At 42.3% G+C, this 72,089-nt stretch overlaps 1 protein-coding gene across 2 annotated transcripts; it reads left to right on the top strand.

The window, feature by feature from the left end:
• The first annotated feature begins 22,524 nt into the window (after positions 1 to 22,524).
• DENND2C (DENN domain containing 2C) lies at positions 22,525 to 70,180 on the top strand. 2 transcript variants are annotated; one of them, XM_063955430.1, is made up of 19 exons: positions 22,525 to 22,822; positions 41,786 to 42,889; positions 45,322 to 45,470; positions 45,729 to 45,841; positions 46,231 to 46,401; positions 48,729 to 48,825; positions 49,088 to 49,132; positions 50,554 to 50,741; positions 52,235 to 52,344; positions 52,519 to 52,588; positions 53,225 to 53,302; positions 54,270 to 54,410; positions 55,550 to 55,698; positions 57,868 to 58,045; positions 60,422 to 60,463; positions 61,500 to 61,605; positions 62,317 to 62,553; positions 65,191 to 65,277; positions 67,218 to 70,180. In XM_063955430.1, the coding sequence occupies exons 2-19, from the start codon at positions 42,060 to 42,062 to the stop codon at positions 67,247 to 67,249; spliced, it is 2,823 nt and encodes a 940-aa protein (XP_063811500.1). In that variant the 5' UTR covers positions 22,525 to 22,822; positions 41,786 to 42,059; the 3' UTR covers positions 67,250 to 70,180. The 2 variants fall into 2 exon arrangements, with proteins under 2 accessions (XP_063811500.1, XP_063811499.1); XM_063955429.1 differs by having other exon boundaries at positions 62,314 to 62,553.
• The last annotated feature ends 1,909 nt before the right edge of the window (positions 70,181 to 72,089 follow it).

Raw genomic sequence — 72,089 nt, 5'->3', positions numbered from 1 at the left:
ATATATATATTTGCACTCCTCGCTCTGCTATGTCAAGGTGCACAGGTTCTCTTTCTTGCTTTATTCCAAGATCAGAATCAGGCCCTTGGTAAACAAATAGACGCATACTGGATCCAAATGATATGCTTACCTATAGAAGCCTATATTTACCATGAAATTGAGGGTTTTGGAAAATGTAGATTCTGACTTGAAAGTACCCCTAATTTTTTTCTTTTTTTTTTATTCTTTATTTTTCATTTTATAAATTGAAACAATTTCCATATACATCAGCATATATGTCAAAAAATAGAACTTTAGACAATATTCGCATAGCTTAGTGACTGTAGTTACAAAAATGGCAACAAAGAAAAAGGGGTTACCAGATACATATGCATGTCATCCTACGCTGTATATCGTTCAACATAAAGCAAAATATTTGGAATAAAGGGCACCTCTTAACAATACCACTCATTACTATAGTAATCATACAATATTTGAGGTAGCAAACATTTAGAAACAATCAAAAATTAAAAGGGGGAGGACAACGGGAAAAAGGGGGAACGGGAAAAAGAAGGGGGGGGCGGGAAGTGGAGAAGGTCACATATATAAATCATTCAGAAGCCAGAGAGGAGGTATCAGCAAGTTCCATCCTCAATGGGTACTCAGGGGTGCGTAGTCGGCATATGTCTTGGTTGTCTTAAATTCTATCCAGTGAAGCCAAATAGCTATATAGTCTGAATATTTGTCCAAGGCGGCAGAGTAAACATCTTCCATATGCATATAGAAATCAATGCGTTGGAACCATTCCCATATTGTCGGCGGGTTAACGGACCGCCAGTGTACTGGGAGTACAGCTCTTGCTGCGTTATTTAAGTGTTTAAGGAGGGACTTCTTGTAGTAAGACAGGGATATACTGGAGTGTGATAGAAGCCAAAAATCCGGACCTGTTGGCACTGGCCCCCCCAGAATTTCTGTTGATAGTTTAATAATTGTGCTCCAGAAGGGGGCAATAGACGTACAGTCCCACCAAATATGGATCAACGTACCAGTATCCCTACCACACCGCCAGCACAGGGGAGAAACTGAGGGGTAGAATTTATGTAGAAGAGACGGGCACCTGTACCATCTCGTTAGCAATTTGTATTGTGTTTCCACAACTTCCAAGCTAGTGGAGCATTGTGCCATAACCTTGCAATGTGTATCCCAGTGGATCTTAATTCCCCGATGTAGTAAGTCCCTATCCCAGGCATCACAGAAAGAAGGGACAGTAGGGAAGTAGCCCCGCAGAAGAATTTTATAAATACCCGACACTACATGTAAGGGGGCCATCTCCTGATTGCACATGGATTCAAAGGGGGTAAGAGCCTTATAAAGGTCTATCGCTCCTCTCTGCGAGGTAATGAAATGGCGCACCTGGAGGAAGAACCAGTAGTCTTTAGCAGGTATATCGCCCGCTGCCTGTATCTCAGAGAATAGTTTGTGTTTGCCATGTGCAAGCAAGTGAGTCACCCTAGTCACACCCGCCTTTTCCCAACTAGAAGCAATCGTACTCGACCTTCCTGGGGGGAACAGTGGGTTATCGAAAATAGGCATAAGGGATGTTCGTCTAGACGAGACTCCCATCTTATAACGAAGCGTCCGCCATAAAGCTAGTGTAGGCCCCACAGTGGGATGGAGTGAGCGGCTGAATTTAGGGGACCAGGGCACTGCCTGTAAATTAAGATTAGTGGAAGAAGCCTCCAGGTCAAAGTACCCCTAATTTAACCACAAACTCTGACATTTTCATAAATTGTGATGTTACTATACACTGTAACCCTTAACTTTTACATTCATCTCTCTTATAAAATAAAGAGCTCAGGGTATGAGAGACATTGGGGCTCAGGGTATGAGAGACATTCTAACATATTCATACCTCCTAATTGTCCCTCATTCAGTGGGACAGTCCTGTTTTTCTGAGATGGTCCCACTGTTACACCTGCAGCTGCAGTGTCCCGCAGTGGGGGTTGGGGAGAGCACCCACTGCTGTAGAGCAGTGGGTAAGCAGCGGGTGATAATGCCATGCAGGGAGAGCCTGGGGACAGCCGAACATCAAATAGAGTGCTGGGCATGCCCCCAAAGTGATATGACCAAGGGGGATATAAGGCTCCGCCCTCTTTTTGGGCACATGCAGGGTCCCGCTTCTAAAGTCTTCAATGTTGGCATTCATATTGCATGGAGGATTCAGTATGTCTGTTCTCACAGATGATCCCAGTTTCCTAGGTACATATTTATCACATATTTATCACATCCAGCATTTTTAAAATGATTGTAATGTGATTTTTTTTTATTAGCAAACTTCTCTTGCAGGGATATTACCCATTACCAGGTCTGGCAGTGTCACCTTATTGCCATCAGTGGCTGCCTGCAGCATCCCTGAGACCTGTGGTCACTTAGCTGGCATCCTACTCCTTGGTGGTTCCCAACATTCTGAACCGTGGGCATCGCCATCTTGGATTTGATTACATGACTGCTCTGCCAATCAGCTTTCAGCAACTGCAGTCATGTTTATTTTAGACAGCCTATCAGCAGTTAATGCAACCTATTTAAACCAGGAACTGCTGATTGCACATTGCCAGTACAACTTCTTTCCCTGATAGAAATCAAAACTTTGGCTCCTAGTCTATTTTGTATTCTTGCATTCTGTTCCAGTTACCAGCTTCAGCATTTGTTATACAGCATTTTGCACTTGCTCCAGTTACCTGTTCATTAATGCTTCTAGTACTCAGTCCTGATATATTTCTGAAACCTACTTTTATTGTGCTACAGTACCCAGTTCCAGGATCTCCAGCAGCCTCAAATGTGATTCCTCAATTTCAAGATTCTGCAGCATCAGTCTCTGCTATATCCTGTGGACTGCATGAGAAATAGCGTAATCTGGCCACTCAGCTTTGTTTACACATCAGCACATACAGCTAGTGCAAGGAGTCCCGACCCAAGTCAACAAAACCCCAGTCATGTGACATGCAATAGTTAATTTTATGAACAATCGTGGTGCCCTAGTTAATGTTATACCCAGTGCTTTTTTTGTAGAAAAATAGGTTCAGGAACTCCAAGGTGGGCAGTGGTGGGCGGAGCTGTGGGGTAATTTGGGCAGAGTTACAGTGGGCAAGTCACATTTGTAAGAATAAAGAATTTTCCTTAAAAATAATTTGCGCGCGCCGAAGTTGCGTGCGTCAAAAAATGGGATGTGACCTCGCTGCAGAGGGCATGGCCTTGCAGGAAAATACTACCTTATGCCCAAGTTTTGCAACCTGTACCCCCAGACATTGGCCACCACAGGGAGAAAAAAAATCCTTATTTAAGCCCTTACATTATTTGCCATTTTTCTACTGCCATACTGTGCCCATTACACAATATGCCACACACCATAATGCCCATTTCACATTATACATCACACCGTAATGCCCAATACACAATATGCCACACACCGTAATGCCCATTGTACATTATGCCACACACCATAATGCCCATTATACATTATGCCACACACTGTAATGCCCATTTCACATTATGCCACACAGTAATGCCCATTACACATTATGCCACACACAGTTATGCCCCTGACACCATTTTATGCCCACACACACAATAATGCCCCTTACAAATGATGCCCCACACAGGGGCTTCATGCTCATTGCCAAAGGTTTTATGCTAGTTGCCAGGGGTTTCATGCTCTGGGTTACATGCTTGTTGCCAGGGGACTCATGTCATGCTCATTGCCAAGGATTTCATGCTCATTGTCAGGGGTTCAATGCTCACTGCCAGGGGTCTCCTGCTTGTTGCCTGGGGTCTCCTGCTCGTTGCAGGGGTTTCATGCTCATTGCCAATGGGTTTCCTGCTTGTTGCCAATGGGTTTCTTGCTCATTGCCAGGAGCTCCTGCTCATTGCCAAGGATTCTCCTGCTCATTGCCAAGGGGTCTCCTGCTTGTTGCCAAAGGGGCTCCTGCTTGTTGCCAAAGGGGCTCCTGCTCATTACCAAGGGGTCTCCCGCATGTTGCCAAGGGGTCTCCTGCTCATTGTCAGGGGTTTTGCGAGAGAAGATACATTTCTGCATCTTCTCCCGGCACTTCAGCATCACTACCAGATGCAAGAGGTCAAGTATGTCATCTGTCTCCTACATCGGGGTGGCCATTTTGGGAGGGCCTTTTACAGCCTCTGTGCAAAAGGCCCTCCCCTGCAGTCCCCAGTGTTCCCAAGCAACAGTGGGGGAAGCGGGGACTTCCTCCCCTCTGTCACTCAACCCGTGCCTGGCTGCTTGGTTTAAAAAAATAAAAAAAATAATTGCTGACATGACAGGAGGTTCCAGAATGCAATTCCTCATGATGGCATTTTTCAAAAGAGCTTCAGGAACAGAGTTCCGGCACAAATATAGCCCTGGTTATACCCTACAGTAGTGTCCTAGTTCACAGTATTCCACAGTGCCCCATGTTCATGTTACAGATATAGCGACATTCACTGTGGCTGTGACTAGTAACTAGTAAATATTGAGACTGTATTGAGAAAATATTGAGAATGGCACCGAGTCACTTGCTAGTTCCAAGCAGGGACGTAACCAGGGCAGTAGAGAGTCTGGCCCAGGTACTTTTGGGATGTGTGTAGCCTAATTCTGTGCATTATTGTACACAGTGGCGTAACTACTGCCCCCGCAGTCCTCGCGGTGGTTTGGGGGCGAGGGGCTGCGGGGGCGCCACTGATTTAGAACAGATTGACATGCGGACGAGCGTCCGCATGTCAATCTGCGATCTCCTCTCCCTCCCTGCGGTGCCTGCTCCCCCGGCCCCCCCCTATGTGTTGGAGGGACACGAGCGCATCGCGCGTCTCTCCTGTGTCCCTCCTGGCTCTCCCCCGGCCGGTCTAAGGAACCAAGTGCCGTTCGTGAGCTCTGATTGGCTCACGAACGGCACTTCCTTTATTAGACCAGCCGGGGGAGAGCCAGGAGGGACACAGGAGAGACGCGCAATGCGCTCGTGTCCCTCCAACACATAGGGGGGGGGCCGGGGGAGCAGGCACTGGGGCATATACCCGGCACTGGGGACATATACCTGACACTTGGGGGGCAGATCTGGCACTGGGGACATATACCTGGCACTGGGGGGGCATATACCCGGCACTGAGGGCATGTACCTGGCACTGGTGGCATATACCTGGCACTGGGGGGGGCATATACCCGGCACTGGGGGCATGTACCTGGCACTGGGGGCATATACCCGGCACTGGAGGCATGTACCTGGCACTGGGGGCATATACCCGGCACTGGGGGGGGGCATATACCCGGCACTGGGGGCATATACCTGGCATTGGGGGGGCAAATACCCGGCACTGGGGGCATATACCTGGCACTGGGGGGGAAGCAGGCACTGGGGGGGATATCTGGCACTGGGGGCATATACCTGGCACTGGGGGCATATAACTGGCACTGGGGGGGCATGTACCTGGCACTGGGGGCATATACCTGGCACTGGGGGGGAATATCTGGCACTGTGGGAGAATATCTGGCACTGGGGGGGCATATACCTGGCACTGGGGGCATATACCTGGCACTGGGGGGGCATATACCTGGCACTGGGGGAATATACCTGGCACTGGGGGGGCATATACCCGGCACTGGGGGCATATACCCGGGACTGGGGGGGCATATACCTGGCACTGGGGGGGAAAGCAGGCACTTTGGGGGAATATCTGGCACTGGGTGCATATACCTGGCACTGTGGGGGAATATCTGGCACTGGGTGCATATACCTGGCACTGTGGGGGAATATCTGGCACTGGGAGCATATGTGGCACTGGGAGCACGGCCCTAGCAACAAGCACTACCCCCTAGCAACGAGCATGACACCCAGTGCATGAAACCCCTGGCAACGAGCATGACATCCTGGCACCGTGCATGGAACCAAGAGCATGAAACCCCTGGCAACGAGCAGGTAATTTAAAAGTAATTGGAAGCCTTACTGTAGAACTTAATGTGTAATGGGCATTACGGTGTGTGGCATAATGTATCACGGACATTGCAGTGTGTGTCATAATGTATCTGGCATTACGGTGTGTTGTATACTATGTCACGGGCATTGTGGTATGTGGTATAATGTCTCAGGATCATTGTGGTGTGTGTCATACTGTGTCACAGACATTGTATGTGCTATAATGTATCAGGGGCATTGCAGTGTGTAGCATAATGTATAACGAGCATTGCGATTCCTGTCATAATGTGTCACAGGCATTACGGTGTGTGGCATAATGTGTCGGGGGCATTACAGTGTGTGGCATAATGTGTCGGGGGCATTACGGTGTGTGGCATAATGTGTCTGGGGCATTACGGTGTGTGCATATTGTGTCATGTGCATTATTGTCAGTGATCGCAAAAACGCGCTATGGCGCGTATTTTACCCAGAAACAGCCGCCCGGGACTCACATTTAGAAGATGAGCGGGTCCCACAGGGCGCGCTCATCTGAATATGTGTTTGCATGTGTTAAGCCTGTCAGCGGAATGCAGGAGGTGACTGGCTGTTTCCTCGGCCAATCACCTCCTGTAGTCTCCATCCAATCACAGCCTGCAGCATCTTCCGCTTTGAATCCTGCTCCCCGCCAGCACATGAATCTGTGCTGCAGGGCTGACAGACTGGCCCCGCTCATCCGGCTCCACTGCCGCTCTGCCGCCAGCACCCTCCTCTGCGACTGGGAGTACAGCTCCGGATCTGCCCGCCGCCACCCCCCTACCCGGGACCCGCTCAACGCCCCACCGAGACCCGACAACTACCTTCCAGCAGGAGCCGGCCGGGCTGCACAGCTCCCGCTGTAGGTAAGCAGTAGACAGTGCTGCATCGCCCCGCTTCACCTGGAGTAGCTGGTGCAGATGCGGGATGTCCGGGGGCTGCAAGCTCCGTGTGTGCAATGTGAGGCCGCTCAGAGTGTCAGGGCCTCACTGACACCATTTTTCTGACAGCACAGTGCAGTGAGTGCACTGGCACAAGTAGCCAGCCGGCGCCGCAGCATGAAGGAGCTATCTGTGAAATCGCAAGCAGAGGCTGGCAAGAAGGAGCTCCTCCGATCACTTCCCCTGACGGGCTGGCCACTGCTAAATATACCAGTAATCAGTACAACTGTGCAGTGACACTGACTTTCCCATTGCACCTGGGGCTCCACTACTTTGACACAGTTGGAACTGATTATCGGTATATTTAGCAGTGGCCAGCCCGTCAGGGGAAGCGATTGGACGAGCTCCTTCTTGCCAGAGAACAGCCTCTGCTTGCGATTTCACATAGAGCTCCTCCAGGCTGCGGCTACTACAGGCGCAGGCTGGCTACTTGTGCCAGTGCACTCACTGCACTGTGCTGTCAGAAAAAATGGTGAGTGTCAGTGAGTTGCTGCTGGGGGCGGAGCCACTTGTGTCAAACGGCCCCTTCGTGCAACTGGAGGTGATAAGTGAGTGGTTACTGCAATGTGCCTCAGTGCTCTACCAGGCGCATTGTGTATAATAACGTGCTCTACCAGGCGCAATGTGTATAATAACGTGTTCTACCTGGCGCAATGTGTATGATAACGTGCTCTACCTGGCGCAATGTGTATGATAACGTGTTCTACCTGGCGCAATGTGTATGATAACGTGTTCTACCTGGCGCAATGTGTATGATAACGTGTTCTACCTGGCGCAATGTGTATGATAACGTGCTCTACCTGGTGCAATGTGTATAATAACGTGCTCTACCAGGCGCAATGTGTATGATAACGTGCTCTACCTAGTGCAATGTGTATAATAACGTGCTCTACCAGGCGCATTGTGTATAATAACGTGTTCTACCTAGTGCAATGTGTGTTATAACGTGCTCTACCAGGCGCATTGTGTATAATAACGTGTTCTACCAGGCGCATTGTGTATAATAACGTGCTCTACCAGGCGCATTGTGTATAATAATGTGTTCTACCTGACGCAATGTGTATGATAACTTGCTCTACCTAGCGGCAATGTGTATGATAACTTGCTCTACCTAGCGGCAATGTGTATGATAACATGCTCTACCTGATGCAATGTGTATGATAACGTGCTGTACCCGGTGCAAAGTGTATGACGTGCTGTACCTGGTGCAAAGTGTATGACGTGCTGTACCTGGTGCAAAGTGTATGACGTGCTGTACCTGGAGCAAAGTGTATGACGTGATCTACCTGGATCAGTGTGCATAGGAGGTTCTACCTGGTGCAATGTGTATAAGCGCCACTACTGTGTGGTGTAATGTGAATTGACACTATTATGTGGTCACGCCCCTTCCCTATGAAGCCACGCCCATAAAATTTTGCAACGCGCCTACGGCGCGCACTACCTGGTCTTTATGGTCTAAGTGATTTAACACCAATTCACTTTCTGCCTAAGGGCACCAAAATGTCTAGTTACAGCTCTGGTGCAGGGTGTCCTGCATGCTACACAGCCCAGCAGCATTGTCACCCCATACCCCCATCTTGCAACACTTTTGTAGTGTCCAAACAAGATTAAAATTAATAAGAACCTTCATTCCGATGGGACCCAGAATAAGACCGGTAGGACCCCAATTTTTAAAAGTGAAGGGTCCCTGGGACCCACTTTTTTTTTGGCTCAGCGCGATCACTGATTGTGTGTGGAATAATGTCTAAGGGCCATTGCAGTATGTGGAATAATGTATACTGGGCATTACTATAAGGAGGAAAAATGACAAATAATGTAAGGGGCATGAATCAGGATTATTTTTCTTTCCTGTGGTGGCCAACGTCTGGGCGTGCAGGTTGCAAAACTGGGGTATAAGGTAGTCTTTTCCTGCAATGCCACGCCCTCCACGCAAAGCCACGCCCATTTCGACAAAGCCACACCCCTCTTTGCCAGCGCGCGCATTTTTCTACCTTTGCTAGTGCCAATTACGGGGTGTATGGGGGGGGGGGCGCCGAAGGATTTTTTGGCTTGGGGGAGAAAAATTTCTAGTTACGCCACTGATTGTACAGCAAATATATTACATGCAATTTAAACATGCATGGGATAGACATAAGGATATCCTTACAAAGAAATAAGGATCAAATAAGGTTAGAGATAAAAATAATATAAAAAAAAAAAAAAAGGGGCAGACTAGATGGGCCAAGTGGTTCTTATCTGCCGACAAATTCTATGTTTCTATGTTTCTATATTACTGACTATACTACTGTAGTCCTATAATCCTATCAGGGGGCATCCTGTGAATATGTGACTTGAAAAGGGAATGCTGTATGTGTTGTACATTAGGATGTTTATGAGGCACAGTTATCCATATATACTTACATTCCTGCCATACTGCGCACATTACTTACATAATTTCCTGCCAAAAACTTAAAAAACATTTTTACCAGAGCGTGCATACTACATAATAAGTATGTCATCACTTTTTATGCTGCTTTAAATTTTCTGTGTACCATGCATTTCAAGAACATATATTTTTAGTGTATGGTGCACATTTTATCTTTTTGCTGTACCTATTGCGAATCTCTTAATACAAATTACACTTAATTCATCAAGGGAATGTCACTGTATAAAAATGTTGAAGCTGCCAGTTCTGTAAGACAATATAAATTATTCAACTACTTAACAACCCATAGCATATATATATATATATATATATATATATATATACAGGTTGAGTATCCCTTATCCAAAATGCTTGGGACAAGGGGTATTTTGGATATCGGATTTTTCCGTATTTTGGAATAATTGCATACCAGAATGAGATATCATGGTGATGGGACCTAAATCTAAGCACAGAATGCATTTATGTATCATATACACCTTATACACACAGCCTGAAGATAATTTTAGCCAAAATTTTTAATAACTTTGTGCAATAAATAAAGTGTGTGTACATTCACACAAATCATGTCATACCCTCCAACATTTTACACTGAAAAATCGGTACAAATCCGAAAAGGGGGCGTGGCCGCGGGTAAAGGGGGCGTGGCCACGCCCCTTTTCCTATACATTCAATGGAAGTTTGGAGATCCCAAAATCGGTACAGACCATGAAAAAAAGGTACTGTACCTATTAAAAAGGTACAGTTGGAGGGTATGACATGTATGTTTCATATACACCCTATACACACAGCCTGAAGGCCATTTAATACAATATTATTAATAACTTTGTGTATTAAACAAAGTTTGTGTACATTGAGCCATCAAAAAACAAAGGTTTCACTATTTCACTGTCACTCAAAAAAGTCCGTATTTCGGAATATTCCGTATTTCGGAATATTTGGATATGGGATACTCAACCTGTATATATATACATATATATATATATATATATATATATATATACACTGCTCAAAAAAATAAAGGGAACACATCCTAGATCTGAATGAATGAAATATTCTTATTAAATACTTTGTTCTTTACATAGTTGAATGTGCTGACAACAAAATCACACAAAAATTATCAATGGAAATCAAATATATTAACCCATGGAGGTCTGGATTTGGAGTCACACTCAAAATTAAAGTGGAAAAACACAATACAGGCTGATCCAACTTTGATATAATGTCCTTAAAACAAGTCAAAATTAGGCTCAGAAGTGTGTGTGGCCTCCACGTGCCTGTATGACCTCCCTACAATGCCTGGGCATGCTCCTGATGAGGTGGCGGATGGTCTCCTGAGGGATCTCCTCCCAGACCTGGACTAAAGCATCCGCCAACTCCTGGACAGTCTGTGGTGCAACGTGGCGTTGGTAGATGGAGCGAGACATGATGTCCCAGATGTGCTCAATTGGATTCAGGTCTGGGGGAACGGGCGGGCCAGTCCATAGCATCAATGCCTTCGTCTTGCAGGAACTGCTGACACACTCCAGCCTCATGAGGTCTAGCATTGTCTTGCATTAAGAGGAACCCAGGGCCAACCACACCAGCATATGGTCTCACAAGGGGTCTGAGGATCTCATCTCGGTACCTAATGGCAGTCAGGCAACCTCTAGTGAGCACATGGAGGGCTGTGTGGCCCCCAAAAGAAATGCCACCCCACACCATTACTGACCCACTGCCAAACTGGTCATGTGGGAGGATGTTGCAGGCAGCAGAACGTTCTCCTTGGCGTCTCCAGACTCTGTCACGTCTGTCACATGTGCTCAGTGAGAACCTGCTTTCATCTGTGAATAGCACAGGGCGCCAGTGGCGAATTTGCCAATCTTGGTGTTCTCTGGCAAATGCCAAACGTCCTGCACGGTGTTGGGCTGTAAGCACAGCCCCCACTTGTGAATGTTGGGCCCTCATACCACCCTCATAGAGTCTGTTTCTGATCGATTGAGTAGACACATGCACATTTGTGGCTTGCTGGAGGTCATTTTTTGCAGGGCTCTGGCAGTGCTCCTCCTGTTCCTTCTTGCACAAGGTGGAGGTAGCGGTCCTGCTGCTGGGTTGTTGCCCTCCTACGGCCTCCTCCACGTCTCCTGATGTACTGGCCTGTCTCCTGGTAGCGCCTCCATGCTCTGGACACTACGCTGACAGATACAGCAAACCTTCTTGCCACAGCTCGCATTGATGTGCCATTCTGGATGAGCTGCACTACCTGAGCCACTTGTGTGGGTTGTAGACTCCGTCTCATGCTACCACTAGAGTGAAAGCACCCCCAGCTTTCAAAAGTGACCAAAACATCAGCCAGAAAGCATAGGAGCTGAGAAGTGGTCTGTGGTCACCACCTGCAGAACAACTCCTTTATTGGGGGTGTCTTGCTAATTGCCTATATTTTCCACCTGTTGCCTATTCCATTTGCCCAACAGCATGTGAAATTGATTGTCAATCAGTGTTGCTTCCTAAGTGGACAGTTTGATTTCACAGAAGTGTGATTGACTTGAAGTTACATTGTGTTGTTTAAGTGTTCCTTTTATTTTTTTGAGCAGTGTGTATATATATATATATATATATATATATATATATATATAGTGTCCCAGAAGTCCGGCACTCAGTGTAAAGTTCAAACAACCTGTTGTCGGTGCTCGCACAAATAAAGTAACATAGAATCCAAAGGAGCAGCCTCTACATATAAAAATACACAAGACCAATGCTGCGATCAACATTTCAGTGTTAATTCTCTATTTTCAAGATACAAAGTATCTTGAAAATAGTGTATTAACACTGAAACGTTGATCACAGCATTGGGCTTGTGTATTTTTATTCGTCAAATGCTGCACCTTTGGATTATATATATTTTTATATATAGAATTCCAAAGATAGCCGGCACTCGTGGACTGAAATATGGACAGAACTCAAGTACTTGAGTACTTGAGTTCTGTCCATATTTCAGTCCACGAGTGCCGGCTATCTTTGGAATTCTATGCTTTTGAAAACCAGTACACCGTGGCAGTGATTTACTTACAGCAGAGTGCCGGACACAAGCCGTATTGCATATTTTTATATATATATATATATATATATATATATATTTAACACCAAATTTAAACCCTGTAATGCGCTATACCTCAAGCTACACCACTGAGAAATACCTTCTGTCAGAAAAGGTATTAAAATTGGAATGAAACGGTGTAGGAGATTCTCATGGGAGCTGCACAGCCTTAAAATTCACAATACAATATTAAAAGAATTTTTATTCACATAAAATGAACAATGGAATTCATAACATTGTCACATACGTCATTGACGCAAATGTATAAAAGCCTTTTTCAGGATATCATACACCAATCATATTAACACATGTTGTTTTTATGTTAACACGTGTTGTTTTTACATACTTCAATCATATTAACATGTTGTTGTTATGTTGGTCTGAGGAATACAATCTGGTGGTCTCTACTTAAAATTAGAAAGGATGGATCTCCAACCAGATGATTCTGATGTAAGTTCTACTCAGCCAAATCGAAGAAATCCAACGCATTTCGTCCGTTAGAACTTCATCAGTGGTTAACATCAAATTTTTCTATAGCGGAAAAGATTACCACTGGTTGTAATTCTCAGTGTGTCACATCCAAAATGTGTAGATAATATATTCGATGTTCAACATACAAGGTATCAGACTGGCTTCACCAAAAAAATAGCAACATATATTGGGATTAGATGCTGTGATAATCCTTTTTACAATGGATCAGGTTCACCCTCACAGGATCACAGCTATCCATAGCATAGCTGTGATCCTCTGAGGGTGAACCTGATCCATTGTAAAAAGGATTATCACAGCATCTAATCCCAATATATGTTGCTATATATATATAAAACAAGATTTATGGTAAGGATTTACCTTTGTTAAATCTCTTTCTGCGAGGTACACTGGGCTCCACAGGCAATGACATTGGGGTGTAGAGTAGGATCCCGATCCGATGCACCAACAGGCCCAAAGCTCCGACCTTTTTCCCAGAATGCCTAGCGCCGCCTCCTCCACAGCCCCGTCTCCATGCACAGGAGCCCAGCCCTTAGTTAACCAGTCCAATGCAGTAGCAGGCAAAGGAGACGACAACTGTTAGTAGCCACAAACACCAAACACGCACGACAGGAGAGGGTGTCAGCGGCTAATGCCATACCAAACCAAAGAAGCTAAGTGCGTCAGGGTGGGCGCCCTGTGGAGCCCAGTGTACCTCACACAAAGAGATTTAACAAAGGTAAGTTCTTACCATAAATCTCGTTTTCTGCTGCGGGGTACACTGGGCTCCACAGGGAATGACATTGGGGATGTTCTAAAGCAGTTCCTTATGGGAGGGGACGCACTGTAGTGGGCACAAGAACCCGGCGTCCAAAGGAAGCATCCTGGGAGGCGGATGTATCAGGCATAGAATCTTATGAACGTATTCACTGAGGACCACGTAGACGCCTTGCACAATTGTTCAAGGGTCGCACCACGCCAGGCCACCCAAGAAGGTCCAACTGACCGAGTAGAATGGGCCTTATTAGTAGCAGGAGCTGGAAGACCAGCCTGTACGTAAGCATGTGCAATCACCATTCTAATCCAACTGGCCAGGGTCTGCTTGTGAGCAGGCCAGCACGTTTGTGAAAACCAAACAGAACAAAGAGAGAATCCGATTTCCTGATGGAGGCAGTTCTCTTCACGTAGATACGGAGAGCTCATACAACATCCAAAGAACGCTCTTTGGAAGACAAATCGGGAGAGGCCAAGGCTGGAACCATGATCTCCTGATTAAGGTGGAAAGAAGACACCACCTTAGGTAAATATCCAGGGCGTGTTCTAAAAACTGCCCGATCACGGTAAAAAATCAGATAGGGAGACCTACAAGACAAGGCACCCAAATCTAACACCCATCTAGCGGAAGCAATAGCTAGCAGAAACACTACCTTAAGAGTAAGCCACTTAAGGTCAGCAGATTCAAGAGGCTCAAACGGAGACCCTTGCAATGCCTCCAGAACCACCGACAAGTCCCAAGGGGCCACCGGCGGGACATAAGGAGGTTGAATCCGCAACACATCCTGAGTGAAAGTATGCACATCAGGTAAAGTTGCAATCTTTCTCTGAAACCAAACCGACAAGGCAAAAATATGAACTTTGATGGAGGCCAAACGAAGGCCCAAGTCCAGGCCTTGTTGTAGAAAGGCAAAAATTTGGCCGTACTAAACTTGTAAGCGTCATGATTGTTAGATGCGCACCAAGCAAAGTAAGAATTCCAGACCCTATGATAAATCTGGGCAGAAGCCGGTTTCCGGGCCTTTAGCATGGTTTGATTGACCGCCTCAGAAAATCCTTTGGCCCTTAAGACGGAAGCTTCAAGAGCCACGCTGTCAAAGCCAACCGGGCTAAATCCTGATATACACAGGGGCCCTGAACGAGGAGATCTGGGTGCTGCGGAAGTAGAAGGGGGCGCTCCATCGAGAGACCCTGTAGGTCTGAGAACCAATGCCGTCTGGGCCATGCTGGAGCAATCAGAAGTAGGATACCTCCTTCTTGTTTTAACTTCCTTATTACTCTGGGCAGGAGTAACACCGGAGGGAACACGTATGGCAGCTGAAAGTTCCATGGAATTGTCAGTGCATCCACGAACACTGCTTGAGGATCCCTTGTCCTTGCTCCGAAGACCGGAACCTTGTGATTGTGTCGAGGCGCCATCAGGTCCACATCTGGAAGGCCCCACTTGTCCACGAGGAGTTGAAAAACTTCTGGATGGAGTCTCCACTCTCCTGCGTGTATGTCCTGATGACTGAGAAAGTCCGCTTCCCAGTTTAGGACTCCCGGAATGAACAATGCCGATATGGCTGGTAGATGGCATTCCGCCCACAGAAGAATCAGTGATACTTCCCTCATTGCCATGCGGCTTCGAGTGCCGCCTTGATGATTTATGTATGCCACCATGGTGGCGTTGTCCGACTGTACTTGAACAGGTCTGTTCTGTATCAGATGCTGGGCCAAGTTCAACGAGTTGAACACCGCCCGCAATTCCAGAATGTTTATCAGGAGGAGAGACTCCTCCTTGGTCCACCGACCCTGAATGGAGTGTTGCTCCAACACCGCATCCCAACCCCTCAGACTGGTGTCCGTTGTCAGAAGGACCCAGTTGGAGATCCAGAAGGGACGACCCCTGCTCAATCGTTGGTCCTGAAGCCACCAGCTCACTGACAGGCGGACCTCCGGAGATAATGAGATCATATGAGACCTGATCCGGTGAGGCAGGCCATCCCACTTGGCAAGAATCAGCCTCTGGAGAGGGCGGGAATGGAATTGAGCGTACTCCACCATGTCGAAAGCCGACACCATGAGACCTAGCACTTGCATTGCCGAATGTATTGACACTTGTGGACGAGATAGGAAGCACTGAATCCTGTCCTGAAGTTTCAGGACTTTCTCCTGAGACAAGAACAACCACTGGTTGTGAGTGTCCAACAACGCTCCCAGGTGCACCATGCTCTGAGCAGGGACCAGGGAGGATTTCTTCCAGTTGATGAGCCACCCGTGAGCTTGCAGAAACCAGATAGTCAAATCTAGATGACGTAGGAGAATCTCCGGAGATTTTGCCAGGATCAATAAGTTGTCCAAGTACGGTAGGATCCTGACCCCTTGACGGCGGAGTACAGCCGACATTACCACCATAACTTTGGTGAAGACTCACAGAGCCATGGTCAAACCAAAAGGTAACGCCCGAAACTGGTAATGGAGGTTGCCGACCGCAAACCTCAGGTACTGCTGATGCGACACTGCAATGGGAATATGCAGGTAAGCATCCTGTATGTCCAATGAGACCATAAAGTCCCCAGGCTCCAAGGCTAGAACAACAGAGCAAAGAGTTTCCATACGGAACTTGGAGACCTTCACAAACTTGTTCAGGAACTTGAGATTGAGAATGGGCCGGGAAGACCCCTTTGGTTTCGGGCTTAGGAACAGAGGTGAATTGAACCCCTTGCCTCTCTGAGCCAGAGGGACTGTACCACCGAATGAAGAGTTTATGCCTTCACCTGATCTGAAGGGACGTATGTCAGGCAAAATCGATGAGGGGGACGATTCTTGAAGGATACGGCGTAACCTCGAGTGACGACTTCCCGTACCCAGGCATCGGAAGTAGTCTTCAACCATTCCTGGGTAAACCCTAGAAGTCGGCCCCCCACCCTGGGATCCCACAGAGGGAGGCCCACCCCATCATGCGGCAGGCTTGTCAGCCTTGGAAGCGGGCTGACGGGCAGCCCAGGCCCATTTGGGTTTGGGCTTATTGGGTTTGGAAGTGTGAACCTGCTTTGGGTACGCCTGACCTTTTGCTTTCCCTGAAGGATGAAAGGAGCGAAAGGAAGTATTTTTAGCCTCTTTAATGTAATGAGACGCTGTAACAATATATGATAGGCACTGTCTAGCATGATCAGAAGCAATGGAAGGCAACTCTGCCTCCAGCTCCTGAGCCCACGCTTCCACAACTTCTGCAGCCCAAGTTGCTGCAATAGTGGGCCTATGCACCGCACCATTTAGGGTGTAGATTGCCTACAAACAACCCTCCACAGGCTTGTCCGTCGGCTCTCTCAAGGACGTGACAGTAGTTACAGGCGAATCCACTGGCAGTGGTTTCCCAATTTTTACTAAGCTCCGCAGTGAGGGGGTAGCGAGCCAGCATCTTCTTGTGAGGCGTAAACTTCTTTCCTGAATTTTCCCAGGACTCCTGACGTATGTCAACTAAATGGTCAGAGTGAGGTAAAACTTGTTTAACCACCCTCTGACGCTTAAACTTGTCCGGTTTCTTAGTGGCAGTGACAGGCTCCTGTTCATCATCAACCTGAAGAATAAGCCTGATAGCCTCTAACAAGTCAGGAACATCCACCTGCGAAACAACTTCCCCATCAGAAGCATCAGGATCAGAATCTGTGGGGTCTGTATAAGCGCCATCCTCATCAGACGAGGTGTCTGGGATATGGGTGGATTGTGAGGAAGTAATTGCCTGCTTAGAGGACCCTTTGGTCTTAGGCGGACGAGGGTTAGACTTTTGAGCAGTCAGTGATTGATTCAGTTGCTGTAACTGATTGGACAGTTGATTTGCCCATGGCGGGTTAACCGCAGGGACCATAAGCGGTTGTACCGACACATGAGGTCCCATAGGGGGCGTTGGTCTAGTTACCAGTGTATTCAACAGTTTGGAGAAAGTAGCCCAAGGTGGGTCATTTTGCACCCCCGTTGCTACAGTCCCACTGGGGGGCAAGGAACCCCCAGAACCTGAACCCTCAGCTGCTATGTTATCCTCAAATGTGTCTGCAGCGTCAACACCACGCAGTGTGGGATCAGCCCCAGCTCCGTTGCCCTTTGTAGCTGACATAATCAAAAGCTCAATGCAAGGCAACACAGTACAATTATCAGCAGCAAAATACCTGACAAGAACTCCCTGTGCAGTGTATCAGCACAAGCAGGGAATTTAAGAGGTATATGTTGACTAAAAATCACAGAGAAAAATACACACTGAGTATATCCTGTGAACTGCCTATATTAAGTTAAACCTGATGCACTTAGCCCCCTCAGGTTATAGAATATAGGGATAGCAATCCGAGTGAGAGACACGAAATGGAGTTCACACAGCAGCTATATGCACACACACAAAGTCACAGTTTGTACAATGCAGAAATTATGACATGCAATAAAACTGCACTGGACTAGCAATACAGAGTAGTACTATGTATAGTTAAACACTGAATCAGATATAACAACGCACAGTAAAGACTCATAGGCAAACACAGGGGGGGGGGTTCCGGTTGCCCAGAAACCCCCCTCTTGGCAAGTGGCTCAAATTATGAAAACAATAGCAATGGTATATAATACGATAACTAAAGCTATCACCACATAATGCAGTTTAAGGGACAGAGCAGAGTTGCTGCACGTGCCCAGTGGTAGCATCTTCTTCTACCAATTTTTGCTGTGTGAATCCTCAATCAGTACACTGGACAAGAGAGTAGCTACCAGGAAGAAAAGACAGAAGCCTTACCATGAGGTGGGAGAATGTGTGCTTAAAAAGTGCAGGACTGGTTCTATTATGTTTGTCTATTTATTTATTTATTTATTTATTATGGTATGTTTAATCTTTTTCCTGACCACTTATTTATATTATTTAAATGTGTGATACAGGCTATACTATATAGTATAGACCATCTACAGTGTTATATATTAACAATGTATTCCATACAGTATACATTAATGTCCAGGGTCTTTACTAGGTTCTTCTACCGCTCCCCCAGACTCGCACAATTGCTCCAACATTCCGCAGAGTGGGAGATTGTGTACTACATTTGGAAACCCCCCTCTAGAAATCCTGCGTTTGCCACTGAGACTGGATGTATATCACAGGGTACTTGTACTAAATAACTCTGACTAAGTGCACTTTTTTCTTAACTAACACGGTCAGCAGACATGTAGAATACTTAAGTGTCCTGTAAAATGCACAGCACTGACAGGCAGGCGGCTTTACAGAGGAGGATTTGCCCAGACAGTCCCAGGAACAGTGTTGCTCTGTGTAATGGCGCCCAAACACTGACTGGGAGTGAGGGAGAGAGAGATACGCAGCTCCAAGACGGGAACATTTACTCTAAATGGCGCCCTGGGGCTGGGGGAGGGGCTAAAGGTCAAAGCCTTATCCCCCTGCTGGACTTCACCACCGGGTACTGGGGGCTAAGAAAAACGTTTTTTGAGAGAAAAAACCGACCTGTGCCCATGCCCTGATGGTCTAGTGTGGGGTCCCTGTACTGCCACAGTGTCCACGCCAGCACGCGCGTCCCGCCTCCCACTGGCCGCGCGGGATCGCGATTTACAGCGGGTCCCGTTGTGGGGACCCCTTATCGCCTCCCTATAGTGCGGCCACGCGATCCGGGAGAGCATCGGTCGTGTGTGTGACTGACTTCAGGAGGAAACCGGAGCCTCCGCTGTAGGTACCCGGCAACCAGGGCGCCGGAGTGTACAGCGCCGCTGGGGGAGGTGATGGAGCTGCAGCAGGAGATGTCTCACTGACATCTAACACTGTCAGTGTCTCTGTTGCAGCCCTTGAAGTCTTCAAATTTTCTTAAAAGCTTCTTTTAGGGCTGCTGGAGCAGCCCCCCTGTTAAGTGCCTGCTTACTGCAAGGCACCAACTACAAAACTGGGCTCCTGTGCATGGAGGCGGGGCTGCAGAGGAGGTGGCGCTAGGCGTTCTGGGAAGAAGGTCAGAGCTTTGGGCCTGTCGGTGCCACGGATCAGGATCCTACACTACACCCCAATGTCATTCCCTGTGGAGCTCAGTGTACCCCGCAGCAGAAATATATATATATATATATATATATATATATCGCGTTCGCATTGAGGTTTTGATTGCACAGTGATTGACAGGAAGTGACCGTTTGGGGGAGGTAATGGGGAGTGGTTGGAAAAATGCAGAGCTGCTTGCTCTTACGTACACAAACATGGCACCTGCATTACTTCTGCCACATCTAGTCTGCGTACACATAGGGCTACCCTTAAGCCCTGTGTTTCTTGTTCTTGTGTATAGCCTGCGAATGTGTACGCAATTGCAAATGAGTTGCGATAGCTCTGGTGGGTGTGTCCTTTCATTTCTGGGTGGCAGCTTTAATTGCTGATAAACAGCTATTGCGAAGCTGGAAAAAAAAACGCAATTGCAATTACATTAGCGTACATCTCTGAATCAGGCCCATTATCACTTCTTACAAGACATGTTTGGTTTGACTTGGGAGAGTTAGTTTATTACATTTTAGGTTAATAAATAGACTTGATCTAATGATGTAAATATTAAACAGAACTGAACCTCAAAGGTGCAATATCCCCAATTTTTGCATATTTCCCTATAAAAAAAAATTCTAAAATATTTTTTTTCTATAGAAACATAGTTTATATACAAACTATAAACACCATAACATAAAATATAGTAAACTAAAATCCATAAAATGACACCTATTCTCCTATTGCACTTACCTGTGCCGAATTAATCATTGATAAGAGATGTGTTTGTAACATCAATTATGTCAGAGCTACTGCAATAGGATAGTGGGAAATCTATAATGGTACAGGGCATGCAGTCCAGTGGGCTCACACCGCACAAGCTGCACCCATGTTTAATACTTACTTCTCCACAGTCCCGTGTCAACACATTCCTGCAACAGCACAGATCACTGATAACAATGGTGCAGGCGGCCATTTTCCTGGAGATTTGCACAATGCCAGAGTCTACTGCAACTCAGAGAAGAGGGGGCCCGCACAGAGTCTGCTCACATGCCCCTTCCTCACTTAGGGGCCCATTTATCAACCAATATTTGCTCGGGAGGCACCTGTTTTCTATAAGATCAGCACAGAGGACACGTGGTCACTTGCTTAGGTTAGAGGAGAGGAGTTTCCGCACATTGAGGCGAAAAGGTTTTTTCACAGTAAGGACAATACGTGTTTGGAATTCCCTGCCTGAGAGAGTAGTAACAGCGGACTCAGTCAACACCTTTAAGAATGGGTTAGATAAATTCCTATTGGATAAAGATATTCAGGGTTATGGTGCGTAGGCACACATTATAGTTAATATAACTAGTCCTAACATAAAAATAACTAGTCCTATAATAAGACTGCATAGGAGACCACAAATAGGTTGAACTCGATGGACAATTGTCTTTTTCAACCTTAGTTACTATGTTACTATGATTATGTCCCCAAAAACACGCAATTTCAGAGGCTACTTCCATTTTCACACACAGCAGCATCAGTCCTGTCAGGTTTCCTCAGGAACCCTCTGCCGAAAATGGCCTCCATGCAGCGTGGTAACAATGACTGTGCATGAGCAGCGACCACCTTTCTGTGTCGGGTGATAAAAGCATCCAATGAGATGTTATATGCAATATTAGCACCCAGGATTGCATTGCAAATTCTACGGGTCGTGCCTTGCCAAGGGTCTGCACAGATATCGGAGTCAGTGCTGGTAGTTAACCATATGTATTGAGGTAAACCTCTGAATACAGACGTTTTCTGAGAATTTTCCGCCTTTTAGGATTTGATACATCCTGCCCTTTATCACATCGTCATCACAGTCTAAGGGCTAAAACACACTACCCGGCTTTTGCCGGCCGGGAAAAAGCCGGAAGGCTTTTTCCCGTGCCGGCATTGTAGTTAACAGTGTGAGGGCTAGGGTCCCTTCGCACTGCACGGCCCAGGCCCGGCTGCCGGGTTACAGCCGGGTCTCACCACTGGAAGGTCCGGCGGCCGGGCGGCCGCCGGGCCGTCTTTGCAGCCAGTGAACCGTGTGTGTGAAGGGGAGCTTTCACACACAACGTTTTTTTCTGAAGCCGTGTCTGATGCTGCGCATGCGCACAGCATTACACACGGCTCAAAGCCGTCCTGTGTGACAGACACTGCCGGTTTCTCCCGGATGGCAAAAAGCCGGACAAAGTTTGTCTGGCTTTTTGCCATCTGGGAGAAACCGGCCAGTGTGTTACAGCCCTAAAGGTGCATACACACGGATAGATTTGACAAACGATGTGGGCGTTCCCGATCGATGGAAACAACCAATCATTCAAAACGTTCCGTGTGTATGAACAATGACAATGTGCAATGGTTCACTAGCGACAGTCTCAGATCTTTTCTACATGCTAAAAGATCTGAGGCTGTCGCTAGCAGCTCCACCCCCGCCGCCATTCGTTGCTATCTGCAAGTGTGTATGCATTTGCCGATGCTGCAACCCCCGCCGGGCGCAATCTATCGTTCAGTGACACATCGTGCCGTGTGTACCCCTATTTAGCGAAATTAGCGAATCAGTTTGAAAGCAGGATCTAAAATAATTTGCCACTGAGAAATGATGAGCAAAGACTAGGAATGATTGAAGGGAACAACATTTCTGTGGCTACAGTATTGTAATGCTAAGTCATGGTTAGATTTATTGGACGTGTATTTTGGTATAAATGGGGAAGTCTATTATTGAGTACTATATTAGTACTCAATAACGCAACAAATGATGGGGACGACAGTTTCCAATAACATCACATGATGTATAATGACTTTACAGAGTATTACACTGGGTTTTTTTTATTTATGGGAGGAGAAAACAACAACTAAAGTCCAACTTCAAGTGTTAGTGCTTCCTCTCCCCACACAGCTGCTCATACACTGATATGTGAGTGAGTGTTCGTAGGTCTCCACCCAGCAGCAGCACATTACACAGACGTGCCCCTACACATCCACAGCGCGGCTCCTGCCGTGACTAATACACTGCCCTGACTGAGCTGTGCGCGGAGTGTGTGGGTCATATGACATTCCTCTGCTCCTCTTTTGTGTATCATCCATTCATCTCCCAGCAGTGCCTAAGCCATCACATTCACATCACTGAGAGGCTGCAGCGTGGATTATATCACACAGACGTGGATTTTATCCTGAATGTGGTCTGCAGTTCCTGCACAGCCGTCCCTGGTAAGTGGTGTTCCGGGCTTTCTCCTGATGGGGAGTCTGCAGAAGTTGGGGCAGCTGTAGTGTTAATGTGCCCGCAGCACAACAGGCAGAACAAGGGGGCCATTCAGCAGAAGCTCATTTCCAGTGTGTGTAGAGAGCAGTTGTCACTTGTTATCAGATTCTAAAATCAAACTGGAAAACTAAGATGATTTATAGCAATGCCGAGATTTGTAGTACCACAAATGGCTTATCACAGTTTATATACTTATTATTACTCATATATGCAGTGATTTGAGGTAGAGAAATTGAAAAATGTAACTTTCTGGGTCATGTTCATTGCTGCACTCATCAGTGGGGCACCTATAAAATATAAATGACATTGTAGTTCATGGTTCCACAGTGGATCAGTGGATGCTGGGAATGTGTATTCTCGCTGTGTATTTTCCCTTACCTTTTAAGAATGCTTTAATAAAGATTGTTGTTGTTGTTGTTGTTATTATATTACTACTGCTAGTACTATACAGTCACATATAGTATTAATGCATAAGGATTGCAGTACTGTAGCATCAATTAGGATTGCAGGAAAGTACATTAACAGTAATGTGATAATGTGTCTAGTACACGTGTTAATTTGACAGATGGTATAGCATTATTTTGTATTGGGGCAAATTGGTAATTAAGATGAAAGCTTCATTTGATTCAGTAAATTAGTAAAACTTTTTATATCATGAATTTAGTGAAAAGTTTTGTTTTATAGTAAATCCAGTGCCCAGGGTTATTAATGGCTGTTTAATGTTTGTAAAATGCTACCCAAGAATCTTTGTATTTGAAAATGTGATCAGCTAATAAATAGACAGTAGGAAAATCCTAAGTATTGCACAATGTTTACCCTGTGACATACACTATTTAGTTGCATCAAGCACTGACCTATATTACAACACTAGAACAGAGGGTAACACTGGTGGTCACTTGTTGCTACACAGTCCACACATGTGAGATCCAGAATGCACTAATCCAGTCATCCAGGCATCACAGTGAAAGTTGCACATTTACCACTTCATGCCCTGCAGCTGATGTCTTACACATACACATTAATGTGAGTCATCTATCAACTAAGTTTTCTTTTTTATGGGTCAGATTCTATCCGCTCATACTGCGCTGGTTCCGTTTACTAGTTTGGCAGGCCATACAATGGCTAACACTCATGTTATGTGCATTGTATGCAAGTAGCAGCAATCGCTTATTCTGTGGGTATTGTGACTGTAGTGTTTATGTAATTTGTATCCCATGTACTGCAATGGTTTGGACTGTATGTCTTTTGCATTCTTGTTTTACTTGTTTTGTTTGCATTGTTTACTTTTACACACTTTATAAGGTGCAGCGAAATCCTTGTAGCGCCGTATAAATAAAAGATGATGATTATGACGATGTGTTGAAGGAGTGTTGGAATAACAGTGTTTTTGGCAAAGATGATAATAGGCCACAAAGTAATCTTATACCCATTTCACATGGCAGCTTTGACCTGGATTACTGCCGGAATAAACCGGTTCGTGGCTCGGTGTGAAAATAGTCTGCAAAAAAAACTTTGGTCGAGTGACCCGGGAATCCAACCTGGTTAGCGATCTACTGTAGGTTGGACACTGGATGACTAGGATTACAGGGCAGTGTGTCATCTGACCCAGGTCCAGTTAACACCAATGATGTGCAGTAAGGGGAGGCAGAGGCTCACCATTCATACTCCAGTATACTCCAGAGTTTTGACTGTAAATTTTTTTTAGAATAATACAAAGAAGGTATTTATCACTCTTAACAAAGTATTTATTGCTAAACCTTGTATAATGCCCACATGTACCCTTGGGTTCATATATGTTTATGTAAATCTGTCTCTGACACTAGCCAGTGCCTCTCCAGCCATTGACCTCACCACGCGTCACTGGTTAACAATGTAAGGAGAGCCAGCTCACCGGTGCTTGGATATGATGTCATCTTCAAGCGCAAGCAGAAAAGCCCCCGGTAATAACCCGGCTCCAGCCTGCAGTGTGAATGGGTTTAAAGCCGCGTTGAAACCCGTGTTCAGTGGCTGGGCCTAGGGTTTTGGTCTGAAAGATGTTCCTTGATCCACCATGTGCAGTTCCAACTGCTCATGCAAAACATTTGCATGGGGCACAGATCAGTATTACTGTGCACCTGGTGGAAATAGAAGCACAATTTCACACGGCTAAATGCACAGCATGAGTGCGAAGATAGTTCTACATGTAAAATCCCCTAGATTTATATTTCACTATATAAAATAGACTATCGGTCACCATTTGGCTCGGAGTATGTGTGAGAAAACCTAGCCAGGATTATTTTTTTTAACAGTTACTTGTGAACAAATTGTAAAAGCCCTCTGCAGAGGATGATTTTGACCTGTAAACATCACAGCTGTTTAAAGTTAGTCTCACATCCAAGTGCAAGTAGCGTCACCAGCATTATCTCTTCATTTGTTACATTCATCTTGTTATCTTTTCTTCTAGCTCTTATTACATTACTGAAGCCTCTGGGGGTGTAGCAAGAAGTAAACATATTTTCAAAATAGTTTTGTTTTTTTCCATCACAATTTCTTAGAATTTTTTCAGAGAAAGCATGAGAGTTTTAAGGTTAGAAATAAAATGCTATTTCTGTCACAGTACTACAGTACCGAAGCGTATATGCTTTATGGTGTTATCGGTGTTAAGCTATTGGTATTTTTGTTGTGCAACTAACTCGTAAAGGTCACATGATCAACAATGGACAATGATAGGACCTGCTGCACCAGTAGTTTGGCCAGATGCAGGGTGCTGGCATGGTAGTCCTTTATTTTGGATCCTCCATCATTTTTGTAGGCTATAGCTTGTCTGGGTCCATCAATCGATGGATAACCTGGGTCCATCATCAATGTGTGAAAGTGGGTAAGTACTGAAAGCCCACTTCAATCCATGCTCAGTGTCCCGGTTCTGAGCCGGGTTAAAGCCAAGGTTTATGTGTGAAAGGGATATAGCACATTTTAGGGTCTATTTCTTAATCTGTGATACTGATGAGTTACATGTGTGAATCCGTTAGGTGGCATGAGCATGTGTAGTGGAAATGAAAGTCCAGATATGGGTTGTTCTTTTAACGAAAAATACCAAAACAAACAAAAAATAGTACAGAAATATTTAGAATGCTTTTTAATTAGTTTTATTAGTTTTAACCATCCTCGGATGTAGCTGTCATACTTAAATACAGTAGGCAGCCCAGTGTGTTTCATATCCTGTGACAACAGTTGTTTTTCCGGCAGTGAGCCTTTCATGTACTGAATGAAGTGAGTAAAAGCTATTATTAAGGAACCCTCCGATTTCATGGATAATAGGACATTTCTCACCCTTATGGGGAATTTAGTTCTCGCCAATGGGTGTGATTTGCTGTTCTGCAACACCTGATTGCATCATCCATATTGGAGGTTTTTGGTCGAACCCCATAGTAAAACCTGTGATGTGTGGGCTACTGGACCTTGGTGGTGGTATGTGCACAGCCAGGTATTCTGCCCATGCCTGGTGGTACATCACTAGCAATTGGATTCCCCCTTTAAAAGTGTGGTCTCTGAGCAGATAAATAAATTGCAGTGACAAACAAGTGTTGAAGTCACTGGCCTGTGTGTGTGAGGTGGTCTGCTGAACAAATGGGAAGCTCTATGTGATTAGCAGCCTCACAAGTATGGCAATTCTGTCTATATAGGGTGCCAACACAGCTGTTGGTACCCAGACCAGGTGTCATGTTGCCTTTATCTGCAGCCATGTTTCTGTACACCACAACAACCTACTTACTAGTTTACGCATGAATCATCCTCATATATGCTGTATATCCATGCATCTAAATGTGCACTACCATTCTGCCCACTGATTATCCATCTGCTACCTCCAATAATTATCATTAGTATTTGTACGTGCACCCAGTCCATGTTGGGTGGAAAATATCTCTCTGAAACATGCTCCCGTCACCATGTACGCGCTATTGGATTTGGCTTACACGCCCATGGCACTCCCACTAGACCAGCCCTGGCCAATCCGTGGCTAACCAACTGTTGTGAAACTACACATCCCAGCATGCCCTGCCGCTGTCTCAGTATTCCCTAAAAGCAAAACTGTGCAGGGCTTGCTGGGACTTGTGGCTCTCCAGCTATTGTGAAATTACAGTACAAGTTGCCCAGACCTGCACTAATGGAACATCCGAATTCGCCATCCATCAAATGTCTGATCAATCTGTCTCGTTTGTGTGCGTATGACTGATCCAGCGCATGAACATTATACTGAAATAGGCAAAATCGTCTGCAAACCCACTTCCGACTTGGAATAAGAACCTACATGTTCTCTTTTTAATTCAGTTTTCTTGGACTTGTGCTACAAAATTGGTCTTGCAGTTATACTAGCTATGTATTTACCACAAAGCATTGAGGGTTTTTAGTGTTATATGAGAAGATAGCTTGAAACGGCTGCCTCTGGCAATATAAACAGCTAGTTGTTAAGAAAAGGAAAAAAAACATGCCCTTGAGGCCTAATCTACATTGGGGGAGGAATTTTGTCCCTGTCTGTCAGCCTTTGTTACATGAACATTTATTTACAAAGTTCTATTCATAACATAACAGTACTTGAATCTCCTGTGCTTCAGTTAACAATGGCATATTAGTACATAGGAGTTTGTGCCTTTGTTTATTTTTTGGCTTTGAGTTTTCTGTTCATCAGGATTATTTTAGCAAGAGACTTGATCAAATTTAATTTGTGCTTCTTCTTGCTACATAAAGATACATTGTTGGCAAAACTGGTGTTTATAAAATAATTTTAATTAAAAAAGTGTGAATGAAATCATTGGGTAAACTGATTCTGGTAAGAATACACTGCTATTCTTAAATTAATGACCTGTTCATGCTTGTTTACTGTGTGATTATTCAGCCAGATCACACGTTTAGCCACAAAGATGGTGGTTCAAGCGTCATAATGAACAACTATTATTTATTTATTAACAGTTTCTTCTATAGCGCAGCAAATTCCGTTTCACTTTACAATTGGACACAATGATAAAACAAAACTGGGTAATAACAAACGGTCATAGAGGTAGGAAGGCCCTGCTCGCAAGCTTACAATCTATAGAAAAAAACTAGATTGTATAACTGCCATCCATTTCTGTATTTCTGTGTGTACAATTACCCCTCACATGCCGCAGTTGGAGTTATCATTCTATTATACGTTTTTAACTATTATACAATCCTATCCAGGGTACACATAATCCCCAGTACAATGGTTAAACATTTATCCAACATAATTATCTCAAATCAAATTTATATTTATAAAATAAACATTTTAAAAGCTGGTTCTTTCGTCCACACGGTGATTCAGATTCTTTTCTTTTACAATTCTGAATTATTAGGCTTTAATCATCACACACATTTGTGTGTGTTTTATTACAGTAGGTGGGTGTTTAGTATTTAGCGTTGTATAAAGTTAAATAGACACTTGTCATCACCAGACTGACGGCTGGAGGCAGGTAAGGTTCACAAAGGGATGTTGGTGTGACGGGTGTGGTATTGAAAGTCGACAGTAACTAGGTCGACAATGTCTAGGTCGACCACTATTGGTCGACAGTAACTAGGTCGACAGGGTGTCTAGGTCGACAGGTCAAAAGGTCGACATGAGTTTTTCATGTTATTTTGGTGTCGTTTTCTTCGTAGAGTGACAGAGAACCCCAATTAGTGCACCGCGTCCCCTCGCTTGGCTCGCTTCGCTCGCCATGCTTCGGGCATGGTGCCTTCGCTCCGCTACCGCTTCGCTCGGCACAAATTACCGTTCCAATCGTAGTCCACGTGGATCGTTAAGTATGAAAAGGTTCAAAAAAAGAAAAAAATAGTGAAAAACTCATGTCGACCTTTTGACCTGTCGACCTAGAACATGTCGACCTAAAGACCCTGTCGACCTAGACACCCTGTCGACCTAGTTACTGTCGACCAATAGTGGTCGACCTAGACATTGTCGACCTAGTTACTGTCGACTTTCAGTCCGGATCCCGGTGTGACGTAGAGCACAATGTGCCATTGATTGGCTGCCAGGCCCTTGACTTGAATGTCATTTGTTATGTAAAATAAAACTGACATATAAATTCCTCTTGTTCCTGATGGCTCCTCAGATCATTTGCTGTTCTGTGTTTTAGCTTTTAACTTAATCCCAAATTGTTAGATGACCCGTCGAACCAAACTGCCACCTGCCTGGAGCAGATATCCCATGAGTCACTGCATTTCTGTCATTAGGGATGTCATTCAAGGGACACAGAGGAGGCATGTAACACATGGGTTACCCCGGACACTAAATGTTGGGATAAGAGTGAAAACTTATGCCAACGCATTCCTCTTTTATTTTATTAACTTTTATAGCCAACTTATATAGAACTTACTAAACAAGAGAGCTGCATAGGGGGAGTTTATTATTTTACCAGTCAGCTTATGCCAGTATATTGGTTTATTATTTTTTTTAATGAAAATTCTGTAAATTGAATAACGATCATGAACATGCCAAGTGGATGCCATAATCCATTCAACACTATAAGTAGTACCATGACCAGAGACACAGCGTATGCTCCCCTCCTGGCTAACGAGACAGTCACAAAGGCTATACGTAATTACATAGCAGACAGGAAGACCTGTGACTAGTGATAACATTTTGCAATAAAGTACAGTCTTTGTTGTTGTTCCAAAAAAGATAATTTTTTCCCCCTAATAAAAAGCTCAGAATCATTAGTTTTATGTGCAAATAATATATTCGTATCTTTAAATAAAAAATAAATAAATTGCAAACTCTTATATGGTCTTATTCTGAGATGCCAGCAATGGCGATGTTCACATTTGAGAGATTATTTGCTACTGCACATGCACGGAAAATCCAGAAAACCTGGACGGCACCTGCGTTACCCTAAGGGGTCTATTTACTAAGCTTTGGATGGAGATAAAATGGACGGAGATAAAGTACCAGCCAATCAGCATCTAAATGTCGTTTTTCAAACACAGCCTGTGACATGGCAGTTAGGAGCTGATTGGCTGATACTTTATCTCCCTCCACTTTATCTCTCTCCAAGGCTTAGTAAATAGACTCCTGAGTGTAATCACAAAGGTGCTGTGATCGATTCAGACAGTATCAGAAAGGTGTCGGAAAAGGCATGGGCGTTCCTGGGCCGTTTGTTTGCCAGCCCTGATCACAAGATCATCATTGAGGATATGTGAATTTGTATGTTTAATGTATTGTAGTGTCTGGTAGTATTTTAATGCTTCCTTAAAGGCTACAATACACAGCAAAGAGGAGGAGCAAACACTATAAGAGAATTGTATATAGGTTCTGTGAGAGCATGTCTGCTCAGTGGTCTGTAAATGTTATAAAACATTTGCTTTATGTAAAGGCCCATACACACTGGGCGATTTTGAGCTGAAAGCAGATCACTTTTGGTGTTTTGAGCTGCTTTCAGCTCAAAGCCGCCCAATGTGTATGCCCAAACGATGAGCGGTGAGTGCTGATGCGCGCTCCCGCTTCATCGCTGGCGACCGCCGTTCATCTACTGGTATTACCAGTAGATGATCGGCGGGGTGAGCGTCTTTCCATATCGTCCTGCTATGGAAAGCTGCTCACCCCCGCTGTCATCGCTGGGCAGGGGGGAAAAGTGATCAGTGTGTATGCACGAAGCGCTTTTCATCCCAGCGATGTCAGCGATCATCGCTGTGCATACACGCTGGCAAAAACGCCCAGTGTGTATGCACCTTTAGAGCAAGCTGCAGCTTCTAAATTTTTCCTTGGAAACATTTGGGTTTTATGATGTGCAAATGACACGTGTGAAACCTGTTTAGTTCTATTATATGTGCACTGGAGCATTTTAGGTGAGGTCTGGCCTATAATTATGGGTGGATGTGAGCCTGATAGGTGGGCCGTACATCACATACTTCCACGTCAGCCAGACGTGACCGACATAGGAGTGATAAACCATTGATGAGTCATTCATCAAGACAAAACACGTGTATTGGAATACTTGTTATCATGATTAACAAACTGAGGCCCTCATTCAGTATCAGTAGCAGATTCTGAAATTTAGAGAAGCGCCACCCAGCGCTGCGACCGTATTTAAAAATGTGAACGACACACAGCTTACCGGTAACCCCTCTGTATGTACAGCATGGCTGCGTATGCAGGTGCACCGCCGCCGGTATCAATCGCATCCTTCCGAGATGCAATCGCTGTGTGGATGGTTGCTCACACTGAAAATTGCCCGTTTGCGATTTTTGCCGGTCTGCGTCTCTTACTGAAAGAGGGTCTGAATGTCTCTTTATAGAATGCTGACAATGCACTGTCATTTCTGCTGTAAATGATTTCTTTATTATACTGTTGAATGAAACTAAGTATTGCCAGTATAACGAGTGCAATGCATGTCTGATTTATGGCAACACACCAGTGCTCCTTTCTCAGCATTGTATGTAGTTCAGTATTTGCACTGACACACAGCAAGCAATCAGACACTCTAATTGTCTGCCTTGTACTAGAAAGAAAAACAGCTTATTGCTTGGAGTGTAGTGCAAATGATGGACCAAAATGCCTGGTTGCCTTCTCTTATGACTGAGACCTCCCACAAGCCTGCTCATGAGCCTGCAATGGTGGGTGGGTAGGTTTTGTACTGACACAGTGTATCAAGCCCTACCCACATCTATGAATACAAAAGGGGAGATGTATCAAGCCTCAGAGAGAGAAATGAAGAAGTTGCCCAAAGCGTCTCTCTGTCATTTGTCTAGCACAGTCTATGAAATGACAGTAGCTGATGGATTGCTGTGGGCAGCTTCTCCACTTTTATCTCTCTACGAGGCTTGATACATCTCTTCCTGAGGGGGGGAGTTATCAAAGCTTGCAGAGAGATAAAGTGGAAAGTACCAACCAATCAATCAGCTCCTGGAGGTTTGCCACATTCCCCATATGGCTCAAGCTTCGGAAAGCGAACTTAACCAGCATCACCTATAGATGGCATTGCCCATAGAAGCCTATGGGCTTCTCACCACCATAGTTCCTGAGAGGCTTGCACACGCACAGGCTGATGGCTGCACATGCTCAGTAGGACTCCCAGAAGTCTTCACTACACAAAGGACTGCTGTTATGGGAAGCATGCTATTATTCATGCATACAGTTAATAAACAGTGCTATTCATGCGATAAGTGGTAGGATGTATTGCATGCAATATCCTATGCATGATACATCCCTCCCTCAGTGAGTAAGTGCTCCTAAGTGTCATTTTATAGACTCTGGGACTAATTCAGACTGGATGAAGAAGCCCTTGCTGGAGTGCGCACGCGCAGTGGCTGCATTGCGTGTGCACACCCCGGGAGTCCAGTGAGGTACTATTAGCATCTCAGGGCTGCGATCGCCTCTGCCTGATTGACAGGCAGAGGCGGTCGTGGGGCCGGAGGGGGCGTTGGCGGGGTGCAGTCCAGACAACGCAGGTGTGTCCGGACTGTTGCGGGGGTGGGCTGCCACAGCTGCATTTTGTCACATGCAGCCGCTGCAACCCGAACGCGGCGAGTAGCGGCCTGCCAGCGCGCAGGAGTTGAGCTGGCAGGGAACTACTCAGCGGGTGCAAAAGCATTGCTGCTGTGCAATGCTTTTGCACCCTTGGATGGGGTAGGGTCAGACATGCGGGGTGGACTAGCCCTGTGCTTGGCGTCCCCCCACGTGTCTGAGAAACTGATCGTAGATGTGCTAAATTTAGCACATCTACGATCCGATCTGAATTACCCCCTCTGTTCGATAAATCATAGCTAAAATTGGTTGCTATGGGCAACTTCTCCACTTTATCTATCACAATGGTTTGAGAACTCCCCCCAAAGTTTGTAGGTATGGCTACACACAGTGCAGACAAAGAATCTTTAGATTATGGCAAAATCATTTGTGCAATGAAATGTAATAGGTGACCTGTACAAATAATAAACTATATCGCACAGAGCACTTCCTCATAGACTTTCACTTCCAACTAAATGTTCTATTTTAAATTATAATAGTTCCTTATATCAGTATATTTTTTCTAAGGCACAAATTATATCTCATTGCAGCGCTCCCTATCCAGCATTTAACAGCTGAATGTAAGAGCTGGAAGACCAGTGACCCCTATTGTGAAATGCGTGCCTGTAATTTACACACAGTGGAGGCAGACATTTTGGTGGCTGAACCTATATCTCCATTCAGTTCATTAGGATCTAATGATATTACTGAGGCAAGGCACATGAGTTTACTGTATGTTTACACTAGAGAAAAGAGCCCTTATTGTGGTAACCAGACATTTGATTGCTAGTTATACCTCGCGAATCCAGCCATAGGTACTTAAATCACACTCCCCCCCACCCCCCACCCCCACCCCCATACGGTCAGCGGCTTTTTAAAAGCATTGCTTAGTTATATAAACTACTGTAAAGGAGCCATGCGGACTGCATTTTTCATGCTGTATGTCCCTTGACTTACATGGATCATGTGGTAAATCTACTGTTTTTCATTAGGGAACCTAATGAATAAATTGTGGTTTTCGTAAGATCTGCTGTCTGTGCATGTGGTGACCACCTAAAAGTAAACTTATATTACTTACCGCCGCTGTTTACCAACTTCAAAAGCCTCCTTAGTGCCATTGAGGCAAGCACTTTATTTAAGGTTTTGTGCAGATGGCTTAAATGTAAAGCTGTATTGGAGCCATGACTGCCACTTAAATCAAAAGAAAGAAGCTATGTGACTTCTATAAAATATAAGGAGGTCCTCGTCCACTATTGTACTCTTCTGGTTGCTCATTATAACTTGGACAAGCTGTATGTGCGAAGGACTGGCAACTTTTACAGTTATCAAGAGAAAATAACTGATGGGAAGTTGATAAAGTGGCTGAATTATGCAATAAAGGTTATATAGATTGCATCAGTGGAGAGGTTGACCTGGTCCTGCTAATTAGTTATTCCTTGCTAAAGGTATTATTAGACTAGAATAAGTGCTTGTCGCCCATTTGTATGTGCTACAATGCTCTTACAGGCTGTAGGGTTTCAGGTCAATGCAGAAGGAGATTGTTGGGTTGACCTTCATTACTGACCATTATATTACATCACTATTAGGACACTTCAGAAATGGTCCATAATGTATCTATTACACAGAGGTTTATGTTATTCCTTTTTATATGAACCAAAGTTGTTGTTCTTCCACCTCTGTCGTTTTTTCGCACAGTTTCAGCATGACCATACCTTATGACATTTAGATCCTACTCCGAGTCCCAACTACATCACACAACTTCACTACTATTAGGTCATGTTCCTAAACTATTAACTAATATCACATCCTAATCCTAATGACAGTAGCAGTCTGGCAGGAGATATTGGAATTAAAGGTAAAGTAAAGCAAATAAGGGATCTTTACTGAAAAATAATTTGTGCAATTGTACTTACACCCAGACATACAATTATTCCTTAATATTTCTACTTTCATTTGATAAGTGGGATCCGGTCTGAAGATCGACAGTGTCTAGGTCGACAATGTTTAGGTCGACCACTATAGGTCGACAGTCACTAGGTCGACATGGAAGGAAGGTCGATAGGGTTTCTAGGTCGACATGTGCTAGGTCGACAGGTCTAAAGGTCGACATGAGTTTTTAAAAATTTTTTTATTTTTTGGATTTTTTCATACTTAGCGATCCACGTGGACTACTATTGGAACGGTAAAGTGTGCCGAGCGAAGCGGTAGCGGAGCGAAGGCACCATGCCCGAAGCATGGCGAGCAAAGCGGTGCACTAATTTGGGATCCCGGTCACTTTACGAAGAAAACGACACCAAAAAAAAAAAATCCTCATGTCGACCTTTAGACATGTCGACCTAGCACATGTCAACCTAGAAACCCTGTCGACCTTCCATCCATGTCGACCTAGTGACTGTTGACCTATAGTGGTCGACCTAAACATTGTCGACCTAGATACTGTCGATAAAACGAACCACACCCTGATAAGTATATTTTTTTTGTTGCATTTTAAAGTCAGTTTAACAAACCTGGCACGCAGATATGTACAGTAACTACAGCTTTGGTGTTGGCAAGGGGTGTGACTGTAGTGGGTTCAGGGAGTGCCATTGCTATGGGGCCAGTAGGCTTAGGGGCCAATCATTGGAGCCCACCTCCTCTGCCCTCGGCTCACTTAAATATCATTGCTGACCAGCCTGGTAAGAACAGATGACACAGTACTGATAAAGTCACTAGAAAGTATATACGACAGTGTATTTTATATACTATATCGATGCCAGAGTTTATAGACTGTCCCTTTGTGCCAGCCCACAACTTTGCAGTGCATGGCATGTGACAGATTTGGTTCGCAGAACACAGTGGAAGAAGAAAGTAAGCAAGGTCTAGGAGTATATTAAGAAAAAGCTTGCAAATGTGGCATGATGTGAATTGTGGCATAATGTAAAAATAATCTGACTGGGGCACTACTATGTGTCATAAAGTGAACAACCGCTGAGGAGGGAGGTGGCCCTTTTGAAATGTTGCTATGGGCCCACAAATTTCTGGTTATGCCACTGGTTGTAACACTTATAACACAGCCATAGCCTATAGCATTGTTATAGGCTATGAGTGTTTCTAATTAAAATGTACCTGATCTTCTCTGTGGGGTATGCCATTTTTATTTGAACTACATGTCCCATGATCCCTGATAAAGGTTCAGTAACCCTATAGTTGTATGAAGATTGTCAGAGATGCATTTATTAACAGCCAGCAAGCACGGTATAGTAAAAACTATAAGTGCTACTAAAGTTAGATTATTTTGAACATGTTTATTATGTAACTACTCTCTATATAAGATTATAGGAGCTGCCATGGGCGTAACAATAGTGTGTGCAAGGGGTGCCATTGCTCTGGGGTCCAGAGGCTTAGGTGGGCCTGGACACAGGTTATAAAGTTGCATACAAATTTCCCTGATTTACTTGTTGAGCACTAGCCTGAATTGTGTGACATCACGTTTTCAGTGAGAGGAGTGTGTAGTGGATGTTATAATGGTAAGGGGACACTGTAATGTTGCACAGTATGAACTGGAGGACACTGCAATGTGTCAACGTTATCTGTTCCTTGTAATGTGGAGGACACTATATTGTTACATAATAAGAACTGGGCCCCTGTAATGTGGCGGACACTATAGTGTTACATAATAAGAACTGGTGCACTGTAATGTGGAGGACACTATAGTATTACATAATAAGAACTGGGCCCCTGTAATGTGGAGGACACTATAGTGTTACATAATAAGAACTGGGGCACTATAATGTGGAGGACACTATAGTGTTACATAATAAGAACTGGGGCACTGTAATGTGGAGGACACTATAGTGTTACATAATAAGAACTGGGGCACTGTAATGTGGAGGACACTATAGTGTTACATAATACGAACTGGGCCCCTGTAATGTGGAGGACACTATAGTGTTACATAATAAGAACTGGTGCACTGTAATGTAGAGGACACTATAGTGTTACATAATAAGAACTGGGGCACTATAATGTGGAGGACACTATAGTGTTACATAATAAGAACTGGGGCACTATAATGTGGAGGACACTATAGTGTTACATAATAAGAACTGGGGCACTGTAATGTAGAGGACACTATAGTGTTACATAATAAGAACTGGGGCACTATAATGTGGAGGGCACTATAGTGTTACATAATAAGAACTGGGGCACTGTTTTGTGGAGGACACTATAGTGTTACATAATAAGAACTGGTGCACTGTAATGTGGAGGACACTATAGTGTTACATAATAAGAACTGGCGCACTGTAATGTGGTATGAAATAGAGGCACTATAGTGTGGCATAATATGAACTGGAGCTCTGTAACGTGGAATAATTTGGCTGGAGGGCACTGTAAAGTGGCATAATATGAACTGGGGAACCATATTTCATAATGTGAATTGGGGATACTGTGTGGCATAATGTGTAGTGGCAACCCTACAATGTGAGGACATGTAAACTAGGGCACAACTCTGGTTTAGAAAATGAACAAGGACGGAGAGGTGTCTCTCAAGAAGTATTGGGACAGGGGCATCTTCAGTATGTTATTATGGAGCCGACAACGTTCTGGTTACGCCCCTGGGGCTGGTCTTTTATTAAGCTCAGGGAGAGTTTGTGACTGTCTGTAGCAATATAGTACATTATATATTATTTTTGAATAATGTGTATTAATGTTTTCTTTGTGCCCAAATCTCTTTGCCTCTTCTTTTATTGTTACTGCAAGTTTTCAGACCTTGATGTCTATTTTTTTTCTCACTGAGCCAGAGGGAGCACAAGAAAGGCAGTTGATAAGCATTTTTTTTTCATGTTTGGCTCTGCAAAGGTCTCAAATGTCTAGAAAAAGCTATAGAAGTGAAACTATGCAGAAAGCAACAGAAAAACAAGACCACGTTGAATGACACCTAAATAACTTGGTAATGGCAGATTTTTTTAGATAAATTTGTCTGTATCTACTGTACATTAGTGTGTGTTTATTTGTCTTCGTAATGGTTCCAGTTGCCTTGAGTTTTACTATACACCTGAAACCACTATCAAAATATAACCATTATGGGAACACTTAGGGAATAAATTAATAGATTAATTATATTAGGGTAAAATAATGTACGTTTATGGGATTTTATGCAGGGTTCCTATACGGATGGATTTAGCCTGACTATGCTGTCTGGATATGTACTATATGTGTATCTACCATAGATATGTTGTAATATAACTTTTACATTGCAAACTTGTCTTCTCATCATAGGGATTATTGATCCCTAATACTGCATGAGTAAAGCCTCTCCCAATGTCCATGTGCTTTACTTATCAAATGTGAAAAAAACAACCTTTTAATACCGTACAAATCCAAGTATTCCTTATTCCAGTTTACTGGCACACTTTTGCAATACAATGTACATCGGAGAGGAGTTTATGTGCAATTAGTGCTATTCTTTTGGAATAAACTAAGATTTATTTAGTCAGTATCTGTTTTGTCCATAGATAAATCATTTCAGCCATTTTTAAATCTTATTCTTTCTCCTGACTCATGATAATCTCTATACAGCTTCTGCCACACCTGTGTATTATTCCATGAAACTAACTGGAGGCTTTTAGATCATGTTAATGCTTGTAGTGGATTTATTGCTTTCTGTTGAAAATACTTTCAAAGCAATTCTTGTAATGCACATCGCACAACAGGAAACTGCTTTTCACTTTGCATCCTCACTGCTATGTGGAGATATCTTTTTCATAATAATAGGAAAATATTTAGTAGCAAGTATTATCTTCAAATGGACATTACAAACACATTATTATGTCAAAAGAATATTTTATAGTGTCCATAGAGATATGCTTCACTGGTAGGGTGAGATTTATCAAATCTTAAGGTACATACTCACTGGGCGTTTTTGCCCAGCGTATATACACAGTGATGATCGCTGACATCGCTGGGCTGAAAAGTGCTCAGTGTGTTTCCCCCTTGCCCAGCGATGTTAGCGGGGGTCAGCGGCTTTCCATAGCAGGACGCTATGGACAGCCACTCAACCCGCCGTTCATCTACTGGTAATACCAGTAGATGAACAGCAGCCGCCAGCGATGAAGCGGGAGTGCGCATGATCACTCATCGCTGGGGCATACACACTGGGTGGCTTTGAGCTGAAAGCAGCGCAACACACCAAAAGTGACTCCCAACATCTCTCTAGGAGGGACACAATGCTCTGCTCCTGGACTTCCCTCTTAATTTATGGTTGCCATCACCTGTGCTGAAACACCTTTCTTATCCATTAACCTGTTCAAAACAGGTGCCGGCAATCCTAAATTAAGAAGAAAGTCCAGAAGCAAAGCATTGTGTCCCTCCTGGAGAGGGTCATGTTGGGAGGTATGAGTTAGGAGTGGATTGGTTGGTACTTTGTCTCACTCCACTTTATATCTCTCCAAGCTTTGATCCCCTATAGTTTCAGTAGGAATGTCTCTAAAATGTTTCATATGCTGACTAACAAGAAAAATCCTACCCTGAGGAGTGATAACAAGGGTGTGACTAGCCTGTGTCATGCAATAAAACCTAGAGGCAGTGGGTACACTGATTCAGGTTCTGCCCTGTGAACATATCTTTTTAAGAATTTGGGGGGAGATGTATGAAGCTGTGAAAAGAGTGGAGAAGTTGCCCATGGCAACCAATCAGCTGCTACGTATAATTTTATAGAATGCACTTGATAAATGTTACCTCAAACCTGATTGCTTGCCATTGTCAACTTCTCTACTGGCTCACTTCTCCACTTTTTTCACTGTTTCATACATCTACCACAACATGTTATTTTCATAAATATCTAACTTTTTTTCTATAATCATGTTACCGGTATTGGCACTGTTATTGCAGTATGCAGACTATTGTAAGTATGGCAGTCCCAACACTCATGAAAATAAATAGATATAAACTTATTTAATCTAAGGCAGCCAGCATAGCACAGGGCTACAATTTACAACAACACACTGCACGGATGGAAGTATTTTTAAATGGATACTAACTCTGTTACTTATATGTAATAAAGCAAGTATTTTCACAAAATGTTTTTGTTTTTTATAGTGCCAGCAGAAATGTTTATTCTCTGAAGCTGTTTATGGACTGATTTCAATGATGAGGGCTATTTCATTCTCTGTCATTCGGATATTTACAACAGACTAACAAATTCTCCTGCAGTAGGGACATTTTCCTGCTTTCAAAAGCTTCTCAGGAAAACAAAAAAAGGCTGAGCCAACATGTTCAGCCCCCCCCCCCTCTCTCTCTCTCTCTCTCTCTCTCTCTCTCTCTCTCTCTCTCTCTCTCTCTCTGCCAGGAAAGCAGTTTATATTGAGACTATTTTAGAGTGCGGGCACCACTAACTTTGCAGGAAGCTGAGGGTTGGTGAGGAACATATAATGGTCATATGTAAACCTTTCTTCCTGTCTCCTACATTCCCAGTGGTAACAAACCCTGTTATTACTTGTAGACATTTGGTTAGCTGTCTATATAGTTGCATATTCAAAATGATTACTATTTGCTGGCATCTGCTAGATTTGAGTTCACTGAAATGAGGCTATATGAAACATCATGATAATATTTGTAGCAACTGGTCTGTGTTTTATAAATAACGGCTAATAATTATAAAAGTGTGACCAGCACTTTTTTGGGACTGAGAAGAGGTTAGATTACTCAGAATCTGCACAGCTGTTGTCAATAGGTAATTGAATGCTGCCATATTTATAGCAAAGTTTGCTGCCTGTCACTGGCTTAAATGGACAGCATGCTATAGCCTTCTAGACTGTAAGCTTGCATGGGCAGTGCCCTATGAATCTTGCATCTTATGGTACACGTGCACCGATGCAGGCTAACGGCTGATACTGACTACATTGTGCCCGGAGGCATGTAGTCCGTATCGGTCCTGCCTGCACACACTATATTCTCTTGCGCAGTCTTGCGGGAACGGAATCGCATCAACATGGCAAGTGCCTGCACATGGTGCGTTGTGTACTGTTTCCATGTGATATGTCCATTTTGCACAGAAAATCGCACTGTGTGTATGCAGCTTTACGTCTCTCTCCTACCTCTACCCAGTTTCTCACATCCGTTGGCCATCTCCAACAGTATGATCGTTACATGACTTGTATGATGTCACTTCCTCTGTGTGATTATGGGGTCTATTCATAAAGCAAAGAGTGGAGAAGTGAGTAAGAAGAGAAGTAAACCAATCAGCTGCCCTGTATAATTTTTATAGTATGCAAATTATAAATGTTACTTCAATGCTGATTGGTTGGCAACTTCTCCACTGGCTCACTTCTCCACACTTTTCACTGCTTCATGAATAGACCCCTATATCTGCTCTGAGAATTTACACACGTTCTGTCTGAAAACTTAACTGTTCTCGCATGATTTGTATGTTCATGTATTTTATGTTTTATTTGTTTTATATAATTGTTGCCTTGCCTGTTTGACGCTCCAGAAGTTGTGGCACCTTTATAAATAAACTTTAATGATAGCAGAGATTTATTTTTTCCTTGTTTTAAAAACTAATCAGACAGAGAATTTACTTTATAGTGAATTATGTATAGCACAATATCTGTAGGGCTCTATATTACAGCTCCCCATAAATAAAGCAGAGATGATAATTTTACATGATTCATGGGTTTTACTATTTTATTCTGCATTTACTGCTATTCCTGTACTTCCAAATAGTTTGTTAGGTCTATATTGTTCCTATTGTTCCCTTTTTCTGTTTCACAAAAGGCTTTTGTGGCATCTTCCAGTCTCCATAGGCCTTTGGTGCTATGGCTACATTAATGCCCCTGACTTTTTGTTATCTTGTTGGTCTCCATCATCTCTTCATAATATTCATCATATTTCTCCATACCCACACCTGTTAGATCCGTTTCCCAACCCTCCTGTTTATTCATGGTCTGTATGATTAATTCAGTAGTTTCGACACTTGCTCCTATGACTCCTGAGATAAAACATTACAGGTGAAGTTTGTTTTTGCTTACATAAATATATGCTGTGTGTATCTATCTATCTATCTATCTATATATATATATATATATATATATATATATATATATATAATCTGTCTATCTGATGTGTGTGTGTGTGTGTGTGTGTGTGTGTGTGTGTGTGTGTGTGTGTATCTCTCCCTCTCTCTCTCTCTAGAGAGAGAGAGAGAGATAGACAAACTAATTAGCATTTTTTTCTTTTTAATACAGTAATCTTAAGCAGTTGTATTTTCATTAATCTGTGTGGTGTATGATTGCGTGATATTTTTCCTTTATTTCCTTTTGTCCTTCACAATCTGTTGAACTTGACGTCTTTTCCCTTGCTGTGAAACACTGCAGTTATTGTTGCTTCTGGTTGCGTCCCTTATCTATAGGACACTTTGTAACAAGATGCATTTGTCTTTCAGCTGAAACACTGAACAAGCGACCTCGATGTACAGAGTACTGCGTAGCTCTTACGTGTGAGCTCATAGCTCCATGAAACTGTACTCTTTGAACTATTCTACCACTACAGAATGAAGTCATGTTACAGAAGAAAATAGAGAACCGCTTTCAAGGCACAAAGTCACCAAATTATCAGTTTTGAAAGCCTTTTTGGTTACGCCATTAGAGTTCATGAGGTGGATGTAATTGAGGTCTCTCAGTAATGCAACCAACTATGAAGCTCATATAACTAGAGAGATGCCTGTTATGCATACCATGGGGAGCCCAGAATGCGGCTTGACCCGATCTGCTCAACAAACTCTCTCAAGAAGTCACTGCAAAAATATCAAGCAGAAAATCTCTCAGTGGGAAGTCAGGGCCAATATCGGCTCCTGTGGAGATCTACTGGATTTAAACCTCAGCAGAGGTTCCTGTGATCAAAATGAGCTTACAAAATCCATAGAAGATGGACTGGACAATAGGATGCGAGGTGTAAGTCGTGGTAAGAACGTGGGCCTGGATTTCAGGGAAAGGAGTAGAGACAACTTATTAGCTGGTGAAAATCACAGAGTGACACATAGTGAACTAGATGATTATGAGGAACATATAGACAATCTAAGGCATTATACCACAAAAGAAAGGACATTCTTAAATCCAGAAATAGACCTTCCGCCAGGGAACTTTTACACCTCTGCAGGAATGTTCAAGAAAAACAGCGCAATTTCACAGGAGGACTTAACAGAAATGGTTTTGGATTTTAAAAGAAAAAGGGGTAAAAGCATTTCAACAGAAAAGGAGCTCGATTATAGAGGGCTAACAGACCAAAACATTGGCATGAAAAGTTTGGAAAATATTTATTACGATACCGAACTATTCAGTGTTGTCCCATCTATAAACCCTGTCCCTAAGCCACGAAGAACATTTCGCTATGCTAACTGTAATCATCGTGAGGAGGCTATGGACAATTACCACAACCATAGGAGGAGAAAGTCAGTGGATGAGAGTGACACGGAATCTTCCGATCCGTCTATCCCAACACCTGAGCCAAAGAAACCTGGCAACAGGAAACTGAGACCTAGATCCAAAAGGTCAGTGATACTCTCTTTTTTAATCTTGATGTTGATAATCTGTATTCTTCTGGTATAGAGTTTAGAAGAAAGCTTTATCTGTACATAATTATATGTACAAAGTCACACTTTTTTTAATCAAACCCTTAATGCTAATTTACATCTTTGATTCTCAAATGTTGCCCTTATTTACAGGTAATGCAGAAGCACTTGCCTCTTTCGTATTACAATTGCTTTTAGTAATGTGTGATCTAGTATAATGGTTTTCTTGTGGTTTGGCTGGCCAGATACATCCTGGACCGAGTAGATGGTGTATGCCAGGCAGCTCGAATTGGTCTATGTGAAATTATGTACCTATTACAGACTGCTCTGCCGGCATTTGACATTGGATATACTAGTGATGGCAATAGGGGACACACATTCATGTCAGATGAGCCTCTAGGGTCTGCCCTAGCTAAACACAGAAAGCAGCATGCCTTTTGATCCCTAAACTGTGTCAAATGGAGTCTAAAGTATTATTACACACATTAAAAATGTAGGATTAAAAGGAGTTGTTTAAAAGTTACGCCGTTAATTTATCCTAAAAAAAGTTTGAACAACACCTCTTAATCCTGCTTGTAGTAAATAGGCACACACCTTTATACCTGAATGTGGGATGCCAATCCCACTGTGGCTAATGCTGCTGGAGCACTAAGCCAGTCTAGTCCTCTAATATAATATTGCTGAGGACTGTTTTTAGCTGGAGCCTCAATGCTGTGAGAGTGAGGTCACTTGGGGAGTGCCGCTGGGTTTTGCTTCATAGGTGGTGAACAGTTGATTAAATTAATTCTCAAAATGTGGAAAAAAGACAAATAATCATTTTAAGGATACATGCAACTATTGATGGGTCATTTCTATAAATAATAAAGGGTACACCGTTCTATTCTTGTAACAAATACTGGCATAAATGGCACATTCACCCGGCGATTAAGAAACATTTATAGTTATGTTCAGTTAAATACTTACCTTTTATATAATGTTGTGGCATAAAAACCTAATTTTAGTGTTCATTCTATCACCCTGCACCTTTCAAAACCCGTGCAGTTCATCTTTCTTAGCCTGGGGTGTCACTCTGGTTTGGTGCTTTTAGCACACCCTAGTATGTATCTCAGCACTGAGATGCAGACCAGACTGTGCTAGAAGCACCACAACAGAGAGCATCACTCCAGACAGGAAAGAGTAACTGCAAACTTCATTTGTTCTGTGAACATTGAGCTTGAACATAAAGAGCTGGATGTAATAGCGCCCGAGTTTGGTGGCCGTACAGGATGCCGGTCGAACTCTGACTTTTTTTTAAAGGGGCAATCATGTACAAGTCTAAATGAAGCCTGGTGCATGAATTCGCCTTTAAAAAAACGTCCACGTTCGGCCGGCATCCCTACTCCTTATGCTATCTATAACTAAGCATCATTTATATAGTTACTGTCACTTTTGTATTAAATATTATAATGTAATAACAGGTTGTGGGTTCTCATTCTGTGTTATCGCAGTAGCCTACTAGCATTATAAAATAGATTTACTAATATATAAATGTGCAATTCATTTACAAGACAGACCATGGGGTAGATTTACTAAAGCTTCTAAAGAAGAAAAGTGTTGGTGTTGCCCATAGCAACCAGTCAGATTCTAGCTTTCTCTACTGCATAGGTTCTCAAACTCAGTCCTCAGGACCCCACACAGTGCATGTTTTGCAGGTTACCCAGCAGGTGCACAGGTGTATTAATTACTCAATGACACATTTTAAAAGGTCCGCAGGTGGAACTAATTATTTCACTTGTGATTCTGTGAGACCTGAAAAACATGCACTGTGTGGGGTCCTGAGGACCGAGTTTGAGAACCTGTGCTCTACTGCATCCTAGAAAATGATAGACATGATCTTTTCATTTTTAGAAGCTTTAGGGGGAATTCAAGTAGGTGAAAACGGGAGGTAGCCTCTGCCTTTAACATCCGAGGCTATTCAATTAGAATCCTGACTTCTCCTTGTAGCCTAGTTAACAGCCTTTTAATTTAATTTGTTAACGTGTTAACTCAGAATCCATAAAAAGATAACGGATTCATGCATTAATCCAGTCATGGCACCTGTTAACCCTCAAGTTATCTGGGATTTTTGGTCAACCCGCTGAGGGGTCAGTTGGATAGCCCCGGGGGATCAATTGCTAATTGAATTCCCCCCTATGTATGTCTACCCACAGGAGTGTAAATAACTCCTAATAATTAGATTTAAAAGAACATCAAAATTGTATATACTTAAGTCTTTATTTTACGTTTTCTTACATGTATAGGTCTGAGAAGTATTTTAACTTTAAAATGGTAAAAAGTGTACCTTTGTGTAAGCCGACCTATTATCTTTCCTGTCCACCTAACATGATACACATGGAATGCTGTGATTGATCTGTTGGCATCTTTGTCTCTAGGAAATCCTTTGAATTTGAAGATCTTCAAACATTCAGACGCTTCATACAACAAACAAACCACCCTGAGATCTCTGAAGAACCCAGTGAGCCTTCACGGTCCGCTCTATATCACACGGTGTCTGAAGACAACATCTACGAGGATATCATGTGTATGTCTTTCATTACACTCCTCTTTCTAGCTCTGTACCCCTCTACAGATGCGGACCCTGTATGCATATTTGACTGTGTTCACAGTGTATAACAATAATGGGTGATGTTTAGCTTTCTGTGGTTTTAGGAGTAATATTTCTGATTATACCTAGCCATCTTCTGAGCAGTTAGGGTTGTGTGTGTTAAAGTAATATAAACTCTGGTTGTTATGTGAACAGATAATTGAAATCTCTTATTAATGCTTTTCTTTATTTCAGATCCTCAGAAAGAGAATCCTTATGAAGATATCAAAATATCTCCTTTACCCGTGTGGAGGGTCCCATCCACATGGAAGATCCCACCTCCACGTTGTACAATCAAAGCACCCAAGGTTGGTTATCATCACATTTTAGTTTTACAGTATCTGGCTGGGACTAATGTTTGCGTTTATATCCCAGAGCCTTCTCTCATCATTGCTGTTGTATTAAGCTGATAATATTCTACAGAGAACTATGTAAAGTTTCTGACGCAAGTAATCTAATACACTCCTCAGCCACACAGCATATACTGTACATAAAATAAAACACATTCATATTTACTTTAAAGCATTAGGAATGAGCAACAGATGTAATATTTTTTTTCTTTTTTTGTCTCAGTCAAATTGTTTGGAAAAGCTCAAAAAGAACTAAAAAAAAAATGTGCAAAGTACCTCTGAGCACTACACTTCCTGTCTGCTCATTATTGATATAATAGCATAAATAATTAAATCTATTTTTTCAGATTCCTTCAAAACCAAACTTTTTGAAAAGACAGACATTGGAGCTGAAAAGCACCAAATTGTACATTCACAAGAAGACTACCAAGGACTCCACATTACCAGTGACACTGATGGAATGGAAAGTGTTCAGGAATGGAGGAGAAACTGCTAAGAAGAGAAAGAAGTTCCCCAGGGTATGTTAGTTTTCCAGTTATCCAGCAGGTCCACTTGAGCAAACACAAATATAGATTTTCCAGCATTTAACAAACTGGCTTAAGCTATGCCCTATATTGTACTCGGGCACACTTGTGCATCTCTACAAAGGGGTGTTTAATTCTCTGCAATGATAGGCTGTGCATATCATGGTAGAATATGGTATTTCACCATTGCCAATTGTGCTCCTCAATGTGGTACAAGGGAAAATTGGCGGTGTTGGTGGTTTTAGGCACTTTGCCAACTATTTAGAAACCCTATTAGTTACAAATGATAAAAGTCATGTCAAAATACACCACATTCTAGGGTCATTTACTGTAGGATGAAATAGGGGACATGGTTGTGTTTGATATCAGCATGTCATGCCAAAAGGGTGAAAAGTGGGAGGCACTGTTACAGTGATGCCATCATGACTGCATGAGACTAAACCAGTAAGTGGGCATGTCCGTGTGTGATGTCCCTTGGGTTTTGCCAGAATGGGCCAGTTAAGGGTAATGGTGCCTGATCAGGTACCTGACATGAAAAATGTGATTTTGCACACAGTAGCTCTACTGTTATGTTGTAGACACTTAGGGGAACATTTACTAAGCAGTGATAAGAACTGAGAAGTGAGCCAGTGGAGAAATTTCCCCATCAACCAATCAGCAGCTCTGTATCATTTTATAGTATGCAAATTATAGATGTTACTTCAGTGCTGATTGGTTGCCATGAGCAACTTCTCCACTGGCTCACTTCTCCGCTCTTATCACTGCTTAGTAAATGTACCTCTTAGTCATGAGAGATCTGAAAAGCATCCATCCCCCCAAAATGGACAATTTTGAAGATAAGTGGTCAAAGTAATTTTAGGACTGCAGGGTTTGTGGAGGTATGCTTATTATAAGTTAATTCAAAACAAAATATATTTGACAATCTTAATTATGGCTTGTACTCCTTTTTTTTTTTTTTTTAGTGTACAGTATGTAATTTAAGTATAGGCCCAAATGTATTAAGCCTTAAAAAGTAGAGACTGATACAAAATGATAAAGTATCAACCAAACAGCTCCTAACTGTCATCTTTCAACCACAGCCTGTCACATGGCAGTTAGGAAGCTGCTTGGCTGGTCATATATCACTCTTTATCAGTCTCCTCTTTATCACTTTTTAAGGCTTAATACATTTGGGCCTAGGTTCTTTGTGGGCCTGACAGGGGTGGACACAGTGCCGATGTTCATTTACAGTACTTCAGTGGTGTTTTTTTTGCAACTGCATGAAAATCCCTCAAAACTGATATGGCGCATGTCAGATGTAGAAACTGTATGGCTGGTGCGACTGATGGAGTCTAACGCACAAATTGGTACTACAGCATGTACGGATGTGACAGTGGGCATCTCAGCCGTTGCACATTCAAGTGCTGGTAGGGTATGGGTTGTTGGGTCGACACAACTTAGGTCAACAGTCATTAGGTCGGGCAATAGGTCGACATAGTCATTAGGTCGACAGGTCAAAAGGTCGACATGGGTTTTGGGGCTTTTTTGGGTGTAGTTTTCTTTGTAAAGTCTCGGGGGACCCCAATTAGTGCACCGTGTCCCCTAGTGGCTTCGGACAAGGTGCCTCGCTCTGCTACCGCTGCGCTCGGCACAGGTTACCGTTCCCAATTGTAGTCCACGTGGATCGTAAAGTATGAAAAAGTCCACAAATTGAAAAAAAAAAATGTGAAAAACTCATGTCGACCTTTTGATCTGGCGACCTAATGACCATGTCGACCTAATGCATGTCGACCTTCAGTGGTCGACCTAATGACTGTCGACTTAAGTTGTGTTGACCTAACTACTGTATCCCTGCCTGTATGTACACAAGAGAGGACTATATAGCAGCCTGTGCATAAAGTTGCAGATGGATGACCATCAATAAACGCTGCTGTAGGTCTGCATCCATCTCTGATCAGGCCCTGTGCCCGTACCTACAAACCATCACACATTAGTTGTGCTCTTCCTTTGGGATCACCCTGTTTAAAATGGTAGACATGCTCATCCTGTGTTTATAGTTGTTCCAGATGAAATAAACAGAAAGCCCTTACGCAGGATATGATTGTGTCTAACAAGGAAATGCACACAATGATAGTTCCTGCCTCGTTTCCACGGCAAACTGACCTTCTTTGTTGCAGTATCTGTGGCTTTTTAGCTACGCTTTATGTAGGATGAGGTCGCAGTTTTTTCTCTATGCATTTCTTATGCCTGTTTTATCAAGTGTTTCTGGTTGATTGGGATATGTTGACAAATTTATTATTTCACATATGCCCTCTTAAATCATGGCTGCTGTATTATTTCAGCTGGTGGTGAAAATTCAGGATATATTTGATGCTAAACGCGGAAAGAAGAAGGTTAAGATCCAGAACTTTGCTGGTCAGGATACCACTTCATCAAAAGGTATGTCTTTCTTTGTGTGGACAAGTACTAGAGTAGAACATTGCAATATGGTTTTGTCAAGCATCATTCCTATAATAGAATAGTGCATGTTTTAAGGATATGCCTGTTCCAGTATCTATAGGTATCATTCCCAAGGAACTTGCTTCATTAAATATTGCTTTGGATGCATTTACCTCAGCAGCAGCATACTGTATACTATTAGTAGTTAAGTAGTTTTTGTTTTTTTAGTATGATGATATTTCTAATTCATTTTATTGTTTAGGAGAAGCAAGTGAATCTGAAAGTGAGGCAGAGGATCGCCAGAAAAGTAAGCTAACTAATATTACTGTGGTTCTAATGCAACATATTGTGAATATCTTTTAACTTGGAGTGTTTTTTTTTTTTTGTTTGTTTTTTCAATGTAATGTAATCTGTGTGTTATTTGTGCATTGGCACTCTAACAGTCAACCTGTCCTGCCTCCTCCAATGTGCTTTAATCAAAATGAGAATTATTATTATTATTATTATTATTATTATTGTTTATGTCTATTGTCTGCGTTCATGTGCTTTTCTCCTGATTATACTACAGGTTGAGTATCCCATATCCAAATATTCCGAAATACGGAATATTCCGAAATACGGACTTTTTTGAGTGAGCGTGAAATAGTGAAACCTTTGTTTTCTGATGGCTCAATGTACACAAAATTTGTTTAATACACAAAGTTATTAATAATATTGTATTAAATGACCTTCAGGCTGTGTGTATAAGGTCTATATGAAACATAAATGATTTGTGTGAATGTACACACACTTTGTTTAATGCACAAAGTTATAAAAAATATTGGCTAAAATTACCTTCAGGCTGTGTGTATAAGGTGTATATGTAACATAAATGCATTCTGTGCTTAAACTTAGGTCCCATCACCATGATATCTCATTATGGTATGCAATTATTCCAAAATACGGAAAAATCCGATATCCAAAATACCTCTGGTCCCAAGCATTTTGGATAAGGGATACTCAACCTGTATTAACATTGTTGTTTGCATTACTACATATTACATTTTATGATTTGTCGTTTCAAACAAACTTTATGTAGATGCCTTTTTGCCTATCAATAGAATTTAATACATTGTCAGTCTGTTGCTGCACATATTTTAGAACTCCATAAACTTTGTTTTATTCACTTGGATAGTCACAAGGACCATACGTGAGAACCAGGTTTACATGCTTTACATCAGGTGTTGTCTGTGAGGTTATTACCACTCCCTGTCTTATTAAACTCAGACAAGATGACTTTGGCCCAAATTTCCCACCATACACATCACAGTGCTGTTTGTAGACGAAATTACCAATCTTCTTTTTTTCATATAAAAGTTCAAACACTAAACAATACAATGGGTTTCCAAATCCAGAATACCTGGTTGTTCTGGATGGACCAGCTTCATTGTCATAGATGAGGAGTAGGAGCATGTGCTCACTTGAACCTTGGGCAGGACTCCTTGGTTGTCTTCCTTAATCTCATGACGCCCATAACAAGTTTTAGTTTACAAGGAACTGAAAGCTGCAAAATGCACTTTTAGCACCCTTGGGTTCTCAGCCACTAGAATATAAGATCATGGGCCTGCATGGATATACTGTAGCATATACACATGAAAAAGCTCTGCATTTCTACTCTAAATATTATCTTTTTCTTTTAAAAACAATTTATACCAAGTTTTGCATTAAATCCTGTTTTCTTTTCTTTAGAACACAATAAGCGTTTGGCCCAAGTCCAGAGTTCCCTGAAGCGGAACCCTCACTACCAGACTTTGGAGAGAGATCTCATTGAACTTCAGGAGCAGCAGTTGTTTGAGTTGTTTGTGGTGGTTTCTTTGCAGAAAAAGCCATCTGGAAATAGCTATATCCCCTACATTACTCAGCAGTACCCCAGTAAGGTAAAGTCCTCTTCACGATACTACAAGTATCTTTGCTACAATCTTGATTATGGGGGTAATTCCGAGTTGATCGCAGCAGGAACTTTGTTAGCAGTTGGGCAAAACCATGTGCACTGCAGGGGAGGCAGCTATAACATGTGCAGAGAGAGTTAGATTTGGGTGTGGTGTGTTCAATCTGCAATCTAAATTGCAGTGTAAAAATAAAGCAGCCAGTATTTACCCTGCACAGAAACAAAATAACCCACACAAATCTAACTCTCTCTGCACATGTTATATCTGCCTCCCCTGCAGTGCACATGGTTTTGCCCAACTGCTAACAAAGTTCCTGCTGCGATCAACTCAGAATTACCCCCTATAGTTTATACCAGCTACACTTATGTAATGGTCACTGGGTGATGGGATATACTGTACTTAATAAGATATAGGCGATTGGACTGTTACAGGGTTAAAATCATTTGACTTCTAGAGGGCAATTTAATTGTTTATGCGCTCCTGATCTCCCATCTAAAGTGACGGGAAATTGGGGGCTCTATTGAATTGATTTTTATTAACATGCTGATCGCGCCCTACAGTGCTGGGCGTGATGCAAAAAGTGCCATTAGGGCACTCACATGGGTCACTTTTCGCACATCTCTGCTCACCAACAAGCAGGCTGCATGGAGCAACAATTGAATTGCTCCGTCGGGATTGCAGCACTTACAACCGCAAGTGAAAACATTTGACACCCCCCTCCCCCCCTCAAACCCATATTGTTGTGCACATACAGAGGACGGGATATATCATACATCGCATATTACATGAAATACATCCTGACACTTATCGCATGCAGAGTGGCGTCTATTAATGTTTATATGCGAATAAAAATGCAAATGACTGCTCTTCTAATTAAAGCTGTTCTTTGTGTTGTGAGGACCCAGCAGTCCTACTGTGCATGAGCATCCGTTGGCCTGTGAATGTGCAAGCCGCAGGGGGGTCCTTCTCTTAGGGGAATTCTGCATTGAGAAGCCTCTAGGATTCTGTAGGCAACACCATCTGTAGTTGACGTTGCCTATTGGGTACAAGCTACGGAAAGTTTTTCTTTGCGGCGCTTGATACATATGGAGAATGCAGCAAATGTCAGTTTTCAGAGTTTTTGTTACCAGATTTTACCCTTAGTACATCTCGCTCAGAATCTTATTATCCAGACAAATATTACAGACAATGCTGCAAAGCAAGATAACGTAATCAATCACTGCTGCTCAGTTCTCATGTCATACACAGATGTAACCATCAATTACCTATTACCTACTCCTACAATCAGTGTGAGGAGCACTGCTGTTCGAAGTAATGAAGAGGAAATGCCTATATATGTTTTACTCTTTGACATAATGCTTTGCATAAGTGGAGAGTCACTGCAAAATTCTACTTACACCACTGATTATCATTTTTAATATTTGCATCAATGATTAGTTTTATCACTTATATTAATGTAGCACTTTTTTCTGTTTGAATAGAATGATCATCCATTGAAGCAATCGAAGGACACAGAGGAGAGGCTCAAAGTTATCCCACAATTTTGCTTCCCTGATTCAAAAGATTGGGCACCCACATCCAATCTCAAAAGGTGAGACCTGAAGGTGTGATGAGCAATAAACAGCTGTAAAGGTGATAATCAAAATAATGATTTAATGTATCTATTCGTGCAGGGTAGTTCTATGCTCATGCATTTTCTCCTGCCTATGCGTATTAAAAATTAAATTTTAAATAAAACTTTATTACCCTTAATTTTTTCCTGTAGTGAAACCTTTTCTTTTGTGCTGACTGGAGAAGATGGGAGCAGATGGTTTGGCTATTGCAGAAAACTTTTGGTAAGAATCTTGTTCCTTGGAGCAATGTCTGACTTGTATCTGTACATGTATTACAGATCTTAAGGTACAAAAATGTAAAGGGGCGGGATGTAATGGTGTCCGTAACCGCTGGAGGTACGGGATGTTGGCCGATCTCGGACGTTTTTGTTTTTTAAAAGGGGCAGTCGCTTAAAAAGCATGGTTTTGCCTTGTAAGTGATTGCCCCTTTAAAAAAGCATCCGAGATCATCCGGCATCCCGCACTTCTGGCAGTCTTGGACTCCATTACAGCTCACCCAGTGTGTTTGTTTTATGATGTTGGCTATGATATGACATTAACCTATTGAGAAGATAGTTACATTGAAGAAAAACTCACTTATAAAGTAATATGACGATACTTCTATATGAATGTGGCTCAGACATGACATTGGGGGAGATGTATCAAACCTTTTGAGAGAAATGAGCCAATCACCTCCTAATTGTTATTTTCCAAACACAGCCTGTAACATGGCAGTTAGAAGCTGATTGGCTGGTACTTTATCTCTCTCCACTTTATATCTCGCCAAGCTTTGATATGTTTCCCCAATTATTTGGTCGATTGCAAATGAAACATGTGAAACATTAACACATTTAACGTCACATATTTCTTCCATTTTAGCCTCAGGATAAAGGTAAACGACTGCCAGAGGTGTACTGTATGGTCAGCAGACTGGGCTGCTTCAACCTATTTTCTAAGGTGATTATCAAATGATTAAGCCTGCAATACTTTTATTTCTATCTGAGCATTTTTATCTGTGTCTTGTAAGATAATATATGTTTAATACCCAATGTTAGAGACTGTAATATTATATCAGCTATTACATAGAACAAAAACTGCCTTCTGATTTTAGTTATTTACACAACAATGTAGCTTAAAATGTCAAAAGGACATTTCAATTGTGTGAATGAATGATGCAAAATTGAAAAGGAACGGTCACATTTTCTCCATAAGGAAACGTCTGTTACTACTGAGCCTGAGCCTGGAAGCCTTCACATTAGTTCTACATCAGATTATTCAATGAAAATGAGAAATCTCTACTAATAAAAGCAGATGCCTATATAATAATGTAAACCAGATACCAGATGCTTACTGGTCCTCTCATTTTCAGTATCCCAGCCCAGCATCGGTGTCAGATTCACAGTCTTAGGACTAGGTTGGAGGTAAAGTACCAACCAATCCGCTTCTAGCTGTCATTTACAGACTGTGTTTGAAAAATGACAGGAGCTGTTTGGTTGGTACTTTATATCTCCCAACTTTAGGTCTCTCCAAGCTTTGATAAATCTAGCCCTATTTCCAAAAGGCAGAGTAGTTTTCAATATTCCGCAACAAAAGGCAAATTGGGTACATACAATATATTCTAATAAAGAATTAATGAAAACCTATTACAAAAATAAAGTTTATTTAAAGACAATACTAAACCCTTTAAATGTGTACTGGTGCTATATGGACCACCCTGAATTACGGGCATTTTCTAGCAAGTATGTTTAGATTTAGAGATGCCGCATTACAAATACAAAACTTGGAATTAAAATGTTCAGCTCCCTCCGTATAATTAGTATGCAAAATATATAAATATGTTAGAGTATTAATAGTGTGATATACCTGGAATCATTATTCTATAATTAAGGGTAAATGTGTAATGTTCCATTCAATGTCATTTTAGATTCTAGATGAAGTAGAGAAGAGGAGGGTGATATCCCCGGCTCTGGTGTCTCCATTCATGCGCAGTGTCATGGAGGCTCCATTCCCTGCACCTGGACGCACAATAACTGTGAAGAGCTTTCTGCCGGGATCAGGAAATGAGGTATCTATATCAGTTATGCAGGGTATGACATAGTAGACAAGCTGGTCAGTTTTATTGCGCCCATTGCTGGCCTTTGGGCAGTGGAGAATGCATCACAGAGTGTTTATTCATATTCTAATCACTCTGCAGTTGCCTCGAGAAGCAGGTACAGGTGGTACTTCTGTAAGATTTGCCTTAATATCCCAGTACCTATATATTTCATTAGGGAAGACAATATGTGTTATCTTGTACACTGTACACATCCAATTTTAAACTATATCCCAATGGCTTAATTGGCAAATATTTAAAAAAAAACTTTATTAGAAATTGACAATTTTTTAATGACTTGATTAGGTTAATAATATTTATTTAAAAACATATTTAACATAATTTTAATTAAAAAATAATACCTGGGGGGTGTCTAGCAGGGGTTGGGTTCAGGTGACCGGCGTTTGTGATCCTGCCAGTCACCATACCGATGCCGGTATCTTAGATTGCCGGCGGGGTGGCGGGCACAATGAAGCCTCTTGCCGGCTCGCTACTCTTGCCACGCAGCGGGCTCGGTAGCTTGCTGCGCTCGCTACAGGTTCTATTGCCACTCTATGGGTGTCGTGGACACCCACGAGTGGGAATTGTTCCTGTTAGTCGGCATGCAGACTGTCGGGCTCTGAATCGGCCGGGATCCCCGCATCGGTATAGTCACCGGCGGTCTCCCGACTGTCGTTCACATAACTACATCCCATCTAGGAGACCTCTGTAGAATCTCATGTGATGTGCAAGTTAAGTGGTTGAAGCTCTCAAGTAAGCAGGAGGCCTATTTCTGCCATTCAGGCTAAAGGGGACATAGACATCAGTGATGGGTTAAATTTCACTCCACAGTAGGGTAAAAACTTCTTCAGCAAAATCTGAATCTTATTTTACCTAATTCCTTCTTCAGGCAGATCAATGTCATATTGTTTATTTCTTTTTGGGGTTTTTTCTATGCTGTCAGGCAAGGGGATGTACAGTAGCTCTGGATTCTGCCCAGACTTTCTTGTGCATGTAATACATATATGAGTTTTGTTTTATTTATTTCATCTTTTTAGTTGGGACTATGATTGCTAAATGTTCTAATGCAGCAAATAATATATTTTTGACAATAGAACTTTCCCTCACTCCAGGTGATTGAGCTTTGCAGGCCGATGGACTCCCGATTGGAACACGTAGACTTTGACTGCTTGTTTAGCTGCCTCAGCGTCCCTCACCTCATCAAGGTGTTTGCCTCGCTTCTACTTGAGAGACGAGTCATCTTTGTTGCCGACAATCTTAGGTGAGTAAATAATTCCTAGTTTTCTGTTATTTGAATAAATATGATGCTTAAATTTGTGTTGAATCATAAATGGTGTTTAGCATATTCACTACATTGTTCAATTGTATTGAAATAAAATGACCCATTAGTCACTTGAGGATATCCTCAATCTACAGAGAAACATAACATTTACCATTTCAACATCAATACTAATCTGCCGCCTGACTAGATTACACAAAGTAACTCATCGTTGGTTAATAGGGGATTGCCAATACTTCTGAAACATTCACCATCTATATTACCAGAGCAGATGATGTATACTATTCTATCTACATACAGGGTCGGAATCGACCACAGGAGAACAGGGAAAACCACTGGTAGGCCCCACTGCCTGTGGACCCTCCTCCTCCTCCTCTAGGGGTCAGGTTCCAGACTCTATCCTAGTGCACATGAATTATGCATTATACTTATGTTACATTATACTTCACAAGAATACGGTTTATTATATATTTACCAAGGAGTACAGAACATGTACTCTGTAATGGGCAGCCAAACCTCTGTGGTGGCTGGCCATGCCCCAGTGGAGCCTGGCCATACCCTTAACCATGGGCCCCTACAACAGCATTCACCCGGTGGGCCCTTTATGTCCCAGTCCGACACTGTCTACATATGATATTTATAAAAATGTCCCTTGTGACCTTTATCTGTCATTTCTTAGTTAAAATTCTGGCTTCATTCAGTCTTCGTTATGGTTAGACCTGAAGTCTGCTGTGCAACGGAAAATCCCCCTCTGTTACAACTCTATATGAAATACTTTCCATACTTATTGTATTCTGACATATGCAGTGTGTTTTGGAACGTAGTTTGTGCCTGGTCCGTTTAAGGCCATGTATGAAATTTCAATTTCTTAGAGATCTTTTTAAAGAGCAAACAAAGTTCTGGTTGATATTTATACAGTATATACTGACTTTTGTGTAGTTCTAAAGCTTAATTATGTACATAAAAGTAACTGGGGTGTTTTTACCTAACTATGCCCACCATGCGCTATCACTCCTCTACAGCAAGCTGATGTGTTAGGAGGAGATCTGTTCAATTTGCCGGTGTTGGGATCCTGGCGGTCAGGATACCAACATCGGAATCCTGCCAGCCAGAATCCCGGCAAAACAGGATTATTCCCACTCGCTGGTGTCCACGGCACCAGCCAGCATCCCGCCCACTGGTAAATCGTATGTATTTTGCTAGGAGGGATGTGCTTCTCTAATACCCTTTTTCCACTAGTGATGCGGGTCGCAGCTGGGAGCCTGACACGGGTGCTACTCGGCTGCGGTCCGTGCTCGGCCCCCTTTCCCACTGCACTCACCAACCCGGCATATTGGTGATGCAGCAGGGGCGGCACTGGGAGATCACATGATCTCCCAGCACCGCCCTTCCATACACTGTGAACGGGAGCCATGTCGCCTCGACACGGCTCCCGTTCACACTACACAGCTTGCCGGGTTCAACTCGTGTTCAATATGGCAAGCTACCCGGGTAGGATTCCCGGATCACTTGATCCGGGTTTTTGCAGAGGGAGCCATTTCAACTAGCAAAAAACACGGGTAAATGCGCGCCCCCGTGCATTTACCCGTGTTTTTGGAGCTAGTGGAAAAGGGGTATTAGTAAGCAGACACAGTGTCAGTGACAAGTTTATAGAGTTGTGTGAAGTGGTTGATTCATACACCGAGCATATATGAAATGACTGGTGAAGGGTTCTTTGTCCTGTTTTACTTAAGGACACTGCTCTAGATGTGTGGGCAGCTGTCTGTAAAGGATTGGGGGGATATCACATTCACTTTTAGCAGAACTGCAGTCTATTTAGTACTTATGCTAAAATTTGGGATTTAGAGGTCCTATTAGACACCAATGATTTTAAAACGAAGACGGTAAATAATGATCTGACAGAGATAAGTTATCTCTTACTCACAAATGGGGGAAAAAAATTACAGAATTTATAAGTTTACGAATTCTATAAATCTTTTCCCATAATTAATGTAAATCCAGGGATATTCTGATTGCTATTGGTAATAACCAGAACTGTACTGAAAAAATGGAATAGCCTCCTGTCTTTTATATCTTCCTAATGTAAGAACAGGTGTGTGTTTTCTGTCTGATAATAACTATTGTAATGTTAGATTTTGATTTTCTCTCTAGCACCTTGTCTAAGTGCGCTCATGCAGTGCTTGCTGTGCTGTATCCTTTCACCTGGCAGCACACTTACATCCCCGTCCTTCCGGCTTCCATGATTGATATAGTCTGCTCTCCTACTCCATTCCTTATCGGCATCCTGTCATGTTCATTACCTCTGCTAAGTGACCTCCCCATTGAAGAGGTGAGTCTACTGACTTCTTTTCTGATGTGCAAGGTTAGAAAGTAATTATCAATAAATTCAAGCTTGCCGGTCTGATTACATACAATAACAGTAACCCTCCAACATACTAGAGTGACCAGATTATCCCTTTTACCTGGGACGCTTATGGATTACACAGGTTCTGTGGCTGATTAAAACCATCTGAAATGTAGGCTTGGAGTCAGCCAGCCACAGAACCTGTGTAATCCACGAGCGTCCCAGGTAAAAGGGATAATATGGTCACCCTAAACATAACCCATTCCACAGGTTCAAAATTCATTGATCCTTTAATTATGACCACAATCATCTGTATTAAAAACCACTGTGGTCATCAAGTAATTAGTTCAACAGAGGCGATTGCTATCCTAATTTAAATGGTAGTCCCAGGTTAGAGCATGTGTACCTGCTAAAAGGGGTCATGTTGGAGGGTCTGCAAAGATTCAAAACATAAGGTGCCCTTTAATTACCATTGTTTTCAGTCTCTGAAAATGGAGCAATACATAAATAAGAAGCAGAAGTATATTTTACTATGAATTTGTATTCTTTGAAAGTCATAATCTAAAAGTCCAGAAACAGTTATGTATTTCATAATCCATTATACCATTGCATACCCTCCAACTGTACCTTTTTAATAGGTACAGTACCTTTTTTTCATGGTCTGTACCGATTTTTGGCTCTCCAAACTTCCATTGAAAGTATAGGAAAAGGGGCGTGGCCACGCCCTCTTTACCAGTGGCCACGCCCCTTTTTCGGATTTGTACCGATTTTTCTGTGTAAAATGTTGGAGGGTATGCCATTGCTTCTTGAAGCCAGTCCTCAGGGCACGCTAACAGTGCATGTTTTCCAAGTCTCCTCACAGAATCACAAATTAAATAAATGAAACCACCTGTGGATCTTTTAAAATGTGTCAGGCAGTAGTGAATATGCCTGTGCTTCAGCTAAGAGATATGGAAAACATGCACTGTTACTGGGTACAGAGGATGGGATATTGAGAAGCACTGCATTTTTCTGTACACGAGGTTGCTATAGCAACTTTTATTTGATGTAGCATACATATGTGTCCTGCTCCAGACAGCCCCTCTCAAAGCAACAGGTACTGGGCTCAAAATGTGTGTCTTTTTACACTGATCAATTTGACGTGCAACATTTATTTGTGAATGAGTCTGATTCTGTATACTGTGGGTCTTCAACCTGCGACCCTCAAGTTGCTGTGGAACTACACATCCCAGCATGTCCTGCTTCAGTTTTAGCATACGTTAGTAGCAAAACTGTGGCAGGGCATGCTGGGATGTGTAGTTTCACAGCAGCTGGAGGGCTACAGGTCGAAGACCCATGCTGTAAACAAAGTGTTACGATGCAGGGGACACAACTTTCAGTCACTAAAGCGCCCTACACACTGGGCGACGGCAGTAATTTGGACGATGAACGATCTGAATGATGATCATTATCATCCAAATTGTTTTGCATTGCAAAACGATGGGAAACCAACGATGAAAGACTGCGGGGGACGCGCATCTTTCATCGTTGGTGCCTACACACAAAAGGATATGAACAGATCACTCCTTTCTAAACGATATCGTTAATATCGCCCGTCACCATCGCCCAGTGTGTATGGCGCTTAAGTGTTTCATCTGTGAATGTACGTGTTTTATACTAATTCCTAAAATAAGGAGGATGACTGGGTTTGACTACAAAATATGATCATCCAGCACCGTCTAACCAGTGTTAGAAGGAGAGGCACCTATAGTTATTTCCAGAAACTGCACCAATTGCTTCAATGTAGACTGTGCCAGAGCTGTTCCTGTAGTAGGTTTGGAGTATCCGCAAATGCTCAGATATAAACTAGCCATTAATTACATGGTGTTATTGCCAAAGACTGGGAGGTGGATGGGCTCTTAGAAATTTGCTTAATGGGGAATTGGACGCACTTGTACAAATAAAAAAGCAGTGTGGTCCAGCATTTCTTGTGGTTTATAAATTGACTTTAATGTGGAATCATTGATTTATCCATGAATTAGTGACCTTGCAACGTATTGCGGTGAAAATCTTAACACTTGTTAGCAATCTCTGCAGTGTAATGTACTCTGGGATTCACAGAGTTAACATACTGTAAAATGTACTGCTTTATTGTGATTTATATGGTCCATAATCTAAGCAGCATACTGCACTGAGATTCACGGACAGAACCATGAATGAATATGTGAAATGTATTGTTGTAATATATTACATTATTCTCATTGTTCCCTGATAACTACTTTAAGCTGCCTATGGATTATCCAATATATTGCACAGTAGTTAAAGTATAACCTTGCCTTTCAGTGTATGTAATTAGTATCTCTATCATTTGTTTTTATCTAGGTATTAATAGTTGATTTATGCGCAAACAAGTTTCTGCAGCAGGTGAGAATTTTTAGATCTTTATGTAGATCCACCCAATTCTTTATTAATGTTAGTCGTGTGAATGTCTGAAGGGATGTACGCAATATTTGATGTTGCATGGCTAAAGTGCAACTTGTTAGTAATTATTTAAATTGAGGTCTCTGAGAAATTAGCACGTCTTGGTTTTATTAATACATCTGCAAGGGGTATCTATATAGTTAGGCAATCTGAAGGCTGCTGCCATTTTTTCATGTAAACCAGGTGATCAGTCTGTTGCTGTTACTTATAGCTAATAGTCTAGGTCATTGATTCCCAAACACAGTCCTCAAGGCACCCCAGCGGTCCAGGTTTTAAGGATATCCATGATTGAGCACAGGTGAATTAATTAGTACCTCCGTCATTATGATTTAAGCATATGTTCTCAGCCATGGATGTCCTTAAGACCTGGACCATTGGGGTGCACTGAGAACCGTGTTTGGGAACCACTGGTCTAGGTGTATCCTTTGTGCACCAAGCCATTATATACATATAGGTCATGTTTTGCCTGAGCTCCGGAGGATGCAAGTCCCTGCCCTGTGATTACATATAGAGCCTTTTGTACTTATTGCAAAACTGTCAGCTCAACCTGGTCCCCTGGGCAGTCCGCCAAAATTAGGGAGTTGACTAGATTTACCACCTGGCCTAATTTGAAACTCCTCCACCCTCTTGCTGCACAGCACCGAGTGCACAATGCACGTTTTCTCTCTTCCCTGCCCATCTACAGATTATCATTTGGACACTTGGTTGCCACCTAATTTACTGAAATATAGATGTGTATGTTTGTACACAAATGACTCATCAAGGGAAATAAGCATACTGAATAAGGGCACGTGGGTCTGGGACATGTCATTATAAACACTCCTAAAAAGAAAGTGTTCATAATTGTGTGTGTGTGTATGCACATATTCATTGTATATTGTTCCAAAATGTTCAATATTACACAGGCACTGTTACAGATACACAAAATGCATATAGGGGATTTATATTTGTAACTTACGCTCTTTTTCTTTCCTCAAAGATATCGGATGAAGACGACATTTTACCTCACAAGCTCCAGTCTGCGCTGTGCCAGATCTTGGAGCAGAGAAATGACATCTTGTATCATGAGCAACATTTCACAGAAGGTGAGCAGGACACTCTTACGATGCCCAATAGAGAAATGTTAGTGTACAAAAGTTGTAGTGTTCCATAGCACTCTATAGAGAATATTTGGCCATTTACCATATTACAATCTATGTTCCCTACCACATGTACAAACATACATAAACTCCAGGGTTAAGTTTCCTTTGTCAGGGTCCAATTGACCTACCAGTATATTGTGGAGGAGACCAAAGTACCTGGAGGAAACCCACACAAGCATTGTTAGAATATACAAACTCCACACAGTTAGGGATGTTGTAATCGAACCCAAAACCCCGGTCCTGTGTGCCAGTAATGCTAACCATTACAGTGTATGTATGAATGTATGAGTGTGTGTGTGTGTGTGTGTATATATATATATATATATACATACACATAATAACAATATTCCAAAATGTATAATGTGTAAGCTTACCATACTATCCCTTTAAACCGGGTCATTGATGAATTATACAGGTTCTGTGGCCGGCTGACTTAAAACCTGCATTTCATCTGATTTTAATCAGCCAAAGTACCTGAGCATACCGTTTTAAAGGGATGGTATGGTAAGCCTAATAATGTGCATATATACATAGAGGCTGTGTATATTCCTACTGTCAGCTCTTGCCATCAGTCACGATCTATTCATTTTCGGTTAATTCCTGTAACAAATGTTATCTGTGCATGATACATTATTTTATTCCCCCCTCCAGAAGACGTCACTCTGAATTCTCTGGTATCAGAATCCTTTGTGTGGTTCTTTGTGGAGATTGTTGGACATTATTCTTTACACATGTATGTGAATGAGAAGGGTGAGCGGATTTTCCAGAGAGAGCCCTTTCGCAAGTCGCACACATCCCGGAGTGTTCGCCAATTCCTGGACCTCTTTATGGAGACTCAGATGTTTGCAGGATTTACACAGGACAGAGAACTGAGGAAAAGTGTTGTGAGAGGTAAGAGAGTGTCTGTGGTCTATTATAGTGTTATGTCTCCTGACGTCACTCTATGGGGTATATTGACTAAAGCGCTGGCTTAGTAGTAAAGAGGACACATTATTTTGCATTTTTAATTTTTCAGTAAGTGAAGTGTAACTTTGTTGTGGCACTTACTATATACCATACTTTCTGACTTTGTTCTTCTCCTCTCCAGGAGAAGCCTGGAGAAGAGATGCAGCTGATAGATTTTAGGCTGGAGATGGGCTCTCCAGGGCATTAGGCCCTGCCCCAGAACAGGAAAATAATGCGATGTGTGATGAGTGGAGAGGGTGGGCTAAATGATGTGTTTCATGGTATTTAGCTCTGCCCCCTCCACAAGGACCCGAATCTCACTGTATTATCTCCCTATCCTGTCTGCTTCATTAGGAAGCGAGTGGAATGTGGGCGATCGGCTTTACTCTTACGGGGGTGTTGGGGAATACCTGAAAAATTGTGAGTCTCCGGCACTTTCCGGGAGGGTAGGCATGTATGGTATATAGTGACACTCATTTGCACTATGCCTGTTTCATGGAGTGTCCAGTCACATGGAGTGTCTCAGTACGTGCAATGTGTATTTAAATAATTCAGCAAGCTGTTACTATAAAATCATTGGAATCCTCTTTAGAATAGATTTTAATATAGCATACATAACTATGCATTGAAAGTATCAATAAAAAACAAACCTGTGACACTTTATAAAATGCATTTAAGCTTCTTAAAATACTTTGCTTGAATTTAGAATAATTAAATCTGATTTTTATTGACATTTGTATAGCCACAGCACTTATAACTCTACTTCCTTGGTAGCCTATGCCAGAGGAGCTCAAACAGCCCTATTGGCAGGCGTGTGACTGGGACCACTCAGTGTCCCCAAAAGCATTTTAGAGAGCCGTTCTGGCTCAAGTGGAGCGCAGCTCATCTTTGCTATCGTTACTAAGGTCACATGCTCACTCAAACAAGGGAGCTTGTATGCTTTTATACTTAGAGTAGCTCTCTTTCATCTATAATAAAGGCAAGCTCTACTATGCTTCTAAGCTCTCCCTTACACAATAAGCCTGTTTAGGTTGTGGTCAAATTGCTGCAATATTAAATCAATGAATATATTTTCATCATACGTTTTCCTTTTATACAGAAATATAATGGTGCATAATACTTTGTATTATGCACAGAAATTCTTGATTCCCTGGTTATTGATATTTATTGGGAATATGACCTATATTTCTACTGAGATGAATTGAAACCTCATAGCCAGCAATCATACAGCATCCTTTAGCAGCCATGTTAGCTACCGCAAGTCAAAATTTCAAAAGAAGCCCTTTACTTAGCAGTAACCAGCAACCCTAACTGACCTTTCTTTATCAACAGTAGAGTATCCTTGTTTTACTAGGCAACACTATCTGTATGGGGTTTCTGTGTTTCACTGTGTTTGGGTTTGCTTAATGTGGCTGGTTTAAACCTACTGGCAGGTGTACTGGCTTCTGACAAATTTAACCCCAGTGTTAGGGCCGTAACTAGAGGTGGGTAAGCTGTTTCCCCGCCCAGAGCACCTAGGGGCACCTGAATTTAGCATGCAGGATGTCTGGAACTGCACCTTACAGCCTAGAAAGCTGCCATCTGGAGCACCCATAGGTCACTCTGGGTATCAAGCATCTCTCTGTTGCTGGTGGTTAGCCCACTACAGGACTGTGCACAGTGTTCCTGAAGGTGCTCCTCATCTTCTTCGTTCCCCTCCTTTCATAACGTCACAAATTCAGTGCCTTGGGTCAGCACAGGGTGCATTTTTGCCCTGCTACAGACCTGCCTAGTGTACGTAGTTGTTAGTGTGGTAGGGACTTTAGTTTGTTAGCTCCACTGGGGCAGGTACAGATGTGAATGATTAAATCTCATCTCTATGAAATGCTTTGTAAATATGTGCACATTTGCAATTTTGCATTAGGAAATTAAATTTAGTAGTAGATGTTTATGCAAATAATTAGTTGGGCTGTAACTCAAACGACCTATAAAGTTGTGTCTAACAATTTTTAGAAAGTAAAAATAATTGTTTGCTTACTGCCCCTATTTGCAGTTATGCGTGTCTCACCTAGAGAGGCCAATCCCAGGATCGGGATCGGCGGGATCCCGGGATTTAGGGCAAAAACCGTACAGGATTCAATCCCGGGATTGGAAGCTTCAATCCCGGGGATTGTGGGATTTACCTGGCCCGTTATTTTTTTTTTAATACCGGGCAGCACTGAGCGTCCTTAGGAGACTCAGACACTGCCCGGCTCCGCTTGCCCCCAGTAGTGTGTACTGCGCAGCGTGACATAGTGTGCAGTCTGCCGCCAGCCGCCCGAACCGCACCTCGCAGCCCGACCACCCGCGATGGTGAGTCTGACGCCAGCCACCTGGACCACACCTCGCCACCTGCGAGCCCGGCTGAGTTTTTGTGTGGGCTGGGCGGGTCTTCAATCCAATCCCGGGAATCCAATATCGCAAAATGTTTCGCATTTTTTTTGTTCATACAATAATGACTGTTATACATCCATAATGGATTTACTTCTGTATATTTTAGGATCCATCCTATGAAAGTTTGTAGGATATATAATAATATTAATTACAACCATATTTTTAATTCAGGACTTTTTGAGGTTCGAGCCTGTGAATATCTAAAGACACTTCCAGAGACAGAGCCCAGCGGAGTCAACAAATTTTTGAAAGGATTAAGTAAGTTTCAATTCAACACAATAGGTTTTGTTTTTTTAGTGATTTCAGTTTTAAGATTTCAGCCTTGGGGTGATGTCTCGCAGGTACCTTAACCACCACAATTAATGTGTAGTGTGTAATCGCTCCACATTAAAATAATTAATTTGTATGAGTAATCAGCAGAGGATGTTGTAAGAACTCTTACCGTATCAGTGATTTTTCATACACTGACAGCTGCATGAAAGTGCTCAATAACATGTTCTCTGGCTGGAATCCATTCTGTTTCAGCAGACCGTGCCGCAGAGTGTATTAAGTGCTCATTACAAGATGGGAACTGATAAAGCACTTTACCAGATGTGAAAATTATGCATTAAAAATTAGGCATGAGAGTACAGTATGTGACACTGGACAGCGCTGTTGTGAAAGTGGCCATGTACCATTACCCTGTATTTTCACTTTGCATTTGTCAAAGTAAATAATGAATGTACTATATGGAAATATTTTAAGGACTTCACCTAGTTTTTATGATATTGCTGATAAGTCTTGTAGAGCTCACCATTCAATCTGTATTTATCCTCCTTTAATCTCTTTATCTCAATTTTTATTGTGGTGTAATCCACTCATAATACAATATTTTAGGGACATAGCCTAGTGGCAAGGCATATGTTTGATGTCCTAAAATGCAGTCATTGGGAAAGTGCCCACATTTGGAAATTAGCTGACAAAGAGGTGGCTGACATGAATCTTGGAGTATGGCCTTAGCCTGCACAGATTTAAGGTCCATACACACTGGGCGTTTTTGCCCAGTGTCTATGCTGGGTGATGATGTGAACATCGCTGGCAGGAAAATAACTCGGTGCATAGACACTGAGCGATTTTCACTGTGCCCACTTTCCAGAGTAGGAGACTGTGGAAAGTGGTTCACTCAGCTGGTAAAACTGCCTGGCGGCCGGCGAGTTTGAGCTCAAAACGCCAAAAGTGAGCTACTTTGAGCTCAAAATCGGCTAGTGTGTATGGGCCTTTAGTCTCTTAAATTTTGTATATATCCTTGTTAATAAATCTTCATTGAAGCTGCTCTCCCAGTTGACTGGTCACCATTTTAAAAGGTGGCGTAACTACCGTTGGTGCATGGGTTGCGGCTGTGGGGCCAGGGCTGCCTCCAGGGCCCTCTGTTCCCCCTGCACCCAGTCATGTCTTCAAGTCACATTTACAAAGCAAATCTAGCTGTTGCAGTGCTGCCTGCCCTGCTGGGATGCCCATGGAAGGAGGTGTGGATGTCCCAGCAGGGCAGGCAGCACTGCATCAGAGTCTGATTAAGGGATGACGCTGGGGCACGTGTCCTGAGCTCCCCTGGCTCAGCCACGCCCCAGCCATTTTGTCCTTGCTATGGGGCCCACAGAAGTCTAGCTACACCCCTGACTGCATACACCAGAATAAGGCAGCAAGCATGGTATTTGCAGTTTCCTGTTGGTCTGCATCACATTGAGACAAACAACCGGAGCCTCATGGGTTTCGGTGAGACCGGCAGTCGCTAGTGGAATTTATGATTACTGGTCATGCAACTTTACCTTTTGGACAGAGTAATGGAGTGCAATGAACAAGGGGTATCAGCCGTGTGACAAAGAGCGCGTTCAGCCCAATAGGTACTGCAGTTTAGAACTTAATTTGACTAGCATTGACTGAACAGCACAAATTAGTATATTTAATTGAATGAGCTTGCATTGCGCATTTTCCCCCTTATTATGGTAGGCCGATTCTGCTTACACCTCTATAGGCTGTGTGCAGAATCGTCTCTGCCTGTTAACTTGTGGAGGCCAAAAGAATCTGTCCTTAAATGTATAAAATATATAAAATGTCACTACAGTAAATCAAGTGTTTGGGAACTCTCACTGTGATATATAAATGTCTGAGTAGATATGCATACTTTGTACTGACTATAACCTATGTTTGCTGTTTTGCAGGTAATAAAATTAAATTTCTTCAAAAGAAATGATTCATGTGAAGAACATGACTAAAGATTTGGAGTTGGATTTGATGGATGAGAATCAGTCAGAGTTTGTGACAATTTCTTACGTGGATTATCTATTATATAGGAGAATGAAAAGAACTCTAATAATTGTCTTCCACTGGCTTCTTCTGGAATGAAGGAACGTTTAAGCATTGACACAATGGTGAACTGACCAATTTAATGAGTAGAGAATGGTTGGATTCTATCAAAGTCCCTTTCATGACACACAGATAGTGGATATTTAAAGTTCATTGGATGATCTTGGTCACCTTTGAATATTTTGAATGGCAACATTGGATTGGAGTATTAATTCTCAGAAGTGCTACATTTGGGATGGCTGAGCTTTTCATCCAATACTAAAAGTATTAAGAGACTGGAGTATCTTTCATCAAGACTTTTAATACTAGCCCAGGTGGCCAGCAGATTTTATTTGGTATTACTGTCATGTATCCTGGGAAAAATGCATGTGTGGGTCTCATCAACAGATGGCTACATTTGGTAATTCAGACAGCGCATTACTATGGCTGAATGTGGCAGACCTCAATGATCATCATTCTAAACAGATGTCTCCAGCAGTCATTCACAGTGTTATCAGATGGATATAATTATTCATTTATGCCCCACTTGAACAGGAAGGACAGTCAATGAAAGTTATAAGAAAGCACTTCATTATATAATTTATATGTAAATACCAGACTAAATAGACCTTGTCACTGTCAAAAAAAAAAAAATCTAAAAAATCTATAATTCTAAAAATATTACACTATACCTAAATATAAATTGTACTGGAATGTCATGATTTGATGTTCTGTGTTGCACTCACTTAAAATTAATATGTACAAACCGGGTGTCACTTACCACTGTGAAATGTATCATAATACACTCTGGTCTGTTCATAGTAACGCACAGTATTCTGTATAACTTGAGTGGGATAATGCTGTTTGAATCCTGGTTACTTACATCTACAATGCAAAGGTCACAGCTTCCTTCAAGTATTTCTGTAAATGTTTTAAACTCTAGAAATGCACTTTATACAGCATGTTACAGATTACATACAATGCAAGTGCCTTTCTTACAGTAAGTGTCAGGATTGCATTATGGTGAATTTATCAACTGCAGAATTGTTACATTATGCTACCTACATTTATAATGATAGTTATGACTGCGAATATGAATATTTTCTGCATTCCGTTTTGGAGGTGATTTGGCAGGTCTTGCATGCAAATCTGGAGAACTCCAGTGTCATTTAAAGTTTTCGTTGAAACCCACCCTTCCCCATCTCCACAAACATTACTGAGTTATTCATTCTTGGCTTAGAATGGTCCAGCTTTCTGATCATCATAATCCTGGCCACAGGCTAAGGCACCTGTAGTAGATTGAGTAGGTATATGGTGGCAGTAAAGTTCTTGGAGGGACACCTACGATTTTACTGTGGGGGAGGGGGGAACACATGATGTTTAGGCACATATATAAGAGTTCTCCTTCAATAAGAATACAGATGTGTATTTCATTTAATGTAGTTCCACAATGGTTGTTTCAAGTTGTCCTAGAAATATTACATTATAAAAGTATGTGAGAGACTCTTATTTGAAAGTATAGTTTTAGATGAAATCTTCATATACTGTACATAATAAGCATGCTACATATACAGGAGACACATATTTAGAAGGAGGGTACCATATAAGGTCACTATTACATTTTGGTATTGTCCCTTCTAGAACCAGAGAAAGGTGCTGCCATTTTAACCATTAAAGGGCATCTCCATTTGTGTCATGCGGCTCTGCTGGTGCGGTCTGTCTAGATCTGTACCCTGTTGTCAAGGTAAAGACATTCTGAAAAACAGATTACAGACAAGACTGGATTACATCAAGTGTTAGCTGATAAATGACATGTAGTCAAACCCTTGGACGTACTGTACACTAAACTCATTTATTATTATGAGTTAAACTGGGTATGCTGTCTATTATAGTGCCACATACATCTGTGAATAGTGTAACTTTTGGTTTTGAATTGTGACTGTATAATTGTGTTAATATTGTTACTCTTATAAAAGTGTGCCACGAACAGTGGCATTTCAGATTACCAGCTACTATAGTGAGAATAAGTGACATTCACCAAACTTGCTACCATATTGTGACAAAGTGTGACTAATACAGCAGGCTCACCAGGAACGACAGACACTTCTGTTCGATTCTGTTGTATCCATAATCTGGTAATATAAACTAGTACTGATATCTGATTGCAGGATATTCCGGTACATAAGAAGATACACAATAGCAGCATAATAATGAATGATAAAGACCTAAGGGGGCATTTACTAAGCAGTGATAAGAGCAGAGAAATGAGCCAGTGGAGAAATTGCCCCATCAACCAATCAGCAGCTCTGTATCATTTTATAGTATGCAAATTATAGATGTTACTTCAGTGCTGATTGGTTGCCATGGGCAACTTCTCCACTGGCTCACTTCTCTGCTCTTATCATTGCTTAGTAAATGTCCCCTAGTTTGTTAAAGAACTAGTATTGTGCATAGAAAGCTAATAAACTATTCACAAACAGTTTCTGTACTAATTTCCCATTCAGAAGTTCTTTACTGGCTGGTGAAATAAATGAGTGACTATTAGTCAGTGACCAGCCAATCCCATTCATTGTCTTGCAGTGTTGTTCATGTGCTGAATAAATTCTACTCTTATTCATTGATGAATTGCAACATAGAGATACGTTAAAATAGTTCACATAACGTGTTCATGGTTAAAACAACTGGCTCATATTGAGCTTGTACATTAATGTCAAATTATTACTGTATATGCTTTTGCATTTATATTTTGTAGATAAATATGTAATGCTTTCCTATGCCCTGTATATGTCAATGTAATATTTTTATACTTCACTCTAAATAAAGTGTTACATGGAATGTGTTGAATGTACAGTTGTCTTTTACTATAAAAATATGGTATTTAGGAAAAGTCATGCTTTGTAATTTGAATAGTAAATACATGAGTGGTCATGGCAAGCTGACCTGGAGAGACAGACATGTGGCTGGGGACAGGTGTTTACAGGTAGATTCTATGGATGATGCAATAAAGGGCAGTTTGGGTTTGGTACGCAGTTACACTCACCATCAGTGTACATTTGAATTCATGTATATTCATGTTTTGTTGTTTGCTTCATTTATATAAAAGTATTTTATACCATGAGAAGTACTTTCTATATGAAATTGAGGTTCCTTGTATAATGCCGTGGTAAAGGAAGATCCGTGCAGGGTTTTCGTGTGCTGGTATACAAGAAATCAGACTGGCTTTTTGAAACCTTTGTATTGAACCATTGTATACAGCATTGGTGTGGAATATGCTGTCTTTTGAGGTGGTTCCTGTAAGGTTGTCTTTATTTCAACAGGGATCTCTTGGCCTTTCTCAGTCTACACACAAAGATGTGCTTGTTTTGACATTAGGATCTATTGTACAGGGTACTGTATAATATGTTGGGCAAAAGGCTACAATGTGCAGTATAATGCTTATTTTGTCATTTATTTAGATAACATCACCATGGTACGTTTCTAGAGAATACTGAATCATTCACATTAGTCTCTGAACCTTTGGAGCTTACAGTCTTTGGGGTGTTTTTTTCAGATGCCAATTAAACTATCCATATGACTGGAATGTGGGAGAAAAGTGGAGTATCAGTAGGAAAACCTCCACATAAGTATAGACCATACAAACTCCACACAGAGTCCCAGAGGGAGCTGAATCCTTGGCCATAGTGGCAGATCCAAAATACTTCTATGGTTACATTTTGTTTGTATCTTAGTAATTTGTATAGAATATGCTGACTGGGAAAGTGCCATGTGACAACAGAAGACACGTTGGCCTCCCTAAAATCACCGACTGTGACCACCGTAAAATTGGTCTACAGTATTTCCGAAGTGCTCTTAGCAAGTTTCCGGAGATGTCACTGATGGCCTGTCTACCAAGTACTGTGAACAGGCTGTCTTTCAGGTGAGTTGAGAGGCACTAAAATAATTACTGAGAGGTGGTCAGGGCAGTAAAGCTCACTGAAAGCCCATGTCCAATAACTAGGGCTAGAAGTTACAGAGCAATTTAGTTCAGAGGAATGCTGAATCTGCACATTAATGTACATGAAGCCATGCCTATTTCACAGAGGTCTAGTACCAAGTGCCTGACGTGGCATCCTATCAAATATCCTGTAGTGGCTCCACCAAACGCTAGGTAACCGCTTTCTTACTGAGCAGCAGCTATTTGTTACAAGGTTAGTCCAAATGTATTTATATCTTCCACCACTGTAATCTACTATCCTAGCAAAGTTCAGAAACCATTTGTTGCCTACATACTCGGTCTGCTGTTTGAGCCTAGAAAATGCTTATCACTGTGATAGTTTATGAATCCCTATTTTGACAAGTGGTTACAGTAGTACAATGCTTTTCCTGCTGCTGGATAATGCAGCTCATAGTAAATCGCTACAGGTGATTAGTGCTCTCTGCATCCTTTATGGGATTACATGAGGGTGAATGAGAATGGTTACATCTTATAATCAGTGCTCAATAAAAGCCAGTCAGATTGGACAAGAAAACTTTATATTAATTACTTGCTTATAATTTATTTATCTTTTATTAATTTTGTGTGCACATTCAATTTCTAAACGATAACAGAAGGCAAAGTAAATATTTTCAATCTTGTTCTATAGAATGTCAAAGGAAGTAATAGCTAGTTACAGATGCAGTAAAATAATCCGTTATTGCCATCTAGTGGCCATAAAACAGTATTATTGAACTTATAGTTTTATTTATTTTTTACAATTAATTGTATGAAT

This window comes from Pseudophryne corroboree, chromosome 2 (genome assembly GCF_028390025.1).
Source record: "Pseudophryne corroboree isolate aPseCor3 chromosome 2, aPseCor3.hap2, whole genome shotgun sequence".
Lineage (NCBI taxonomy): Eukaryota > Metazoa > Chordata > Amphibia > Anura > Myobatrachidae > Pseudophryne > Pseudophryne corroboree.
Note: the sequence above shows the minus strand (reverse complement) of the source record. Positions and strands in the feature narration are given on the sequence as shown.

What these genes read in the sequence shown, in the direction of transcription:
- DENND2C (XM_063955429.1), top strand. Translation starts at nt 42,060, where the DNA reads ATGCCTGTTATGCATACCATGGGGAGCCCAGAATGCGGCTTGACCCGA. An exon ending in CATCTACGAGGATATCATGT is followed by an intron (nt 45,471 to 45,728) that starts GTATGTCTTTCA and finishes TCTTTATTTCAG; the next exon opens with ATCCTCAGAAAGAGAATCCT. An exon ending in GTACAATCAAAGCACCCAAG is followed by an intron (nt 45,842 to 46,230) that starts GTTGGTTATCAT and finishes CTATTTTTTCAG; the next exon opens with ATTCCTTCAAAACCAAACTT.